Source organism: Musca domestica, unplaced genomic scaffold, assembly GCF_030504385.1.
Source record: "Musca domestica strain aabys unplaced genomic scaffold, Musca_domestica.polishedcontigs.V.1.1 196, whole genome shotgun sequence".
Classification (NCBI taxonomy): Eukaryota; Metazoa; Arthropoda; class Insecta; order Diptera; family Muscidae; genus Musca; species Musca domestica.
The window spans coordinates 937390-1009478 of NW_026712248.1; the positions used below are offsets into that span (position 1 = coordinate 937390).

General features: G+C 34.3%; 1 protein-coding gene across 1 annotated transcript; it reads right to left on the bottom strand.

Annotated features, from left to right (window-relative positions):
* Positions 1-6676: 6676 nt before the first annotated feature.
* Positions 6677-54768, bottom strand: LOC131802086 (proteoglycan 4-like). Its single transcript, XM_059121449.1, has 2 exons — positions 54673-54768; positions 6677-8077 (listed from the first exon to the last, which is right to left on the bottom strand). Exons 1-2 carry the CDS (start codon positions 54766-54768, stop codon positions 6677-6679), a joined length of 1497 nt encoding a protein of 498 aa, XP_058977432.1.
* Positions 54769-72089: the final 17321 nt, after the last annotated feature.

Here is a 72089-nt window from a genome sequence, read left to right on the forward strand (position 1 = left end):
ATTTTCTAAACAGCATAAGACTTGACTTTTATAAATAACTTTTTTAAGACCTATGACGTGGATTTTTTGAAATAATTTTATAAAGATAATAAGACCTGATTTTTTAATTTTTTGAAAAAAAAAATCATCTTCACCAAAAGTTGGCCATATTCGGACCTATCCTTAGTATTTAATAATTTGTATTTTTAGTTATCACCCTGTCGAATGTATGCTTCAACCTCTCATACACACACATCTACGTACACATGTATGTCTTCAGCTTTTTCTTATTTGCCTTTTCTTAAACTGCTGCAGATATGTTTGAGTTTGAACGAGGTTTTCAAATATTTAACACGCCAAAGACGTCATAAAGTGGGTGCTGTTTTTTATTCTTGGCGAAGGGGAAGTGGGGAACGTTTTACTTGTCGTCATTTTCTTCGGGTTTCTTTTTTGTCATCGCTTCACTTTATTAAATATTGACTTAACAAAATATTCTTAATAGTCGTAATAATCATCAGCTACAACACATACATACAAACAAACATATATTTGTATTCATACATACGTATGTATGTATCTATAAATGTTTGTTATGTTTATTTCTTAGGTTTCTGACTTTTTTAATAAATAAAGTTTATGTTGTTGTTATTGTTGTTGTTGTTGTAGTAAGTACTGAGCAAAGTAGCAGTGGAAATTTAATTAGTCAAATATCTGGTATTTTATTTGTCGTACTCCAAAGAGAGGTGGTTGATGATGTTGTTGTTGTTTTTGTATTCTTTACTAAATAAACAAATATGACACATGTCATTTCATAATTTCTGTTGCTTTGATATGAAAATAATTTCAATAATAAAAAAGTTTGTATTCGTAATTTTGATGTTGAAAGTGGTTTGGGTAGGAAGCTGAAAAAGAGTTGATCATGAAAGAAGAAGGAAGCCGAAAGTTTGGGAAAATATATAGCTAGAATGCCACACCCTTAAAGAATAGAATACTAAAATTTAGAATAAGAGTCACTGATGGAGTGCCGGATAGATGTACCAAAGGTTTTTTGGAAAATGAAAGGATTAAGGGTGCGAAAAGTTCTTAAATGGTACTAAACTTCCAAAATGGTACCATTTTATATTTTGTAAAGGGCTAGAGCTAAAAAGTGCAAATTTGGTCACTGTTCATGTGCTTTCTGCGGTTAATATATGGGGACATTGTAAGAGTTTTGGACAGAAAAACGGAATGTGGGTCTATTGTGCAATGGTTTTACTAAAATCTTCCTCTTTAAATATCAAAATGAACGATTTTGAAAACTTTTTGGTTCAAATTATTTTCGGTGATAATTTTGATATTTTGTGGGAAGTTGCCTAAAGAAGTGGACCGACGTGGCTCATCTGCGAACTCGATCTTAGTTTTTGTTTTTGTCAAAGACCATAAAATGTAGATTTTTAGAAAATATTTTTCTCGAAGACCATACGTCGTGGATTTTTTAAAAAATATTTTTCTCGAAGACCTTATGACATTGATATTTTCCAAAAAAATTTTCCAAAGGCAAAAGGACGTGGAATTTTTTGAAATTTTTTTTTTTTTTTTTCGAAGACGTGGATTTTTTTAGAGAAATATTTTTTGGATATTTTGTGGAAAGGTGCCAAAAGCAGTGAACCGATGTTGTCCATCTCCGAACTCGATCTATGTGTTTTTTCTCGAAAACCATAACCATATTATTTTGAAAAATTATATTTTTCGAAGACCATGCGTCATGGATTTTTTAAAAAAATATTTTTTCTTAAAGACCCTAAGATGTTGATTTTCTAAAAATATATTTTTTTCAAAGACCAAAGGGCGTCAATTTTTTGAAAAATATTTTTGTCGAAGACCCTAAAACGTGTATTATTTTGAAGAAATATTTTTTGAATATTTTGTGGAAAGGTGCCAAAAGCAGTGAACCGATGTTGCCCATATCGATCTCCGAACTCGAACTGATTTTTTTTCTTGAAGACCGTAAAACTTGGATTTTTTAGAAAATATTTTTCTCGAAGACCATAAGTGGTAGATATAAAAAAAATCTCAGAGACCCTAAGACGTTGATTTTCCAAAAAAAAATTCCAATGACCAAAAGACGTGGAGTTTTTGAAAAAAATATTTTTTTTTGAAGACGATAAAACATGGATTTTTTTAAAGAAATATTTTTTGGATATTTTGTGCAAAAGGTGCCAAAAGCATTGAACTATGATTTTTTTCTCGAAGACCGTAACCATATATTTTTGAAAAATAATTTTTTTCGAAGACCATAAATCGTGGATTTCTTAAAAGATATTTTTCTCTAAAAACATATGACATTAATCTTTAAAAAAAAATTCAAAGGCAGAAAGATGTGGATTTTTTGAAAAAAAATATTTTTTTCGAGGACCATAAAACGTGGTTATTTTTATGGGAATGGTTGGTTATTTTATGGGAATGTGCCAAGAACAGTGAACCGATGTTGCTCATCTCCGAACTCGATCTGACTCGATCGAAGACCATAAAACGTGTTTTTTTTAATATTTTTCTCGAAGACCCTAAGGCAAAAAAAAGTGAATTTTTTGAAAAATATATTTTTCTCGAGGACCATAAAAGTGATTTTTTTTAAAGAAATATTTCTTGGATATTTTGTGGGAAGGTGGCAAAAAGAATTGAACCGATGTTGCCAAAAAGTACTGAACCGAGAGTTATTGTACCAGACAGACGGGCAGACGGAAGGTTACCCCTACATCGATTACGTATGTCTAGAAACGGATTTGTTCCGAAGAGACCTAAGGAATCAAATGGTTATTTCTACAAGGCACGTTTTGGCTATATCAAACGATGTGTACACTTAATCATTTTTTTTTTTTTTGGATCTTTAATTTTTTTTTTAAATCTAGGTTCATTAGATCTTAAAAAAATTTTTTTTGTTTAAATCCAAGTTTATTTATTGTTTAAAAATATATATTTTAAAAGTTCTATATTTATAAGTGCCTGTATTTTTTTTTTTTAATTCACTTATAAGGATCTATGAAAAATAAAAATATTTTTAAATACACGTTTAGTTGTCATTGAAAAAATATTTTTTTAAGAAATCCACTTTGATATGTTTTAAAAAAATATTTATATTTTTTATTTTTAATTTTGGAACTTTGAAAAAATATTTTTTAAAAAAATCCACTTTTATTGCAAATTTAAAGAATATACCTTGTTTTTAAAAAAAAATGTCTCCAAAAATTTTTGAAAAATCAAAGTTTATTTATTATTTTCAAAAAAATATATTTTTAAGAGTCCATGTTTATAAGTCCCTGCAAAATATTTTTTTTGATTCACTCATATTAGTCTGTGAAAAAATAATTTTAAATACACGTTTGGTTGGCCTAGCAAAAATATGGTTTATAAGATATCCATTTTAATATGTTAAAAAAATTAATATTTTTTATTTTTAATTTTGGAACTTTGAAAAATATTTTTTTTAAATCCGAATTCATTGTTACTTAAAAAAATTATATTTTTTTAAAAAAACAAGTCTTCAAAAAAAGTGTCTAAAATCTAAGTAATATTTTTATTATTTCAAAAAATAAATTTTTAAAAGTCCATGTTTATAAGACTCTACAAAATATTTTTCTTTTTTAAATTCACTTATATTAGTTTTTGAAAAAATTAAATATTTTTTAAATACATGTTAAATTGTCCTAGAAAAAATATGATTTTTTAAGATATCCATTTTAATATGTTAAAAAAATATTTAAAAATTAATTTTAATTGATCTTTTTTAATTTTTAGTTTGTATTTATTTTTTTCAATATTTATAAAAAATATATTTTTTTGTTGTTTGAAAATATTTTTAACGAATACAAATTTATTTTTATTTTAAATTTTAATTTTTGATATTAAAAAATAACAAACAAATATTTTGTTTTTAGAAAGATTTTTCTGTGTGATTTTCATTAACAACTTTTATTTTCTCCGAAATAGAGACTTTATTCTACCACAATTCCACTCAATTTAAATAGGCCTTCCTCCTCCTCCTCCTGGCAGGGTTCCTCATTATTTGTTACCATTTCACCCATAAAAATAATATTTATTTAAAAATTAAAATTAGCTTTTGTTTAAAATCACATAAATTTCTCATTATTATAGCCATTGCAGATTATTGCCCGAAAAAAAATACCAAAATAATAATAATTTCTAATATTTATGGCCAGGAAAAATACATTTACAACAACAACAGCGTGACATTGCAATGACACCAAATTATGTTTACGTTCATTGTAAACGCAGGACAATTAATTAACAAATAAAATGTCAATTAATTTTATAACTCTGCGAATAGAGTAAAGGCTAAATATTATGGCCAAACAAAATAACAATTAAATAATGAATTCAAATGGCAAATGCATTTGTAGTGTTTGGCCAAGAGGCCTAAGGTCCCTTGGCGGATGGTGGCAATAAATAATGCATTGTCAATTTAATAATCATGCATTACAGGGCGGTGCAATGGCAGGAGTGCGTGGATGGGCGTCAATGAGAATATCTAGGGTTTGGGAAATATTTGTCTGGCCTGACCTCTGTTGGGTTCAGTTATTGAAAAAAATATTAATTTTTTTGGTATTTTTATTTAATTTCAAATTTGTTTGGCCTGACCTGACCTCAGTTGGGTTTAGTTAATAAAAATATTTCGCACTTTTTGTTGTTTTTGTAAATTTTATTCACTCAAAAAAAGGTTTCTAACGATAAAAATAACGGCTATAGGGCCTATAAAATTCCCATACCGTTCTATCTCTTTTTGAGGATTTTGTCGCCTTGAGCTCCGGTTTTTGACTTGTGGCTTCCACAGGATATGCAGCTAATGGTGGCAACACCTTGGCCCAGTTTTTACCAATCGGAACGCTAGTTTTTGGCTGAGAAGTTGTCATCTCCCCAGGAACCGCCATCCTCACCTCCCACTTGGGCACAAATTGATTGCAGCCCTCCCTGGTACAGGGCACGTAATAATGTTGGCCATCGGATTTATAAATTGGCCTTAAGGCCGCCGCCATTGAACAGCTCCAAATTAAGAAAACGCCTGCCAACAGCTGTGACTTCATGCTGCCTACTCGAAGAAATTCGAAAATAATACTGAATCATATTTGTGCTATGTTTAATATTTATATGGCGGTTGGGGAGAAATTCGATGACGTCATATCAATTTGCAGGTGGTTTCTTAGAAAAAAAAAAAAACTGGAAAATAAATGGAATATTTTTTTTCTCAGAAAAAATTATTGGAAATAATGGCGCGGGTGAAATATAAGGAGAACCTGATGCTTATTTCGAATTTTATAAACGTTTTGGTTATTCAGAACTTTGACCCTTTGTGGGGGAGCTGCCAGAAGGAATGTTCCGATCTCTACCATCTTCATAACAGATCTTGTGTTGATGGAAATATTGAGATGTGCCAAGGCTGAATGGAATCGAATGTTAATTTTGGATCTTATGAGCTTCATGAATATTCAAAATTTTTAGCCTTTGTGGGGGAGGTACCAGAAGGAGTGGACCGATTTATTCCATCTTCACAGCATATCATGAATTAGTAAAAGTATTGGGAAATATAAGGAGAATCTGATGCTTATTTCCGATTTTATAAACGTTTTGGTTATTCAAAACGTTGAACCTTTGTGGGGGAGGTACCAGAAGGAATGGTCCGATCTCTACCATCTTTATGGCAGATCCTGTGTTGATGGAAATATTGAGATGTGCCAAGTCTGGAATGGAAACGGATGTTAATTTTGCGTTATTAGAGCTTCCAGATATTCAAAATTTTGACCCTTTGTGGGGGAGGTACCGGAAGGAATGGACCGATATTGCCCATCTACTACCTCGATCTAAGTTTGACAAAAATATTACGATGTACCAAGTTTGGACCAAATCAGATATTCACTTTGAGTGTTATCGTGCCCACCAGCCAGCCAGAAAGACAGAAGGACGTGCATTGATAGATCGACTCCAAATGTCCTGAAACGGATTTGGTCCGTTATTTCGACTAGGCACGTTTTGACCGTATCAAATGATATAAACCCTCGCTAGCCATATGTGTGAGGTTTTTATATGTGGCATGTCTGGCTGTCTAAATTCGGATTCAGACAAACCAGGTTTTCGGTATCTGCAGCTATGCCGGCAAGACTGTCTGCATCCATACTCCAATAAGCCAGGCTGGCTTTTTTGCATCCTGACCTATATCTGAACCCTGACCAATTCCCTAGAAGCACATTCTACCTAACCAAGACACCTTTTTGACCTCTTAGTTCCCAAAAAAAATTTAAAATATTTCGAATAACATCTGAAAATGGTGCAGTACGTCTGGTTGTCTAAATTCGGAAACTAACCAGGTCAGGCTACCGTTATCTGCACCCAAGCCAGCCAGATTGTTTATATCCTTACCCTGGTAAGTAAGGCTGTCTTTTTCGCAACCTGACTATTCTAGCTGTCTATATTTGAACCCTGGCAAGTTCATTATATACGCACCCTGCCTAACCAGGAGATAAGATGTCCTCTATAAAAATACCAAAATGATTGAAAATTTCAAAAATATATTTGAAAAAATTTAAAGTATATTTTTAGCCATTGGTGTGGTAGGACTCTGAAACGTTGGTGCGTGTTTAGCCGTTGTTGTGCCTGGGGAAATGATCGAGCCTCAGGCTGTGGCTGTTGATGAGTCCGCTGAAGTTACCTAACCCAGAGATGTCGGCCATGTTGGTGAATATGTAGGTGGTGTTGTGCCCGGTGAAGATGCCCAACCCGATGTGGGCGCTGATGGGTAGGTGGGTTCTGGGACGCCTGTAGGTGCTGTTCCATGCGTGGGTGCCGTTGGGCCGGGTGAAGAACCCGAAGTTGGGAAAGTGGGTTCTGGGACTGATGTGGGTGCTGTTGGCTGAGGGTAAGTGGGTGCCGATGGGTAGGTGGGTTCTGGGACGCCTGTAGGTGCTGTTCCATGCGTGGGTCCCGTTGGGCCTGGTGAAGAACCTGAAGTTGGGTAGGTGGGTTCTGGGACTGATGTGGGTGCTGTTGGCTGAGGGTAAGTGGGTGCCGATGGGTAGGTGGGTTCTGGGACGCCTGTAGGTGCTGTTCCATGCGTGGGTCCCGTTGGGCCTGGTGAAGAACCTGAAGTTGGGAAAGTCGGTTCTGGGACTGATGTGGGTGATGTTGGCTGAGGATAAGTGGGTGCCGATGGTTCTGGAACGGCTGTAGGTGCTGTTGGCTGAGGGCCTGAAGTTGGGTAAGTGGGTGCCGATGGGTAGGTTGGTTCTGGTACTCCCGGTGCTGATCCTTGTGTGGGTGTTGTTGGGCCTGGTGAGGGACCTGAAGTTGGGAAAGTGGGTTCTGGGACGGCTGTAGGTGCTGTTGGTTGAGTGCCTGAGGTTGGGTAAGTGGGTGCCGATGGGTAGGTGGGTTCTGGAACGGCTGTAGGTTCTGTTGGCTGAGGGCCTGAAGTTGGGTAAGTGGGTGCCGATGGGTAGGTGGGTTCTGGATCGGCTGTAGGTTCTGTTGGCTGAGGGCCTGAAGTTGGGTAAGTGGGTGCCGATGGGTAGGTTGGTTCTGGTACTCCCGGTGCTGATCCTTGTGTGGGTGTTGTTGGGCCTGGTGAGGGACCTGAAGTTGGGAAAGTGGGTTCTGGCACTGATGTGGGTGCTGTTGGCTGAGGGTAAGTGGGTGCCGATGGGTAGGTGGGTTCTGGGACGCCTGTAGGTGTTGTTCCATGCGTGGGTGCCGTTGGGCCTGGTGAAGGACCTGAAGTTGGGTAGGTGGGTTCTGGAACGGCTGTAGGTGCTGTTGGCTGAGGGCCTGATGTTGGGTAGGTGGGCGCTGATGGGTAAGTGGGTTCTGGTACTCCCGGTGCTGATCCATATGTGGGTGGCGTTTGGCCGGGTGGAGTTGCCCAACCTGGTGTAGACGTTGTTGGTAAATATGTGGGTGTTGTAGGTGCTGGTGGTAGAGGACCAGAGGTTGGGTAAGTGGGAGGCGAGGGATTAGTGGGTTCTGGAGCCGGTGGTTCTAGACCCGTTTCTCCTGTGCCAGGACAATTTGGTTTCGGACATCCATTCCATCCACACTGGAACCACCCTCGTATGCTCTGCCATATATTCGACGAGGGGGTAATTACAATAATTGGTGCAGAATTTGCACATCCACCCAAACAGCCACAGCTTGCCAAGGCAATGCAAGCGCTAAAGAAAACCAATGCCAAGTACCTCATGATTCCGAGCAATGGACAACTAACTACAGAAATGTGCAGATTTTTTGGTTTTTATAGAAAATCAACTTATTTTGATGTTAGAAATTTCTCCTTCCGGATTTTTGAAATTATTTTGGTGTGAGAACCAAAACAAGTTATTTTCCATTACCTAAACGACAGATGTTTAGCGGAACTTTATTGGCATTTTTTTTGTAATATTTGGGCAGGTGTGGTTATGTTTGGCAAAAAAACTATCCCGCAACAACAACAAGTTTATAAGTAAAAGCAAATTATGTTTACTTGTAAACAATCCAAAAAATCGTTCGTTTTTATACCCTCCACCATACTATGGAGGATATATTAACTTTGTCATTCCGTTTGTAACTCCTCGAAATACTCATGTCAGACCCAACAAAGTATATATATTCTTGATCAGCGTAAAATTCTAAGTCGATTTAGCGATGTCGGTCTGTCCGTCTGTCTGTCTGTCTGTCTGTCAGTCTATCAGCCTTTGCAATCACGCTATCTTTCGAACGGATCGAGATAGAAGGCTAAAATTTTGCAGACAAGTTTATTTTGCCAGTAGGCAGGTTAAGTTCGAAAATGAGCCATGTAGGTCCACGTTTTCATATAGCCCCCATATAGCGGTACCACCCGACATTCGGTATTTTGACGATTTTAGCGGCATTATTCACCGGAATTGTTTCAAATTTGGTATTTAAAGTTCGAAATGGATACTATAGCCTATGACAGAAAATTGCTTGTGCAGGTTCATATCTTCGTATAGGCCCCATATATCAGTTCCTCTCAATATTCGGTATTTTGATGATTTTAGCGATATTATTTACCGGAATTATTTCAAATTTGGTATTTGAAGTTCGAAATGGATACTATAGCCTAAGAGAGAAAATTATCCTGGCAGGTCCACGCCTTCGTATAGCCCCCATATAAGGGTACCTCCCGATATTCGGTATTTGGATGATTTTAGCGACATTATTTAACGGAACACTTTTAAATTTAGTATTTGAATTTCGTAATGAATACTACAGCCTGAGACAGAAAATTGTCTGTGCAGGTCTACGTTTTCGTATAGCCCCCATATAATGGTACCTCCCGATATTCGGTATTTTGATGATTTCAGAGACATTATTTAACGGAATTATTTCAAATTTTGTATTTGAACTTCGTACTCGATACTACAACTTATGACAGAAAATTGTCTGTGCAGGTCCACGTCTTCGTATAGCCCCCATGTAACGGTACACCCCGATATTCGGTATTTGGACGATTTTAGTGAATTTATTTACCGGAATTGTTTCAAAATTGGTATTTGAACTTCGTACTGGATACTACAGCCTATGACAGAAAATTGTCTGTGCAGGTTCACGTCTTCGCATAGCTCCCATATATCAGTACCTTCCTATACTCGGTATTTTGATGATTTTAGCGGCATTATTCACCGGAATTGTTTCAAATTTGAGATTTAAAGTTCGTAACCGGTACTACAGTCTATGACAGAAAATTGTCTGTGTAGGTCTACGTCTTCCTATAGCTCCCATATAACGGTACCTCCCGATATTCGGTATTTTGATGATTATAGCGAGATTATTCACCGGAATTGTTTCAAATTTGGTATTTGAAGTTCGTAACGGGTTCTACAGCCTATGACAGAAAATTGTCTGTGCAGGTCCATGTCTTCGTATAGCTCCCATATAACGGTTCCTCCCGATTTTCAGTATTTTGATGATTTTGACGGCATTATTAACCGGAATTGTTTCAAATTTGCAGATCCACGTATTATAACCCCCATGGTACCTCCCTATATTTGGTATTTTGATGATCTTATCTACATTATAATCAGATTTTTTTCAAGTTTCGCATTTGAATATTGTTAGAGCTTGTGACAGAAGTTCCCTACGGCTACATTCGGTATTTTTAAGATTTTAACAGAATTTGTACCAAATGGGGGAGGGTATTTAAAGTTCGGCCCGGTCGAACTTACAGCTGTTTTACTTGTTTATTGTAAAAAAATACCTTGGACTCAGAGGCCTCCGCCGTACATAGCGTACATAGTCTCTACCGAACTTAGAGATATCATACATAATATATTTAGCCTCTCAGTGAGGGAATCTGCGGATGATATTTTGATATAGCCTCACTCTGCGGATGACAGAGGCCATTGCGGAAGATATTTTCCCCCTAGAACTCATTACTAAAGAATTTTGGGCCTCAATGGCATCTACCATGGAGAAGTTGCTATCGCCATTACCAAAGAAGCTTCTGCCGCGAAGAGTGTTTGACATCATCGTCCAGAAGGTCCTAATTGCCAGACTTCCTAATTGCTCATTGCAAATACCATTATCACATATGCTCTCCTATTGGATTATCCTTTTTCCATGTTAATCGGATAATACTCTTAAATTTCTTGAAAAAATATAATTTTTTTTTCTCTCCCCTCTCCCCCTCTTCTCTTGCCTAGAAAGCCCAAACTACAGCTAATATTTGCTCATAAATTATGATTGCCAGCAACCCTTTGCCTCCGACAGGCCCGTTGCCAAATTAAGATAACAATTTGACAAATTGGTCAAGTGATTTGCACAAAAGAAAGCAATGACAAAATAGAGATCCACACAGAAAAAAAGCCAGTCATAAAAAGTCTGCCAATAAACATGAAACCCCTCCTCCACCCCTCCTAAAATGATAAGCCAAAAACTTCGATAAAAATAATATTTTTAGAGAAGAAAATATGAAGTTACTATCCCAAAAAAAAGGATACAATTTCAAACAATATTGATGAAATCATGCCAAGCGTAATCCTTACAACAAATTAAGGGGTTGTTGTTGTTTGTTCGGAAATCCTCAAAGCATAACCCACAATCAACACTCATATATTTTTTGGCCAGGATTGTCGAGGCAACATCAAACTAAAATAATTGAATTGTTAACAATTTGCAATATCGATATCCTTTTGTCATTGTGCCTGGCGAGGGGAAGGGAGGGTAGGAAGGGTTGTCGTTAAGGGGTGCCAAACGGCACTTAATAACAAGTAAAAATATGATTGTTAAACAACACAATTTGCAACAATTTTATTAAGCATCGGAACAATAGGGTTGGGCACACACACACACTCTCTCTCTTTCTCTCTCTCTCTCTCTCTCTCTTTCCTACACACAATATCCTTTGTTGGTTTCAAGATATTATGCCACAAAATTTATGGTTAGTAATTGAATGTTTGATGAGCCAAACAATTTTGATTGAATTTAGACAAAAATGATAGTCAGCCGAACAAGGAGTGGAGAAAGGAGCATATCCTTTTTCTGGGGTTTATTTTTTATTTGGATGATTTGGCAGAATAAATCCTGGCAAGTTATTCCCCCACCCAAAAGTACTACAAGGATATCAATTCAAAAGGACTTTTTTTCCTACATTGTCATGGTTTCATGTGCCTGGGCCAAAAAGGGTTGTCTTTTCTTGGCATGTGTGTGCCCAGGGATATGCTGCATAGTTTTCTTAAGTTATTGTTGTTGGTGTGGCCAGGAATGTCCTTTTTGTGTGTTATTTTCTGGTTTATTCTTCTTTGGCGTGTTTACAAGGTTGGTAAAAAGATTAAGAGATTTTCAAGTCATGTTTTTTATTTAGTCTTGGTTTTTTATGGCTCTATGACGAACATGTACGGTTGGTTGGTGGGGGGAAAGGGGTGGCACAAGGGAGACCATTGGTGATAAGAATGAGAACTTGAAGAACTCTAGTCATATTTACAAGGCTCATGATGATGATGAGAACAATGATGGACTAAAGTTGTCTAGGGAGAAATTGTCTTACAAAAAAAGAAGGGGGGGGGGGGGGGAGAGGGGGGGTTACATACACTCAAAGAAAAAGTTAGCTTAAATTGAGGTTTTTAGTGGGAAAACTTAAATTAGGTTTTCTAATTTTTTTTAACAGATCTTGAGTTGATGAAAATATTGACATGTGCCAAGTCTGAATGGAATCGGATGTTCACTCAGCGATTTATGAGCTTCGTGCATATTCAAAATTTTGACCCTTTGTGAGGGAGGTACCAGAAGGAGTGGACATATATATACCGTCTTCACATCAGATCACATGGTAGTAGAAATAATGGGATTTGTGAAATATAAAGAGAATCGGATGCTAATTTCGGATTTTATAATGGTTTTGGTTTTTCAAAATTTTGACCCTTTGTGGGGGAGGTACCGGAAGGAATGGTCCGATCTCTACCAACTTTATAACGGATATTGCGTTGGTGGAAATATTGGGATGTGCCAAGTCTGAATCGAATCGGATATTAATTTAGCATTTTTTGAGCTTCATGAATATTCAAAATGTTGACCCTTTGTGGGAGGGGTACCAGAAGGAGTGGACATATATATTCCATCTTCACACAAGATCTTGTGTTAGTAGCAATATTCGGATGTGTGAAATATGAAGAGAATTGGATGCTTATTTCGGATTTTATAATCGTTTTGGTTATTCAAAACTTCGACCCTTTGTGGGAGGGGTACCAGAAGGAATGGTCCGACCTCTACCATCTTTACAACAAATTTTGTGCTGATGAAAATATTGAGATGTGCCAAGTCTGAATCGAATCGGATATTAATTTGACATTTTATGAGCTTGATGGATATTCAAAATTTTGACCCTTTGTGGGGGAGGTACCAGAAGGAGTGGACCGATATATACCATCTTCACACCAGACCATGGGTTAATAAAAATTTTGAGATGTGTGAAATTTTAGGAGAATCGGACTCTTACGTCACATTTTATAAGAGTTATTATTATTCAAAATTTTGACTTTTTGTGGGGGAGGTACCAGAAGGAGTGGACCGATATTGTCCATTTTCATACCTGACCTAGCACTGATGCAAGTAAAAGGATTTGCAAAATTGAAGCAAAATCGGATTATCCTTTCTCTTTCTGTGCAAAAAAAAATATATTTTTGGAAAATTTCGACCATTTGTGGGGGAGGTACAAAAAGAAGTGGACCGATAATGCCCATCTTCCAACACGATCTAAGTTTCATAATAACATTACGATGTACAAAGATTGGCCCAAATCAGATTCTCCCTTCGAGAGTTATCGTGTGCACCAGCCAGTCAGACGGACAGACAGAGGGAGGGACGGACATGGCTAGATCTACTCCAAATGTCCTGAAATGGATTTGGTCCAAAGATACCTGGGGTCTAAAATCGTTACTTCGTTGAGCCACGTTTTAGCCGTATCAAATGATATATATGCCCTCTGTAGCCATGTGGTTGAGGCTATAAAAAACCTACTATCCCTGAATTGAGTTTCGCGGAAAATTTTGGTGAATTCAAAATTTTTCTCCAGAAATTTTTTGCCGAATGGAATTTATCTGGGGAAAAATTTCGATATTTTCTGTGCAAGACCTGCTGTTGCTTTGAGATTTTCTGTAGAAAATCTTTACTCTCCCGCCATTTCCAAAAGGAAAATCTGATTTTCTGAACGAATTGCTTAAAAAAATGTTTTGTTTTAGTACCCAAATGACCCAACATTTTTCCTTGAGTGTATGTAATATCCTTAAGAAATCATAACATTGCTTAACTCGCCTTCAAAGGTATTTCCATGGATTTTTTAACAGTTTGTCAAGAAGTCATCATTTTTTGTCTTCTGTCTATGTCTATGGCTTTGATAAGGCCCATCAAAATCATGATTTCCATACATACATCAAGCAGCTTAATACGTACGTGTCTTATGTGGCCTACAGGACTATTTGGGTTTTATTTACTCTCTCACACACACACACACACACACACACACACTCACACATACTGCTATCTGGTAGATGGTTGGTCTTTTGTGGCAAATTACAAGGGTTATTGAGCAAATCACTATCAGGGGTCTCCTGCACGGACAAAGCCTACAAGTCTGTGTGTGTGAGTGTGCGGATTTTTTAGCTATCATTTTATGTTGTTGTTCTTTGTTGTATTGGGTTTGTTAATATAATTTGTTTGATTTTATTTGTCTAAGTGATGGCCTGGTTGTTTCTTTTTTTATTCTTTTGAGACATCTCCGGGTAACCCTTTTTAGTCCCCCCCTCCCAAAAAAAAAATATATATATGAGAAAAACGTGTGTGTGTCTCTCTCTCTCTTTGATTTGCCAATGTGTGGGTGCATGGTATTCCTTGGTCATTATGATTTGACAAATTTTTTACTGTCAAGTCATAATAGTAAATGTATTAATACGATACCAAAGGGTCTAATAAAATCTATGCTCATGCCTGGTATCCTTGCAGAAAGGGATCCAGGATAACTAAATAAATGAATGAACGAATGCATAAATAAATGCCCAGAGGGTCCTGCACGTTTTTTATATTAATTTTTATTGAAATTGTTAAAAGCAACAAACTATTGTTCGCCTTTTTATTTCGCCTCTTTTTATGAAACAAATTCGGAAATCCTTTTGATTTGGAAAGACAAAAGGATTCTGGGCCATTTTTTGTTTCATTTAATTAAACAAAAAGCCTTGGGATGAGCATTTTTATTGGAAGAAGGGGGAATGGGAAGCATTTTCTCAAAATTATTATAATTTAATATTTTGCTTGAGATAAGCCTGGGAGAATGGGGAAGGGTCCTTTAGAAAAATTTTGGTGATTTAAATTTTAGTGGTCTTTATTTTTGAGTGGTTGGTCTCAGCGCCCTCTAACGTTCAGTAGGTGGGCTCAATGGTCCCTACATAAGATTGCAAACCATTGAGGTGGTCTACGTTAAAGCATAGGCTTTTTACGCCCATGTTCTTCAAAATTGAGGCATGTCAGGTCATATTTTTTCTACACTAGAGGCCTGAGGAGACTTTTTTATTAGAAAAAAATTTCCTCAGGCACTGTGGAGACTTTTTTCTATAGAAAAAAATTTCCTCAGGCACTGTGGAGACTTTTTTCTATAGAAAAAAAATCCTCAGGTACTGTGGAGACTTTTTTCTATAGAAAAAAATTTCCTCAGGAACTGAGGAGACTTTTTTCTATAGAAAAAAAATTTCCTCAAGCACAGAGGAGACTTTTTTCTATAGAAAAAAATTTCCTCAGGCACAGAGAAGACTTTTTTCTATAGAAAAAAATTTCCTCAGAAACTGAGGAGAGTTTTTTCTATAGAAAGGAGACTTTTTTCTATAGAAAAAAAAAAATTCCTCAGAAACTGAGGGGACTTTTTTCTATAGAAAAAAAAATTCCTCAGAAACTGAGAAGACTTTTTTCTATAGAAAAAAATTCCTCAGAAACTGAGGAGACTTTTTTCTATAGAAAAAAAATTCCTCAGAAACTGAGGAGACTTTTTTCTATAGAAAAAAAATTCCTCAGAAACTGAGGAGACTTTTTTCTATAGAAAAAATTTCCCCAGAAACTGAGCGAACTTTTTCCTATAGAAAAAAATTTCCTAAGGCAATGAGGAGACTTTTTTCTATAGAAAAAAAATTCCTCAGGAACTGAGGAGACTTTTTTCGTTAGAAAAAAATTTCATCAGGAACTGAGGAGACTTTTTTCGTTAGAAAAAAATTTCCTCAGATACTGAGGAGACCTTTTTCTATAGGAAAAAATTTCCTCAGGATCAGAGTAGGCTTTTTTCTTTAGAGAAAAAATGTGGATGATCCCAGACGCCTTGGGAGCATTGGTTTTTTTTCAGGATATCTTCTTTCTTAACTCCCCTTTATTTGAAATCAAAAAAAAATCTCCCAAACGTTATAAATTCATTTAAGGTCTTTGATGATTGTTCCAAATTGCCACGAGACAAACTAAATTACCTGGTAACATGACAACTGCCCCGCCACCTCACCCCCTTCAAAACACAATAGTGTGACCATGAAGTAAAAGAGAAAAGGGGGAGAAAGGCAAACTAACTACCATCTACTAACTAAAATGAAAAACTAAATAATATCCGTAAAAAGCCATAAAATTTTATAGTTATGGCCAAAGCAACAGTCCTGCTAGTCTGGTGTCCGGCATAAAGGATAACAAAAACAAACACGGACAAAAGGGAAGCTGGATTAAATTGGCAAAAATCCTTATGTACCTTCAGCTTACACCATATCCTTTTCGCTTCACGTATCGTTAAGTCCCATGGAGGGGAAACAATAGCAGGGCATCTATTGTTGTTCGTATGTAATCAAGTTCAGTTCTGCTTCATATACGACTGATTGACTACTCCCTCTCATTCTCCTCCTCTTCTTCCTCCACCCAGACGTAGCACCCACGTAGCAAATATGTAATGAAATTGTTTCAACATTTAATTGTTTATAGGATTTTTGGACGGTCGTTGGATAAGACTGGGTTATGGCAGGAAGATGGCTTGCTAGCTGGCTGAGGAAAAGCAAATATTGGTTTTTCGTCATCAAACCTGAAAGGATTTCATCAGAAGTGCTCCAGAAGGGAGAGAAAAAAAACATGTTACAAAACAATTTAACAAAATTGTTAAAATATCCGTAACATTCAAGCGCTGGTCATTTGTACTAAAAACAAATTCAGCAGGGAAAGTAATTAAGACAATTGCTAATTGGTATTGAAACTGAAAATAGGAGGAAATGGGAGACAAACAATGAGGGGAATGGGAAAAAGAAAAAAATTTCGTTAGAAAAAAATTTCCTCAGGAACTGAGGAGACTTTTTTCGTTAGAAAAAAAATTCCTTAGGAACTTAGGAGACTTTTTTCGTTAGAAAAAAATTTCCTCAGGAACTGAGGAGACTTTTTTCGTTAGAAAAAAATTTCCTCAGGAACTGAGGAGACTTTTTTCGTTAGAAAAAAATTTCCTCAGGAACTGAGGAGACTTTTTTCGTTAGAAAAAAATTTCCTCAGGAACTGAGGAGACTTTTTTCGTTAGAAAAAATTTCCTCAGGAACTGAGGAGACTTTTTTCGTTAGAAAAAAATTTCCTCAGGAACTGAGGAGACTTTTTTCGTTAGAAAAAAATTTCCTCAGGAACTGAGGAGACTTTTTTCGTTAGAAAAAAATTTCCTCAGGAACTGAGGAGACTTTTTTCGTTAGAAAAAAAATTCCTCAGGACCTGAGGAGACTTTTTTCGTTAGAAAAAAATTTCCTCAGGAACTGAGGAGACTTTTTTCGTTAGAAAAAAATTTCCTCAGGAACAGTGGAGACTTTTTTCGTTAGAAAAAAATTTCCTCAGGAACTGAGGAGACTTTTTTCGTTAGAAAAAAATTTCCTCAGGAACTGAGGAGACTTTTTTCGTTAGAAAAAAATTTCCTCAGGAACTGAGGAGACTTTTTTCGTTAGAAAAAAATTTCCTCAGGAACTGAGGAGACTTTTTTCGTTAGAAAAAAATTTCCTCAGGAACTGAGGAGACTTTTTCGTTAGAAAAAATTTCCTCAGGAACTGAGGAGACTTTTTTCGTTAGAAAAAAATTTCCTCAGGAACTGAGGAGACTTTTTTCGTTAGAAAAAAATTTCCTCAGGAACTGAGGAGACTTTTTTCGTTAGAAAAAATTTCCTCAGGAACTGAGGAGACTTTTTTCGTTAGAAAAAAATTTCCTCAGGAACTGAGGAGACTTTTTTCGTTAGAAAAAAATTTCCTCAGGAACTGAGGAGACATTTTTCGTTAGAAAAAAATTTCCTCAGGAACTGAGGAGACTTTTTTCGTTAGAAAAAAATTTCCTCAGGAACTGAGGAGACTTTTTTCGTTAGAAAAAAATTTCCTCAGGAACTGAGGAGACTTTTTTCGTTAGAAAAAATTTCCTCAGGAACTGAGGAGACTTTTTTCGTTAGAAAAAAATTTCCTCAGGAACTGAGGAGACTTTTTTCGTTAGAAAAAAATTTCCTCAGGAACTGAGGAGACTTTTTTCGTTAGAAAAAAATTTCCTCAGGAACTGAGGAGACTTTTTTCGTTAGAAAAAAATTTCCTCAGGAACTGAGGAGACTTTTTTCGTTAGAAAAAAATTTCCTCAGGAACTGAGGAGACTTTTTTCGTTAGAAAAAAATTTCCTCAGGAACTGAGGAGACTTTTTTCGTTAGAAAAAATTTCCTCTGGAACTGAGGAGACTTTTTTCGTTAGAAAAAATTTCCTCAGGAACTGAGGAGACTTTTTTCGTTAGAAAAAATTTCCTCAGGAACTGAGGAGACTTTTTTCGTTAGAAAAAAATTTCCTCAGGAACTGAGGTGAGTTTTTTCGTTGGAAGAAATTTTCCGCAGCAACTGTGGAGACTTTTTTCGTTATAAAAAAATTTCCTCAGGAACTGAGGTGAGTTTTTTCGTTGGAAGAAATTTTCCGCAGCAACTGTGGAGACTTTTTTCGTTATAAAAAAATTTCGTTCAGGACCTTAGGAGACTTTTTTGTTTTTCGAATTTTTTCCCAATAAATTTTAGTCGTTTTACTAAATTGAAAATAATTTTCCTTCCATTTCTATTTGAAAATTACAAGGTAAGTTTTGTAAATTATAAATGAAAAAGAAAAATCATTAACTTTGTAGCTGTTAATCTCTGCTCCTAATGCCACTGCCTCCCTCTGACAGTTGCAGATAACAAATCTAGAAAATTGCAGTAAATCTAAAGTATTACAAATGCCAAAAGGGGTACTTCTTATTTAGCATGGGCACATCGTCATGGTCCTCTTGTCCTTTTTTTTGCAATAGAAAGACAAATTTTAACATTTGATTTAGAGTTTAATAGGGTGGAGAGAAATCAAAATGTAAAAGTCTCCAAAGGTCTCCACATTAATTTCCCATTTATATGGGGACATATTCCTCAATTTTCTCTCTCTCTCTGGGTTTCAGCCTCTCTCTCAATGGCATAATCAATGTCCATTGAATCCATTTCTCTCCACTCCCCAATACCACTTCAGGTATTCTTTCTCTGAGAGAAATATATCATCGTCGGTTGTTAAGGTAAATCCTTGACTTGTCAGTCACATCATCAACGTCATCAGCATCAACATTAGCATATGACTATAGGACAATAATATTGTCGTCGTCGTTGTTGGTGTTGTTGTTGTTGCTGGCGTTGTTCTTAATACATATTATTGTTGCTGTTTGTTGTCGACGTTGCTGACGTTTTGTGCTGAAGATTTGCCAACTAAAGCCTCTCTTCACATATTCATCAGAAAAAAGAAGATAACAACAAACCAGAGCCTTGCAAACGGAGAGTTTTGTAATAACAAACAATCACAAGTGCCAACGACAAGAGGACATTGTTATTAACAACAAAAATTCAACAAAATAACAAACGAAAAGCATTAACACATGGAACACAAATTCTACTCTCCACTCCCCCGGCCTCACACTCCCACGGAGAAATTGTCCTCAATCCGAGGAGATAAACATCCACAATCGTTGATATTCATGTGGCACCCAGTACCACCCATTATTTTGTCACTGCAGCAGAGCGATGTGGGGGGAAATTCAATACCCTCCCTAACTAAATAATTTTTTTATAGAATTTTTTGTAGGAGAATTTTTCTTACAGAATAACTAAGAACTGTTTACTTTAAAAAATCCTCAGGTCACTATATATAGCATAAAAAAATGCTCAGTGCCTTGAGGAGGGTTTTAACATCCGGAATAATTTTTCAGGTCTCTGAGGACGAAAAAAAAATTTCTCGAGAGTCTCAGGATGAAAGAAAAAAATACCTCGGTTTACTGAGAAAGTTTTTCCTTGAAAAAAAAAAAAAAACTACTCAGGTCCCTAAGGAGACTTTTTCTAAAATTATAATTAGTCCTTGCAGACCACCCATTATTTTGTCTCAGCAGCAGGCGATATGGGGGAAAATTCAATACCCTCCCTTCCCAAAAATAATTTTTGATAGCATTTTTTTTTGGCTTCTTAAAAAATTCCTCAAGTCACTGAGGATATATTCTTCTATGCAAAAAATCCTCAGCTTCTATAGCATAACAAATTTCTCAATGCCTTGAGGAGGATTTTAATTTCCGGAATAATTTTTCAGGTCTCTGAGGACAAGAGAAAAAATTTTTCAGGTTTTCAGGATGAAAGAAAAAAATCTCGAGTTCCTGAAAAAAGTTTTCCCTTGGAAAAAAATACTCAGGCCCCTAAGGTGGATTTTTCTAAAAAAAATAATAATTAGACCTTGCAGACCTTTTTCAAGATATGGCCTTATGTACATTGGCTTTATTATACACTCCACCATAGTATGGAGGGTATATGAAGTTTGTCATTCCATTTGTAACACCTCGAAATACACATTTTAGACCCCACAAAGTATATATTCTTGATCAGCATAAAATTCTGTTGTTTTAACAATGTCCGCCCATCTGTCTGTTGAAATCACTCTAGCTTCCGAACGAATTAAAGTATATTGATAAAATTTTACTCAAATATGTATTATGTCTGCAGGACTTTTGGTATTGAAAATGGGCCATGTAGGTCCACGTCTTCGGATAGCCCCCATATAACGGTACCTCCCGATATTGGGTATTTTGATGATTTTAGCGACATTATTTGCCGGAATTGTTTCAAATTTGGTACTTAAAGTTCATTATGGATACTACAGCCTAAGACAGAAAATTGTCTGTGCAGGTCCACGTCTTCGTATAGCCCCCATATAACGGGACCTACCGATATTCGGTATTTTGATGATTTTAGCGACATTATTCACCGGAATTGTTTCAAATTTGATATTTGGTGTCCTTAATGGATACTACAGCCTATGCCAGAAAATTGTCTGTGCAGATCCACGTTTTATAGCCCCCATGATACCTCCCTAAATTCGGTATTTGGATGATTTTATCGACATTATAACCTATTTTTTTTAAGTTTCGCATATGAATATTGAAATAGCTTCTGAAAAAAGTTACCTATGCAGGTCCACGTCCTCGTATAGACCCTAATATACGGCTACATCCGGTATTTTTAAGATTTTAACAGAATTTTTAACGGATTTTATTTTTTCGAAAATTGCCAAATTTGTACCAAAAGGTGGAGGGTATTCAAAATTCGGCCCGGCCGTACTAACAGTTTTGTTACTTGTTATTATAGAAGGATTTTTATTTTTTTAATATTAGAATTGCTAAAGATACATAAAACATTTCTCAGTGCCTACCAATTTTTCAGATGTCTAAGGACAACATAAATAAAAAAATACCACGGGCTCCTCAGTATATTTTTCTATGAAAAAATAAATACTCAGGAATCGAAGACGAATTATTCCACAAAAAAAAAAGTCTTTGGAGACCTTTTTTCATGATACGACCTTATATTTAAAGACTTAATTTTTTATTTGCTATTTGTAAAAATAATTTTTCAGATTTCTGAAGACTAAAAAAAATATCTCGAGTTCTTAATGAAGCTTTTTCTATGAAAAAAATACTCCGGACCTTAGGGTAAATTTTTTAAAAAAAAATATTTAGTCCTTGCAGACCTTTCTCGAGATACGTCCTTCTGTACATTGGCTTTATTTTTTATTTGCTATTTGTAAAAATTTATTTTTTTCCTCAGATACAATTTATGATGATGCATCTCTCCAATCAAAATCACACAGTCAGCCACCTGCTAACTACCTTCGTGGCTGCTGCCTTCCCTACCTTCCCCCTCTCTTCAGTCAGCCATTCTCTCATTCTCATCACACGTTCCCACATTCTTTCATTCATTTGTTCTGCACCTAAGTGATGATATTTTTAATGTGAATTGCATGAATTGTGAATTGTCTATGGATGGGTATTCGCCGTTCTGCTTAGCTCAGCTCAGATCTGTATGTATGGTTTTTTCCTGCAATTTAAGTGTCGTCCTTTTTGATGGCAAAAGAAAACATTAGAAGAAGAAGCAGAAGGAGGAGGAAAAAATAAAAATTCAAAACAAAACAAAAAATAATAATAAATAAACGTAACAATTGTTACAACTGGAGGAAAACAAAAATAACAACAAACATTATTTATATAGATGGCGGTAGTGGTATGGTGAGACAGGGGGAGGGGGGCTCCGTAGGTGTTGCAAATGGTGATATGTTTTGCAAATGAACGAACGAACAAACGATTTGAAATTATGATTTTTACCCGCCTGCTATGCTAAAAAGGAATCAGAGCGTAAGTGATGAGAGAATGTCAACAGGGAGGGGGGAGGGCCTATGAGTACAACATGAAGGCAAAGGATATGTATGTGGGTGTGTATGCCTGCATATGCATATCTTTGATTAAAACGCCATCTTTGTAAATAATCTTGAGATAGAAACAAATTCATGTATTGTTGAAAAGTGTTCAGACGTAAAGAGATCTTTAGACATTATAATCAAAGGCTACAATAATAATAATAATTAAAATAACAATAGAAATGGGTACAACAACAGCAACAATAATTACAATAACATTTGTATAACAAAAAGAAAAACATTCGAGAGCGGGAAGGAAATATTTCCTCAATCCTAAGGAATTTTTTTTCTATAGAAAAAACTCACCTCAGTTCCTGAGGAAATTTTTTTCTAACGAAAAAACTCACCTCAGTTCCTGAGGAAATTTTTTTCTAACGAAAAAACTCACCTCAGTTCCTGAGGAAATTTTTTTCTAACGAAAAAACTCACCTCAGTTCCTGAAGAAATTTTTTTCTAACGAAAAAACTCACCTCAGTTCCTGAGGAAATTTTTTTCTAACGAAAAAACTCACCTCAGTTCCTGAAGAAATTTTTTTCTAACGAAAAAACTCACCTCAGTTCCTGAGGTAATTTTTTTCTATAGAAAAAAACTCACCTCAGTTTCTGAGGAAATTTTTTTCTAACGAAAAAAGTCTCCTCAGTTCCTGAGGAAATTTTTTTCTATCGAAAAAAGTCTCCTCAGTTCCTGAGGAAATTTTTTTCTATCGAAAAAAGTCTCCTCAGTTCCTGAGGAAATTTTTTTCTATCGAAAAAAGTCTCCTCAGTTCCTGAGGAAATTTTTTTCTATCGAAAAAAGTCTCCTCAGTTCCTGAGGAAATTTTTTTCTATCGAAAAAAGTCTCCTCAGTTCCTGAGGAAATTTTTTTCTATCGAAAAAAGTCTCCTCAGTTCCTGAGGAAATTTTTTTCTATAGAAAAATAAAACTCACCTCAGTTCCTGAGGAAATTTTTTTCTAACGAAAAAACTCACCTCAGTTCCTGAGGAAAATTTTTTCTAACGAAAAAACTCACCTCAGTTCCTGAGGAAATTTTCTTCTAACGAAAAAACTCACCTCAGTTCCTGAGGAAATTTTCTTCTAACGAAAAAACTCACCTCAGTTCCTGAGGAAATTTTCTTCTAACGAAAAAACTCACCTCAGTTCCTGAGGAAATTTTTTTCTAACGAAAAGAGTCTCCTCAGTTCCTGAGGAAATTTTTTCTTTTGGAGAAAACACTCCTCAATTGCTGAGGAAATTTTTTTCTATAGAAAAAACTCTCCTCATTTGCTGAGGAAATTTTTTTCTATAGAAAAAACTCTCCTCATTTGCTGAGGAAATTTTGTTCTATAGAAAAAACTCTCCTCATTTGCTGAGGAAATTTTTTTCTATAGAAAAAACTCTCCTCATTTGCTGAGGAAATTTTTTTCTATAGAAAAAACTCACCTCAGTTCCTGAGGAAATTTTTTTTCTATAGAAAAAACTCACCTCAGTTCCTGAGGAAATTTTTTTCTATAGAAAAAAGTCTCCTCAGTTCCTGAGGAAATTTTTTTCTATAGAAAAAGTCTCCTCAGTTCCTGAGGAAATTTTTTTCTATAGAAAAAAGTCTCCTCAGTTCCTGAGGAAATTTTTTTCTATAGAAAAAAGTCTCCTCAGTTCCTGAGGAAATTTTTTTCTATAGAATAAAGTCTCCTCAGTTCCTGAGGAAATTTTTTTCTATAGAAAAAAGTCTCCTCAGTTCCTGAGGAAATTTTTTTCTATAGAAAAAAGTCTCCTCAGTTCCTGAGGAAATTTTTTTCTATAGAAAAAAGTCTCCTCAGTTCCTGAGGAAATTTTTTTCTATAGAAAAAAGTCTCCTCAGTTCCTGAGGAAATTTTTTTCTAACAGAAAAAGTCCCCTCAGTTCCTAATGATTTTTTTGAAGCACCTGATTTTTTCATTTTTCCCCCATTTCTGAAATATTACCTTGTTTGGAAAAATACATATTCCCTCCCCCATCACTCGCAGATTATTTGTTGTCTTAGCTACTAAAACTGATTGCTTTGAATTTGTAAAGATGTATGTGGCAGCCAGCGCCATTTCAGATGTAGGTGATGAGGCGTGGCATGTTTTTTGTTCTGGTTGCACCATACACCATCACACCTATCACTGGTACCACCACCGCTACCACTTACAGAAGTACTTACATCTGTGAGGCGAAAGATGACGCCTTCTGATGTGAATCCTAGATAAATTTACATGAAGTGGATAGGCAACACTTAACACATTCTAATTATTCGTGTATGGGTAACAATGCATGTGTGTGTGTGAGTGTGTGTTTGTGCAGCAGATAAGTGTTTGTTATGAATATGAATATGACAACGGTTACAAGTATTGTTACTTACTTGACAAAACTATTTATACTTGCATATTTTCCATAAGAATGCATTTTATTATTTTTTGTTTTTTTTTTTTTTTTTCTTCCAAGCTCTTTCTATTTACTTTGAACAAAAAAAGAAAACACACAGAAATGAAAAAAAAAAAAAAAACAAAACAGAATTGTTACGTTTCACTTCGGCTCTGCAATTTGTACTACAAAGTAACGTAAATAAAACATTTCAAAAAGTTTGCCTACAAAGCTGCAAAACTAACACCTTTCATGTTCTCAAGTGGGCCTTTTCTTCAAGTGCCGGGCTTTGATGAAGACGGAGGAAAAAAATATATCTCTGGTTGACTGACAGTTAGTAGGCTTTGTCGTTGTCGTTGTTGAAGAACAAAATGCAATCCAAATATATATCAAGCAAGGTGGAGAAGAAGAAGCAGCCCAAGCTTGCAAAAAATGTCCTCTTTTTATGAAGTAAATAACTGACTGCATCATATTCTCAAGTAGCAAGTCAATCTCTGATGGCCGAACAAGTAACAAGCCCAACCCCACCCCATCCCACCAGGCATACATTACAGACCCGGAAGATATGCAGACACCTTTGAAGTGTAAATAATATAATGATGCAATTAGAAGAGAACTTTGGAGACATAAAAATAATTGAGAAATTAAATGTAACAGATTAGTTTCTCAAATCTCTTCCGAGCTTCTGGCAATTTTTTTCTATAAAAAAAGCCAAAGGAAAATTTATACTCTTCCTGAGGAAAATTTATACTCTTTTCAGAGTATCCCTAATTTTCTTCTTTAGAAAAAAACTAAACTCTGAGCCTGAGAAACATATTTCTTCAGTAAAATTTTTTTAATGGCTCTCTCTCACTGAGAAAATGTGTAAAAAATAAATATTTTTTAATAGTTTAGTACATGTTTTTTAATTAAAACATTTATTTTAGATTTATATCCTTCTTAACTTCTTTAAGGATCAAGCATTTGAGAATTTTTTTCTATAGAAAAAACTCACCTCAGTTCCTGAGGAAATTTTTTTCTATCGAAAAAAGTCTCCTCAGTTCCTCAGGAAATTTTTTTCTATCGAAAAAAGTCTCCTCAGTTCCTGAGGAAATTTTTTTCTATCGAAAAAAGTCTCCTCAGTTCCTGAGGAAATTTTTTTCTATCGAAAAAAGTCTCCTCAGTTCCTGAGGAAATTTTTTCTATCGAAAAATGTCTCCTCAGTTCCTGAGGAAATTTTTTTCTATCGAAAAATGTCTCCTCAGTTCCTGAGGAAATTTTTTTCTATCGAAAAAAGTCTCCTCAGTTCCTGAGGAAATTTTTTTCTATCGAAAAAAGTCTCCTCAGTTCCTGAGGAAATTTTTTTCTAACGAAAAAAGTCTCCTCAGATCCTGAGGAAATTTTTTTCTAACGAAAAAAGTCTCCTCAGTTCCTGAGGAAATTTTTTTCTGACGAAAAAATTCTCCTCAGTTCCTGAGAAAATTTTTTTCTATAGAAAAAAAGTCTCCTCAGTTACTGAGGAAATTTTTTTCTGACGAAAAAAATCCACTTCAGTTCCTGAGGAAATTTTTTTCTAACCAAAAAAGTCTCCTCAGATCCTGAGGAAAATTTATTTTTTATTATTATATTATTTATTATTTTTATTTTATATAATATTATTTTTTAATTAAAACATTTATTTTAGATTCATATCCTTCTTAACTTCTTAAAGGATCAAGCATTTGTCCTCAAAAATATCTGCTTGTACAAAATTCAGTTTTTTTTTTTCTATTTTAATGTACCTACAATGAGATCATTCATATATCACAACAATGCTATGAAGAGCTTTTGAAATATATAATAATAATAACAACAACAACAGCAGCAGCAGCATTGCTGGCAATAACAACAATTCTTTACATTTAACTACAAAAACAAACTGCCTACAAAATAAAATGAATGCTGCTACCTTAGCCGTTAAATGCGATGAGAACCAACCACTTTTCTCTTTCTCCTACATTTCTCCTAACAAGAAACCAAACAACAACAACATCAGCCATGAATGGTGCTGGGGGTGGGTGGGTGTTGAGGCCTTATGTTAAGGTAAGTAGGTAATATTTGCATACTCAATTGCATTGTAAATTTTCATATGAATGAGGTGATGCTGCACTCTCACACAAGAACTCTTTGCATATGCATACTCCAAACATAAATAAATGATATTCTCTCCCACACTCTATCTTGCGCTCACACAAACACCCACCCACCCATTAATGCAATGCAAAATACAATACTCAGTCATTCACATAAACAGAGAAGATAAGACCTCCCACACTCAGCCAATGGACAGGTGAGTGAGTGAGCTGGGTGTTAATGGGTGGCAATGAGGCAATGGAGAAACCCCAGACCCAAACAACATCAACAACAACAACAAACGGCCACTGCTAGAATAATTGCTCTGCAGTTTTTTAAGAGACGTTGCCAGATTTGTTGTTATATTTTTTTCATACTCTTGTAAGAAATAAATCAACACAAATGCATATGCATGTATTTTAAGCACACACACACACACACTCGCTCTTACATATGAGAATATGAATGTGCCACTGTGAAGAGGATTTTATATTTGAACGTCTCAAAATCAACGAATGGTTGGATGGATGGCTGTTGCAAATAAATCCAAGTATTTTTTCTTTCATTTTTTTTCTGCATCAGACATCAGTTTTCCATATTTTAGCATTTGATGGCGAGGTTGTTGTTGCTGTAGAGGTTTTGTTATATTCGTGTGCTTGTATATTTTTGGTACAGTTTCCATAAAAGATATAAGGAGATTATAGGACATTCTAAGTCTAAATTTCCTCAGGAACTGAGGAAACTCTTTTTCGTTAGAAAAAAAATTTCCTCAGTAACTGAGGTGGGTTTTTTCGTTAGAAAAAAATCCCTAGGAGACTTCTTTCGTTAGAAAAAATTTTCCTCAGAAACTGAGGAGCCTTTTTTTGGTTAGAAAAAAATTTCCTCAGGAACTAAGGAGACTTTTTTCGTTAGAAAAAAATTTCCTCAGGAACTGAGGAGAGTTTTTTCGTTAGAAAAAAAATTTCCTCATGAACTGAGGAGAGTTTTTTCGTTAGAAAAAAATTTCCTCAGGAACTGAGGAGACTTTTTTCGTTAGAAAAAAATTTCCTCAGGAACTGAGGAGACTTTTTTCGTTAGAAAAAATTTCCTCAGGAACTGAGGAGACTTTTTTCGTTAGAAAAAAATTTCCTCAGGAACTGAGGAGACTTTTTTCGTTAGAAAAAAATTTCCTCAGGAACTGAGGAGACTTTTTTCGTTAGAAAAAATTTCCTCAGGAACTGAGGAGACTTTTTTCGTTAGAAAAAAATTTCCTCAGGAACTGAGGAGACTTTTTTCGTTAGAAAAAAATTTCCTCAGGAACTGAGGAGACTTTTTTCGTTAGAAAAAAATTTCCTCAGGAACTGAGGAGACTTTTTTCGTTAGAAAAAAATTCCCTCAGGAACTGAGGAGACTTTTTTCGTTAGAAAAAAATTTCCTCAGGAACTGAGGAGACTTTTTTCGTTAGAAAAAAATTTCCTCAGGAACTGAGGAGACTTTTTTCGTTAGAAAAAAATTTCCTCAGGAACTGAGGAGACTTTTTTCGTTAGAAAAAATTTCCTCAGGAACTGAGGAGACTTTTTTCGTTAGAAAAAATTTCCTCAGGAACTGAGGAGACTTTTTTCGTTAGAAAAAAATTTCCTCAGGAACTGAGGAGACTTTTTTCGTTAGAAAAAAATTTCCTCAGGAACTGAGGAGACTTTTTTCGTTAGAAAAAAATTTCCTCAGGAACTGAGGAGACTTTTTTCGTTAGAAAAAAATTTCCTCAGGAACTGAGGAGACTTTTTCGTTAGAAAAAAATTTCTCAGGAACTGAGGAGACTTTTTTCGTTAGAAAAAAATTTCCTCAGGAACTGAGGAGACTTTTTCGTTAGAAAAAATTTCCTCAGGAATCTGAGGAGACTTTTTCGTTAGAAAAAATTTCCTCAGGAACTGAGGAGACTTTTTTCGTTAGAAAAAAATTTCCTCAGGACTGAGGAGACTTTTTTCGTTAGAAAAAATTTCCTCAGGAACTGAGGAGACTTTTTTCGTTAGAAAAAATTTCCTCAGGAACTGAGGAGACTTTTTCGTTAGAAAAAAATTTCCTCAGGAACTGAGGAGACTTTTTCGTTAGAAAAAAATTTCCTCAGGAACTGAGGAGACTTTTTTCGTTAGAAAAAATTTCTCAGGAACTGAGGAGACTTTTTTCGTTAGAAAAAAATTTCCTCAGGAACTGAGGAGACTTTTTTCGTTAGAAAAAATTTCCTCAGGAACTGAGGAGACTTTTTCGTTAGAAAAAATTTCCTCAGGAACTGAGGAGACTTTTTTCGTTAGAAAAAAATTTCCTCAGGAACTGAGGAGACTTTTTTCGTTAGAAAAAAATTTCCTCAGGAACTGAGGAGACTTTTTTCGTTAGAAAAAAATTTCCTCAGGAACTGAGGAGACTTTTTTCGTTAGAAAAAATTTCCTCAGGAACTGAGGAGACTTTTTTCGTTAGAAAAAAATTTCCTCAGGAACTGAGGAGACTTTTTTCGTTAGAAAAAAATTTCCTCAGGAACTGAGGAGACTTTTTTCGTTAGAAAAAAATTTCCTCAGGAACTGAGGAGACTTTTTTCGTTAGAAAAAAATTTCCTCAGGAACTGAGGAGACTTTTTTCGTTAGAAAAAAATTTCCTCAGGAACTGAGGAGACTTTTTTCGTTAGAAAAAAATTTCCTCAGGAACTGAGGAGACTTTTTTCGTTAGAAAAAAATTTCCTCAGGAACTGAGGAGACTTTTTTCGTTAGAAAAAAATTTCCTCAGGAACTGAGGAGACTTTTTTCGTTAGAAAAAAATTTCCTCAGGAACTGAGGAGACTTTTTTCGTTAGAAAAAAATTTCCTCAGGAACTGAGGAGACTTTTTTCGTTAGAAAAAAATTTCCTCAGGAACTGAGGAGACTTTTTTCGTTAGAAAAAAATTTCCTCAGGAACTGAGGAGACTTTTTTCGTTAGAAAAAAATTTCCTCAGGAACTGAGGAGACTTTTTTCGTTAGAAAAAAATTTCCTCAGGAACTGAGGAGACTTTTTTCGTTAGAAAAAAATTTCCTCAGGAACTGAGGAGACTTTTTCGTTAGAAAAAAATTTCCTCAGGAACTGAGGAGACTTTTTTCGTTAGAAAAAATTTCCTCAGGAACTGAGGAGACTTTTTTCGTTAGAAAAAAATTTCCTCAGGAACTGAGGAGACTTTTTTCGTTAGAAAAAAATTTCCTCAGGAACTGAGGAGACTTTTTTCGTTAGAAAAAAATTTCCTCAGGAACTGAGGAGACTTTTTTCGTTAGAAAAAAATTTCCTCAGGAACTGAGGAGACTTTTTTCGTTAGAAAAAAATTTCCTCAGGAACTGAGGAGACTTTTTTCGTTAGAAAAAAATTTCCTCAGGAACTGAGGAGACTTTTTTCGTTAGAAAAAAATTTCCTCAGGAACTGAGGAGACTTTTTTCGTTAGAAAAAAATTTCCTCAGGAACTGAGGAGACTTTTTTCGTTAGAAAAAAATTTCCTCAGGAACTGAGGAGACTTTTTTCGTTAGAAAAAAATTTCCTCAGGAACTGAGGAGACTTTTTTCGTTAGAAAAAAATTTCCTCAGGAACTGAGGAGACTTTTTCGTTAGAAAAAAATTTCCTCAGGAACTGAGGAGACTTTTTTCGTTAGAAAAAAATTTCCTCAGGAACTGAGGAGACTTTTTTCGTTAGAAAAAAATTTCCTCAGGAACTGAGGAGACTTTTTTCGTTAGAAAAAAATTTCCTCAGGAACTGAGGAGACTTTTTTCGTTAGAAAAAAATTTCCCCTCAGGAACTGAGAGACTTTTTCGTTAGAAAAAAATTTCCTCAGGAACTGAGGAGACTTTTTCGTTAGAAACAAAATTTCCTCAGGAACTGAGGAGACTTTTTTCGTTAGAAAAAAAATTTCCTCAGGAACTGAGGAGACTTTTTTTCGTTATTCCCTCAGGAACTGAGGAAGACTTTTTCGTTAGAAAAAATTTCCTCAGGACTGAGGAGACTTTTTTTCGTTAGAAAAAAATTTCCTCAGGAACTGAGGAGACTTTTTTCGTTAGAAAAAATTTCCTCAGGAACTGAGGAGACTTTTTTCGTTAGAAAAAATTTCCTCAGGAACTGAGGAGACTTTTTCGTTAGAAAAAAATTTCCTCAGGAACTGAGGAGACTTTTTTCGTTAGAAAAAAATTTCCTCAGGAACTGAGGAGACTTTTTTCGTTAGAAAAAAAATTTCCTCAGGAACTGAGGAGACTTTTTTCGTTAGAAAAATTTCCTCAGGAACTGAGGAGACTTTTTTCGTTAGAAAAAAATTTCCTCAGGAACTGAGGAGACTTTTTTCGTTAGAAAAAAATTTCCTCAGGAACTGAGGAGACTTTTTTCGTTAGAAAAAAATTTCCTCAGAAACTAAGGTGAGTTTTTCCATCCAAAATATTTTAAATATATTCTTCATTTTTAATTCAAGGAAAGCATAAGCACCCATTCACACTTACCCATAAATGCATGGCATGATCTAAATTGAAAAAATAAATAAATAATCTGAGAAAGAAAAACAATTCCGATCCATTGTGGTCCTTCCAATGAAACAGCTTCAAAAAAAAAGAAAAGGCTTAAAACCTTGATTAGTCAGTAAAGCAAAAAAAAAAAAAAAAAAAAAAAAAACAACAACAATGGCTTACAATTAATAACTCATACTTAGAATCGTCGTCCATTATCATCCTCCGGCATCTGACTATTATTCTTGATAAACTCTTCACCGGGCAAACATGGGTCAGCATAGTCATTTCACTGCTGTCCTTCATCAGACATGGCAAAGCATAATGGAAAAATCAAATGGTTTTGAAACTTTCCGGGAAATTGCAATGCTCTCAGTTATCATATGGCAGGGGATGGAGTGCAAAGAAAACAAGAAAAGGAATTGGGAATGGAAAATAGAGAAACAAAGAAAGTAAACATAGATTGGAGGTCCAGGTGATAGGATTGTAAATTGAAGTCAAAGTATTAAGAGTCTTTCTTTCTGTCTCCAATTTTCTTTTATTTTGCCATAAATAGAAATTGGCAAAATATTTGGGTAGAGCCCACAAAAATAATTCTCCTCGATTGCTGAGGATTTTACTTTATTAGGGAAAAATTAAAATTCAAAAATTCCTGCTGTTTTTCTCTGTGAAAATTTTTAACTCAGGCTTTCCGTAAGTTAAAAAAATCTTTTTAATATTTTCACTTCTTTGCTGACCAAAAGAAATCTACAAATTTCAAAAAATAATAAAAAAAAGTTTAAGTCTTTACTTTTCATGGAAAATTGTGTTTCCATTTTTACCTCTAATTTAAGTCACCTTCCATATTTTCCCCTCACCGAAAAAAACACTGTCGTCTCCATTCTCATCATCGTCGCCACCATCATTTTTTTCATGGCTGCTGTGTCAGTTGACAGTTCTATCAGGTAAACCTAATACCAGGTGACATGTATCTCTGAGAAAACGTGCTGAAGAGCCAGATATAAAAAATAGAAAACCGACACACACACACCCAGACACATGTGTGTATGTATCATCTATGTATTGTAACCAAAACAGAAATCTGTCACAAGCTAAAAAATAAATACAGGTTAGCGTTAAGGTATTAAAAAAATAAAAATAAATAAATGCAGATACAGTTCGGTGCTCTGTCAAACTGTGAGAAGAACAGAGAGTTCTGCTTTAGATTAGCTTGAGCAAAATAAATATATCTCATAAGAAACGTTGTAGGAATCCCTTGCTGAATGTAATTTCTCTACTGAAAAAAATTGGCTGAAAATAGAGTCCTTCTAAAGAAAAATGCTATCGATTTCAGCTTTTCTAAAGAGGATAACGGATTTATTTCTCTCTCGCTCCCTCTCTCTCTCTCTCTCTCTTTGACAATTAAATTTTAAAAAGCTTCTTTAACAATACCTATTACAGCCATTTCAAAACATTTTTTTTCACGTACATATGCCGCATTTTTAGAGCATATTTTTAGGCTTTCTGCAAAATTGTTAAACTAAAAACAAGTTAAGTCGGTTTTGCCGAACCCTCAACTAATGTTCGATTATTTAAATATATTTTGACTTGAGTTATGATTTTTCAAATTGTTGACCCTCCATGGAGTAGGTTCCGAAGGAATGGACCAATATTGTTCATTTTGCATTGGACCTAAATAAACATGATATAAATATTATGACGTGCCACGTTGGGACTATATTGGTTACTTCCTTCACTTTATATTAGATATTTGATAATTTTTAGAAAAATTTCAAAATTTTCAGATATGTGATAATTTTAAAAAAAAATTTAAAATGTGGTCGTCCGAAGTATTCCATTTTCATACTTTTTCCAATACAGATAAAAATACTGATATGGGCAAAATTACAAGAAAACCGAACATTTTTATTCAATTTTATGCGAAATCATAAATTCCGATAAATTCCATATTCATCTCAGGTTGAGAGAAATATTTAGATATAGCAAGTGGTAAAGAATCGCTGACATATTTCGCAAGTTATGACGGATAAAAATATGAAAATATGAATATTGTGACCTCTTGTGGGTGAGGTACCAGAAGGGGTTCACAGATATATATCATCTTCACAACAGATCTTGTGTTAGCAAAAATGTTTGGGTGTGTGTGAAATTTGAAGAGAATTGGATGCTTATTTCGATTTTTTTGAGCGGTTTGGTTTTTCAAAATCTTGAACCCTTTGTGGGGGGAGGGTACCAGAGGAAATGGTCCGATTTTTACCATCTTTGCAACAGATCTTAGGTTGATGGAAATATTGAGATGTGCCAAGTCTGAATGGAATCGGATGTTGATTTGACGGATCGGATGTTGATTTGAGATTTCCTAAAGAAGATCTTTCGGCTGAATTGAGCTTTTCTGTGGAAAAGGTTTTTTAAAACGTTTTTTTTTTTTTTTTTGAAAATCAGTACAGAATTGAGTTGAGTTCTCATGAAAAGTTGCTAGGTGTGAATTTGGTGTTGAGTTTTTTTTTTTTTTTTTTTTTTTTTTTTTTGTAGAAATTCTTTCCAGAATGATTTTTTTCTTCGAAACATCCTGGAATTTTTAGTAATAAAATTTTACCTTATTATACCCTCCACCATAGTATAGAGATGGAGGGTCTGATCCGTATGTCCTTCTGTGGAAATCACTCCAGCTTCCGTACGAAATGAAGTAGGTTGATAAAATTTTACTCCAATGTATATTATGTCTGCAGGACTTTTGGTATTGACAATGGGCCATGTAGGTCCACGTCTTCGTATAGCCCCAATATAACGGTACCTCCCAATATTCGGTATTTTGATGATTTTAGCGACATTATTTACCGGAATTTTTTCAAATTCGGTATTTGAAGTTCATAATGGATACTACAGCCTATGACAGAAAAAGGGCTATGTAGGTCCACGTCTTCGTATAGCCCCCATATAACGGTACCCCCCGTTATGAAGTATTTTGATGATTTTAGAGACATTATTCACCGGAATTTTTTCAAATTTGGTATTTGAAGTTCGTAATGGATACTACAGCCTAAGACAGAAAATTGTCTGTACAGGTCCCTGTTTTAGTATAGCCCCCTATATTCCGTATTTTGATGTTACAGATCCTCGTCGTCGCATAGACGCCTACATTTGGTATTTTTAAGATTCGAATGGAAGTTTTAACGGATTTTATTTTTTTTTTTTGAAAATTGCCAAATTCGTTGCAAGTGTTGGAGCCTATTCAAAGTTCCGCCCGACCGAACTTATAGCTTTTTTACTTGTTTTTATTTTTTTTTTATTTTTTTGGTTTCTCTCTTGTCCAGTAATGGGACCAAGTGGCAATTGAAACAGTTGATTGGTTATCCTTGTAGCAGGGAGGTGGCGCCCAACCAAAAACTCCTCAACTGGGTTTAGCCATTTTCCCTTCATGTTTTTCCTTTAATCCTTTACTGGTCCATGTCATTGTAAATAGTTTGAGTGTTAGCTATGCTGTGTCCTGTTTTCCCAATGCATTGTTGTTTTTGTTTATTTATTTGGTTTTTCCTTAACAAAGCCTAGGCTACCTGTAGTTCATTTTTTTTCGCTGCAGCTTCCATTGCTCCAAACTCTGAACCCAGGTCATGCCATATTTTCTATTATTGTCATTCGTTGTTCTTTCGTTCATTTATTCATCTATGGCTTGTTTCTTCTGCTTCTGCTTCGTTTTATTTTTCTTCGCTTGTTTGGATATTTTTGAGATGTTGTTGACAATGATTTCAGGTTGTTGTTTTGTTTGTTTCGTTGATGGCTTGGGCTGAGCCACCGACTGACTGACTGCCTAAGCCAATCTAGCGTTGAATATATCTTCGGTTATTTCTATTTTTATTCGGTATTGTTTGCAGTTCCATTCCTAGGTATTCTGGGTGACATGTTTTGTTTGTTTCCATTATGACATGCCTGTTGTTGTTGTTGCTGCTGTTACGACCAGGTTGTATATATTTTTTAACAAATTAAAATAGCTTCGAGCCACGTAGCCATATTCTTGCAGCAGCAAAAAAAAGAGGGCCACACAATAGGGCCAGCCTGGGTAGCTGACAACAAATACAAATTATTCTCAAATATGGCCAACGAAAGCCTTCCACAGAAAAAAGATGGAAAACGGAATTGACATGTTCTAAGGTAGCAGAACACAATTTTAGATTTTTTTGTATTTTCAAATTTTTATGACAGCCACCTTTCCCTCCACCTCCTGGGAGAAAGATTTTCATCAACCATTTTTTAGGCATTATTCGGTCATCAAAAAGGTAAAATAATCCGTTGTGAAATATTTGACAATATTTGTGGTTACCCTTAACACACATACAAACAAATATCACACACACACACTCGCACACACAACAATGATAAATGATTATCTGTTACATATGAGAACGCCTGGCCGGCCAATACCACCATGAATCCTTTTCCACAAATGGCTCAACGAGCTCAGCTGTGCAGCTCCTAGTGGCCGGGCATTTTGTGGCTAATGTTCCAATTTTTTTTTGCCTTCAAAGGAGACAATTTAATACCCATGTGTGTGTGTGAGCATGGATCTTCATTTGTGTATTTGTTTCAATATTCGTTTTGTTTTTAATACTCCATAAGCTCACACACACGCATACATTCACATACACAAATGAAAAATGATAAGTTTGACAGATTGTCATTAGAAAAAAAAAAATTCGTTCATCTGCAGAACATTGATGTGGAATGTGGCTGTGGAGAGACATGTGAGGATAATGGGGTGGAGTGAGAAAACAATTTAAGATCCAGTAAAAAATTATTTTTTTTTAGTTTTTATTAAGGAAAACTCAAAATCAGCTACGTTTTTATGATGGAAAAATGACAGGTAAATTTTATAAAGGAAAACTCAACATAACTGAGATTCTATGAAAGAAAGCTCAGTTCGGATAATTTTTTCTATAATTTTTTGAAGGATAATTCAGTTCAGCTGGACTTTTTTATAACTAAATCTAATTTAGCAAAGGCTTTAATCGAAAAGTGTGCACAGGAACCCTCAATTCAGCAAAGTTTTTCTATAGACAATTTCCACAGATTTTTTTTTTGCTTTTCTAGAAAAACTTACCTGAATTCAGTTTTTCATTGGAAAACTTTGCGGAAGTTTAGAAGAAGAGATGCTAAGTTTAGAAAAGATTCGCTGAATAAAGTTTTTATGCCCTCAGCCATATGGCTACAGAGGGTACTTATCATTTGATACGGCCTATCGAAATAACGATTTTATGCCCTAGGTCTCTTTGGACCAAATCCGTTTCAGGACATTTTGAGACGCTTTAGCGATGTCCATCCGTCCGTTCCTCCGTCTGTCTGATGCGCTCGATAACCCTTGAAGGGAGAATCCGATTTTATCCAAACTTGGTACAACATAATATTTTTTGCCAAATTTAGATTGAGTACGGAGATAAGCAATATAGGTCCACTCCTTCTGGTACCTCCCCCACAAAATGTCAGGATTTTCAAAGAAAATAATTTTCTGCACAAAAAGAGAAACGATAGTCCGATTTTGCTCCAACTTAGCAAATCCCAATATTTTCGGCAGTGCGAGGTCAGGTGAGAAAATCGACAATAACGGTACACTCCATCAAGTACCTCCCCCACAAAGGGTTAAAATTTTGAATAATTACTACGCTCATAAAATGTAATGTAAAAGACCGATTGTCTTAAAATTTCACACATCCCAATATTTTTATGAACCCAAGGTCTGGGGTGAAGAAAGAATATATCGGTCCATTTCTTCTGGTACTTCCCCCACAAAATGTCAAGAATTTCAAAGAAAATAATTATCTGCACAAAAAGAGAAACGATAGTCCGACATTGCTCCAACTATGCACATGCTAATATTTGCATCAGTGCGAGGTCAGGTGCGAAAATTGACAATATCGGTCCACTCCATCAAGTACCTCCCCCACAAAGGGTTAAAATTTTGAATAATTACTACGCTCATAAAATGTAATGTAAAAGTCCGATTGTCTTCAAATTCAACGCATCCCAATAATATTGTTTACCCAAGATCTGGTGCCAAGATGGAATACATCGGTCCACTCCTGCTGGCACCTCTCCCACAAAGGGTCAAAATTTCGAATATCATTGAACCTCATAAAACACGAAATTAACATCCGATTCCATTCAGACTTGGTACATCTCAATATTTCTATCAACACAAGATCTGTTATTAAGATGGTAGAGATCGGACCACACCTTCTGGTACCTCCTCCACAAAGGGTCAAAGTTTTCAATAGCCAAAACGATCATAATATCCGAAATAAGCATCCGGTTCTCTTTATATCTCACACATCACAATATTCTTATAAACCCAAGGTTTGGTGCCAAGATGGAATACATCGGTCCACTCCTTCTGGTACCTCCCCCACAAAGGGTCAAAATTTTGAATATCATTGAACCTCATAAAACGCGAAATTAACCTCCGATTTCATTCAGACTTGGTAGATCTCAATATTTCTATCAACACAAGATCTGTTATTAAGATGGTAGAGATCGGACCACACCTTCTGGTACCTCCCCCACAGAGGATCAAAGTTTTCAATAACCTAAACGATCATAAAATCCGAAATAAGCATCCGGTGCTCCTCATATTTCACACATCCCACTATTTATGCTAGCACAAGATCTGCTGTGAAGATGGGATATATTGGTCCACTCCTTCTGGTACTTTCCCCACAAAGGGTCAAAATTTTGAATATCCATGAAGCTCATAAAACGCGAAATTAACATCCGATTCCATTCAAGCTTGACACATCTCAATATTTTTATCAAAACAAGATCTGTTATAAATATGATAGAGATCGGAGCGTTTCTTCTGGTAACGCCCCACATATTTTTCAAGATTTTGATAAAGCAAACGCTCCTAAAAAGCGTAATAAGCATCCATCCCTCTTCAAATTTCACGCATATAAACATTTTCGCTATCTGCGAACCCCTTCTGGTACCTCACCCACAAAGGGTCACAATTTTCAATTCATTTATTTATCATAACTTGCGAAACAAGTCAGGGATTCTTTACAACTTGCTATGTCTAAATATTTCTCTCAGCCAGAAACCTGAGATGAATATGGAATTTATGATTTCGCATAAAATTCGATATAAGTGTTCGATTTTTTTTTGTAATTTTGCCCATGCTAATATTTTTGCCGTATTAGATGAAGAATGAAAATGAAATTCTCCGGTCGACTATATTTGGCGCATTTTAAAATTTTCTAAAAACTATCGCATATCTCAGATAAAGTGGAGGAAGTAACCAGTATAGTCCAAACATGGCACGTCGCAATATTTATATCATTTCCCCATGCGAAATGGACAACATTGACCCATTCCTTCGGAACCTACTCCAAAGAGGGTCAACAAATTGAATAATCCTAACAGAAGTCAAAATATATTTAAATAATCGAACATTGGCTGAGGGTATAAATCTGTCGGCAAAACCGACTGATACTTTTAATTTCTGTTTTTTTTTTTTCGAAAAAATCTTTGACGAATCGGGGTTCTCTTTAGTTTTCCCTTGGAAATACCTAGTTGAGTTTTTCATTGAATTTATCTTTCTGTTGAAAAAAATTGTCATTTTCGTTAAATTCCGCTTTTCATTTTTTTTTTTCGCATTCGCGTTCCACCCCAATATACATTCGACATTTTTCTCTCATATGTGTATTTGTTTTTTGGTTACACATGTGTCCGTTCCAAGCGGAAACCCTAAGACGATTTATAATCCCAATATATAATACCGCTCATACCTTTACTCCTCTCGCCCAAAAAAGAAAAACCATTAAATTTAAGCTCTTCAGTCGATGTCCCCCATTCGCGCTCATCCATAAACCATTATTGGCCGCTCAGCATTCTCTTATTTTAATGTTTATTTTGACAGTGATGTGTCACCTTTGACAGTTGCAACTATTTGTCATTCGCTAAATTCGTAGTTAGTTATCTTTGTTTATTTAGAGGGTAAAGGGAATTTTGGGCGAAGGGGGAGGGGTGTGTTTTTGTGGAAAGGCAAGTGATATTTTAATCAATAAGTTATGGTTTCACACATGATTAGAGAAATTGAAGTGTTCGAGGATGGGGAGGGGGGGATTAAAAAATGATGAAATAGTTGCAAAGTGAAATGTGAGAAAGAGAGAAAGCGGGAGAGGAATGAATTGCCAGGGACTGGTCTTAGATATCCTATTACGCCGTCTGTCTAGCAAAGATAATAGAGTTATTAATTGGTTGCATATTTTAATTTTTTTTTTAATTTTGTTAAAAAAAATCACCTCTAATAAACCTTTTTCTTTTTTGTTCCATTTTTGGTGCATACTTTTAGGGTTACTGGAACTTGAACTTAAAATAACCCAAAACTACTTCTCTAACTTAACAAAAAATTTCAAAAATTAATTTTAAGCCTTGACCAGAATTAGAAGTGACTTTTACTAAAATGTTTAATATTTGGTGCATACTTTTGGGCATACACGAATGTTAAATTAGTGCAAATATTATTAAATGTTCCAATAACATGCTGCAATGAAATCCTATGTTATCACCGAATTATAAAGTGTTTTATGATCAGGTAATGGCTGGTATTGAGGTAAGGAAGTTTGAAAAAAGTGAGAGATCTTCTGTTAGGTCGTCTATTTTGGGGGTATCATGAAGTCATAATTTTTGGTTTTAAATTTTAACGAAAAAAATCTGGTGTATACTTGTAGGCGCCCTAAAAATTTAATTTTAAATACTGACAAAAAATCATGTTTTCAAATTTTTAACATTTGATGTATACTTTTAGGTGGATGACTGAATTTCCATTGACAAGTCTGAGATCTGCTATTAAGACGACTGCTTTGTTGGGGAAATGAAATTTTTTACTTTTTGTTTTCCGGGAAAAACGAGAAGAAAATATTTAAAAGAATATCGAGTATTTACTGGGCCCAAATACCAAGAATTCTCAGAGCCTTCCTAAAGATCATATGAAATGGAATTTTAAAAGACATTTCTGTGACTTTCTTAGGTGTGGATTTTAAAATTTTTTTAAAACATTTTTTTTTGCTTTCTTTGTTGTGTATATTTTAATCATTTTATTCGCTTTCTCGGGCGTGGATTTTTTAAAGAAAGGGATTTTGCCCTTCTTAGGTCCGTATTGTTTAAAGAAAGCTTCTTTGCCTTTCTTAGACGTGGATTCATTTAAAGACATTTTTAAATATTTTTTAAAGGAAATTTTTTGAGGAAATTTTAAAATTTTTTCAATATTTTTTTTTAATGTTTTTTAAAGAAATTTGGTTTTTTTAAAAAAATTTTGGCTTTCTTAGACGTGGATTTTTTAAAGAAATTTTAAAAAAAAATTTTTTAAGAAAATTTGAAATTTCTTAAACCTTTTTTTTTTGACTTAAGCGTGGATTTTTGAAGACATTTTAAAATATTTTTTAAAGAAAATTTTTGTAGAAATTTTGAAATTTTTTAAATATTTTTTTTTGGCTTTTTTAGGCGTGGATTTTTTGAAGACATTTTTAATATTTTTAAAGAAATTGGCGTGGATTTTTTAAGGACTATAATATTTTATTTTTTAAAGACATTTTTTGATGAAATTTTGAAATTTTTTAAATATTTTTTTTTTTGGCTTTCTTAGGCTTGGATTTTTTAGACATTTTTAAATATTTTTTAAAGAAATTTTGAAACATTTTGTAAAGAAATTGTTTGAAGAAATTTTTAAATTTTTTTAAATATTGTTTTTTTTTTTGGCTTTCTTAGTCTTGGATTTTTAAAGACATTTTGAATATTTTTTAAAGAAATTTTTAAATATTTTTTAAAAAAAACTTCTTGAAGAAATTTTTAAATTTTTTAAAATATTTTTTTTGTTTTGGCTAATTTAACCCTGCATTTTTTTTAAATATTTTTATTTTGGCTTTTTTGGTGTGGATTTTTTAAAGATATTTTTAAAGAATTTTTGAAGTTGTTAATTTTTTTTCTTTTTTGGATTTGTTAAAGACATTTTTAAATATTTTTTAAAGAAATTTTGAAATTTTTTTAATATATTTTTTGGCTTTCTTTGCATTTTTTAAAGAATTTTTGAAATTATTTTTTTTTTTTTTGGATTTGTTAAAGACATTTTTAAATATTTTTTAAAGAAATTTTGAAATTTTTTAAATTTATTTTTTTGTTTACTTAGGCGTAGATTTTTTAAAAACATTTTTAAATATTTTAAAAGAAATTTTGAATTTTTTTAAATATTAATTTTGTGGTTTTCTTAGGCGTGGATTTTTTAAAAACATTTTTAAATATTTTTGAAGAAATTTTGAAATTTTTTAAATATTAATTTTTTGGTTTTCTCAGGCGTGGATTTTTTAAAAACATTTTTAAATATTTTAAAAGAAATTTTTTAGATATTTTTTTTTGCTTTCTTAAGCTTGGATTTTTAAAGAATTTTTTGATGGAATTTTGAAAATTTTTATATATTTTTTTATATATTTTTTATATATTTTTTATATATTTTTATATATTTTTCAAAGATACTTTTAAATACTTTTTTAAGAAATTTTGAAATTTTTTGATGAAATTTTGAAATTTTTTAAATATTTTTTTTTTACTTTCTTAGGCGTGGATTTTTAGAGACATTTTAAAATATTTGTTAACGAAATTTTTTGGAGAAATTTGGAAATTTCTTAAATAATTTTTGGCTTTCTAAGGCGTGAAGGAAATTTTGAATTTTTTTCAAAAAATTTTGAAATTTTTAAAGGAAATTTCGACATTTTTGAAAGAAATTTTAAATTGTTTTTAATAAATTTTGAATTTTTTTCAAGAAATGTTTTTTGTTGTTGCAAAATGGTCAGGCTTATCCCTTTATTGTTGTTTTTATAAAAACAACGTTTGTTTATTAGTGGAGAACGATGGTAATGTTTACCAGGGGGTAAGGCAGGGAATACCAAGGTTTGTTTAGCTCCTCTTGGGCTCATTTGGCGTCGAGCAATATTTTCATAAGAGAAAGAAATTTTGAAATTATTTAATAAAATGTTCTGTTTTCACTTCCCAAGATTCTAAATTTCACCTTGGCTCGATATTTTGGGAGTCGCGGAATTTACACGTCTTTACTCTAAATTCCCATGCTAAGCCACCTCTATCCCCTGTTGTTGTTATTGTCTTTAAAATGTCAACAAATCTCAGGCAAAGGGAGCTCCCTTCTGTTACTTTTTTGTGATGAAGAAGAAGGGGGGGGGGGGGGGGGGGCTACAAAATTTAATATAGCCCTTGTTTTATTAATAAAATATCATTCATATCCGTAAACAATTCCATCAAGGAGCAAGGCATGTTTTTTCCAATCACTTATACACCTTATAACCCCCACCCCCTCTCCACGTCACCCATCTACAACCTTGCCATGGCGTATATGCAACAGCCAATATTTACAATCATTTTCCCGAAATATTTCCCCATTGTTTCGCGGAACATTCATTTCCGTTGTCTAAGTGACATTGATTCCTTGTCTGTTTGTTTTTGTTATTCTGGTGCTTTTTTCGTTGGTGTCATTGTTGTTGTTATTATTATCCTTGAGACTTAGAGATGTAAATTCATGCTTTTTGTATCGAAGGTGGTTGTAATGGTACTTGTCAAATTACCTCAAGGCTTTCTTTCGTTGGGTGTTTATCAATATCATGTCATCCTCTGGCTGTTGACAGCTTAACTTCTATGTCCTTGTTGCTTTCATCCCGATGGATGGATGAATTGATGGATGGATTTCCAATAACATTCTGTCATTTCGTGGAAGTAAAGAAAAAAAAAAAAAGAATGTGATTTGCATAATTTCTATTTGATTGAATTTTATTGACATCATTTGATGGTCCTTATAGTCGCACCGGTTTGTTGATGCAATGAAAATATCCTCGGGGGGAAACGATGAGGCCAGGGGCCAACAATTTATTTATTTATGGACACGGAACATGGGAGGATGCTGTTTTAGAATTTATAATAAAATTGTACGGGAATTTGAAATTGCATTTAATGGAAAAATATTTAAATAGTGAAAAATATTTAAATATTTAAATAATTTTTAAAAAATGGTGCATACTTCTAGGCTGAAAGAGAGAAATAAATTCAAAACCCCAAAAAGTTAAAGTTTCAATAAAAGAAGACACTTAAGGTTAGTTTCATAAGTTTTTTTATGAAATTAAGCTAAAGTGTCTTCTCTTTTAGGAACTGCGATATATTGGGGTTTTTAATATATTTTGCACTGTCATCCTGAAAGTATGCATCATTCTAATAAAGTTCCAATAAAGGAAGACATTTTAGGTTAGTTTCTTAAGTATTTTCAATGGAACTCACCTAAAGTGTCTTCTCTTTTAGGAACTGTGACTTATTGGGTTTTTTAAAATATATTTTTCATTATCATCCTGAAAGTATGCATCATTCCTATATAACTCCTACAAAGGAAGGCATTTTCGGTTAGTTTCTTAGGTTTTTTTAATGGTACGCACCTACACGGGTTTCTTTTTTAGGATCTGTAAATTAATCGTTTTTTTTTAATAAATTTTTATTATCCTCCTGAAAGTATGCACCATTCCTAAAATACAATGTATTATTAGTATTTACTTTATATTATTTAAATACTTTTTAATGACAAATATTTATATAACCGAGAATAATGCTTAATAAAACAAGTAAAAAAACTATAAGTTCCGCCGGGCCGAACTTTGCATACCCTCCACCATTTGGAACGAAATTTGGCAATTTTCAAAAAAAAAAAAAAAATCTGCTAGAAATTCTGTTCAAATTTAAAAAATACCGAATGTAGCCGTTATATTAGGATCTACACGGCGAAATGGACCTGCATAAGCAACTTTTGTATAACCCTTTACAATATTCAAATGCTAAACTTGAAAAAAAAATCTGTTTCTAATGTAGCTAAAATCATCAAAATACCGAATATCGGGGAGGAACCGTTATATGGGGGCTATACGAAGACGTGGATTTACACAGACAATTTGTTGTCATGGGCTGCAGTATCCACTTCGAACTTCAATTGCAAAATTTGAAACAATAGCGATGAATATTGTCGCTAAAATATTCAAAATACCGAATATCAGGAGGTACCATTATATGGGGGCTATATGAAGTCGTTGACCTGCACAGACAATTTTCCGGCATAAGCTGTAGTATCCACTACGAACTTCAAATACCAAATTTAAAACAAACCCGGTAAATAATGTCGCAAAATCATCAAAATACCAAAAATCGGGAGGTACCGTTATATGGGGGCACAGACAATTTTCTGTCATAGACTGTAGTATCCATTACGAACTACAAATACCAATTTTGAAACAATACAAAATGTTGGTAAAATCATCAAAATACCGAATATCGGGAGGTACCGTTATATGGGGGCTATACGAAGACGTAGAGCTACATGACCAATTTTCTGTGTTAGGATGTAGTATCCATTAGGAACTTCCAATACCAAATTTGGAACAATTCCGGTAAATATTGTCACTAGATTCATAAAAAATATCGAATATCGGGAGGTACCATTATATGGGGGCTATACGAAGTCGTGGACCTACATGGCCCATTTTCAATACCAAAAGTCCTGCAGACATAATATACGATTGAGTAAAATTTTATCAATCTACTTAACTGCGTTCGGAAGCTAGAGTGATTTCCACAGGTGGACATTTGGATAGACGGACGGACATCGATAAATCGACATAGAATTTTATGCTGATCAAGAATATTTTTTGTGGGGTCTAAAATGTATATTTCGAGGTGTTACAAACAAATTGACAAACTTAGTATACCCTCCATAATATGGACGAGGGTATTAAAGTTACATTTCATGAATGAGGCATAGTTTGAGGCTGAGAATTTTGAAATTGCAAGCAGAACTGGTATCAATGAAGCTAAACAAATTCAGTTCAATTTCATTTCATAAAAAACAAATTCAGCTAAATTTTCCATAAGAAAAGACCTCCTTGCGAATATATAAAAAATGAATTTCTTCAAATGACATCCTAAAAGTATGCACCATTCCTTAAACAGAATTTATTATTGGTTACTTTATATTATTTAAATATTTTACATAATTTTCAATTGCAAACATTAAAATAACCGAGAATATTGCTCCATAAAAAATATATATTTCATGAATGAGGCATGAGGGTGAAAATTTCGAAATTGAAAGGAGAACTAGTACCAATGAAGCTAAACAAATTGAGTTCATTTTCATTACAAAAACCAAATTCAGCAAAATTTTTCTATAAGAACAGACCCCCTTACAAAAATAAAAAATGTATTTTTTCAAATGTCGTCCTAAAAGTATGCACCATTTATTTATTGGTCTCTGCTTTATATTATTTGGATATTTAACAAATATTTAAAAAAAAGACAAATATTTAAAAAAACGAGAATATTGCTCAATAAAAAAAATATATTTCATGAATGAGGCATACGTTGAGGCTGAAAATCTCGAATTTGACAGGAGAACTAATTCCAATGAAGAAAATCAAATTGAGTTCAATTTCATTATGAACAACAAATTTAGCTCATTTTTCCTAGAAGAAAAGACCACCTTGCAGAAATAAAAAATGTGTCTCTTCAAATGTCATCCTAAAAGTATGCACCATACCTAAAATACAATTTATTTTTGGTCTATGCTTTACATTATTTGGATATTTAGCATCATTTTTAAAGATAAATATTTAAAAAAAGCGAGAATATTGCTCAATGAAAAATTACATTTCATGAATGGGGCATACTTTGGGGCTGACAAATTCGAAATTGAAAGAAGAACTAGTATCAATGAAGCTAAACAAATTGAGTTCAATTTCACTTTAAAAAAACAAATTCCGCTAAATTTTTCTATAAAAAAACCCCTTGCAAAAATAAAAAATGTATTTCTCCAAATGTCAGCCTACAAGTATGCACCATTCCTAAAATACACTTTATTACTGTTCTCTGCTTTATATTATTTGCATATTTAATCTAATTTTTAAAGACAAATATTAAAATAGCCGATATTATTTATTAATAGAAAAAACAAAATTTCATTTATGAAGCATACTTTGAGGCCGAAAATTTTAAAGTTGAAAGTAGAACTTAAAAAAATTTTTCAAAAATCGATTTGAGTTGATTTTCCGGTGTAAAATCTTAAAAAAACACTATTTTCCTTGACTCCTTTTTTTTAGTTTTATTTTATTTCCAACGAGGGCGGCCCACTCCTTCTCTCCCCCTCTTGATTTCTTTTGAGTTTAATTTAACTTTTATTATTTCATTAATCCTTTGCTAACTTTTTATCTTCACCCAAAGAAATAGAACTCCTCGGCGATGGGTGGGTATTGTAAAAATTTTATTTTAACTGCATTATTCAATAACAAAGATAAAGGTTTGCATATCATTACAGGCTACAGAGAAAGGCGAGAGGGGATGAGTGAGAGAGAGAAACAACAAAACTTCGATATCCCAACTACGGGCAGGTTGTTGCTGAACGGAATAATGAAAAGACCTCCTTCACCCCTTCCACACAACCGCATAAAAATATACTTCCTAGTGTCTTTGGAAAAAAAAACTGTCAGGATTGGCATAAAATATCCTTTAAATAGTCCTGGAATGGTCGTTACACAAACAAAAAATAATCTGAAACGAAACCAAAAATAACACGCGACCAAAAGTTAAACGGCGGCCACCCGTTGTTGTTATTGTTCTTGTTGCTGTACGGTCGTAAGACAACTGAAGCTCATGGGGAAAAAACAACAACAACGACCAGGAACTTTTCTGATATTTTTATGGTAAAAAATCCAGGCGTTACTCTGCGGCATTGCGGGTCATCGCGTGAAATAATAACCCTTTCACGTGTTAACTTTCAACGCTTGCAATGAATCTCGTTGTTGTTGTTGTTTGTATAGCTACAACAAGGAAGCGGATGTTAAACTCCAACAACAAAACCAGCCAACAACAACAAGAAGCCCTATAACAATGATCCCAAAAAATGCCACATCTATGCAGGAAGTGCTGGGACCCTTTTTCTTAGATATTGATAGACTTTGGATCGAGCGTCTGGTTTCCGTGAAACACAAAAAAAAAAAAAAAAACAACAAAACCTAAATGTTGTTTTTGTAATAGCCCCCTTTACCAAACCACAGTTTAGCGTAAAACGTAGCATAATTTAAGGCTGTTAAAACAATAGCCATACGATGCTTCAAAATGAGAAAGAAAAAAAAAACGATAAGATTTCTAAAGCAATATTTCAAAGAAAATAGAAAACAAGAACAAGCATGTTTATGCAAATGATTTTTTTGGGGGGGGTTAACAAAAAGAAAAGGCCCTAGAATTGATTAAAATTCGATTTACCAACAAAGGATTAAAAGGCAAATACTTTTGGTTTGAATGGGAAATGGGAAGAAATAAATGGGAAATCTTAGCCCCACTTAGAGGGGTAATTCCAAATGAGTCTTAAAGAGAGAGAGAGAGAGAGGGAGAGAGAGGCGAGAAAGGGACGACTTATTTAGTTCAATTCAGCTAAAATTGCTTTTGAAAGATAACTAAAATTAGCGAAAGGAAAACACAATTTTTGGGAGAAAAAACATAAATTTGATTTTATTTGAAAAATAATTTTAAATAATTTTTTGGAGGAACATTGACGGCCTTGCGAATTTTTTTAAATAAATACTTTCGAAAGAACATTTGAGGTTATCAAAAAAAAAAAAAAAAATATGTTTGAGGGTACATTCGCAGGACCTTCGTAGCTACAAATAATGACAAATTCAAGAAGAATGTTAAAAAATGTTTTTTTTTTTTTTTCAGAAGGACATTCACTGCCACAACCGCGGAATTTTTAATTTTTTAAACTTTTGCATGACCTTGGGAGCATATATCATGTGTTCTTTCAATTTTATTTAGAATAATAAAATAAAATAATTTTTTCAAATATCCTTCGGAGCCATAAAGGATTAAAAGGCAAATAAATTTGGTGTAAATGGGAAATGGGGAGAAATAAATGGGAAATCCCCCACTTAGAATGGTAATTGTACACGAGTCTTAAAGAGAGAGAGAGAGAGAGAGGGAGAAAGGAACGACTTATTTAGTTCAGCATATTATCAATTCAACTAAAATTGCTTTTGAAAAAACTAAAGTTAGCGAAAGGAAACACAATTTTTGGGAGAAAAAATATGAATTTGATTTAATTTTAAAAATAATTCTAAATAATTTTTTGCAAGGTCCTTGACAGCCTTGCCGATTTTTTTAAATAAATACTTTCGAAAGAACATTTTGAGGCTATCGCAGGACCTTCGTAGCTACAAATAATGGAAAATTCAAGAAGAATGTTAAAAAAATCAGAAGGAAATTCACTGCCACATCCGAGGAATTTTTAATTTTTTATAGAGGACCGTAGAAGCAATAATCTTGGATTTATAATTCTTGCAGGACCTTGTGAGCATATATCGTATCTTCCTTAAATTTTATTTACAATAAAAAATTAAATAATTTTTTCAAATATCCTTCGAAGCCATAAAGGTCGATTTTTAAATAAATTCCTTACAAAGGACATTTGATGATATGAAATAAATTATTTTGAAAGGACAAGTTAATTAGTTTCAGAGCCATAAACCAGAATTATTTTCAAATATTTATTTCAAAATAACAAGGTGGGATAAAAAAAACACTGCAACAAAGTCAAACGCCATAATTTTTACATTTTCTTTTAATTTTCTTGAAACCAAAAAAAAATTCGGAAATAACATCAAATTTTAGAATAGGTTTAGATTTGTTCGAATTGGTCATCTTTAGCACAAATTATGGCCTTTAAACAGCCAATGAAACGCTGCCCGAATGTTGCTCTGCGGTATTTTGGCCCATTCCCGAAGGCGAAGTGCTTGCTTGAAGTGACCGACACTTTGGTATTTTTTACTGCCAACTTTGCTTTCCAAAATACTCCAGACACAATAGTCCAACGGATTGGTGTCCGAAGATTTTGGTGGCCATTGTGCGCTGGACGAATGGAGCGAGGAACCTCATTTTGTAACCATTCTTGGATGGCGCCTGCTGAGTACGATGGTGCTGAGTCCTGTTGGAATGTCCAAGGTCTGCGGCCAAAATGTTTGCGTGCCCAAGGCTTTAATACACCCTTCAGAATATTTTCGCGATAATATTCGGCATTTATTCTGATGCCTCGGACGAATAGCGACCAGCGGCTGTTATGGCGGCCCACACCATCACCATGGCCGGCCGGCGCTTGAGTTCTGGTGGCCAACCAAAGGTGCACATTTTCAGCTGACCTCCTTGGCAAGTAAGCATCGATCATTTTGTTTGTTTACAAACTGCTCTGCTGGACAACGAATGTTTTCTCATCGGAGAAAACCAAATTTGGCAGCTCACCACTTTCGGAAGCAACTCTTTAGCTCTTTTGTGTCTATTTTCTTTCTGTTGCGGTGTAAGTTCTTGCATTTTTTGGAATTTCAATGGTTTTATCCCGGGCTCATTTTTCAATATTTTCCGAATGGAATTGGAATTGCGATATGTTCAAATTGTTGAACCATTGCAGGGGACGTACCGGAAGAAATGGTCCGATCTGTATCATCTTTATAACAGATCTTGTGTAGATGGGCAAATTGACATGTGTCAAGTCTGAAATGAATCGAAAGTTAATTTATGGTTTGATGAGCTTCATGGATATTCAAAATTTCTACCTTTTGTGGGGGTGCCAGAAGGAGTGGACCGATATTGCCCTTTTCCGAACTCGATCTAAGTTTGATAGTAATATTACGTTGTACCAAGTTTGGACCAAATCGGATACTTCCTTCGAGAGTTATCGTGCACACCACCCAGCCAGACATATGGACGGACATCACTAAAGCGACTCAAAATGTTCTGAAACGAATTTTGCCAAAACAGACCTAGGGTCCAAAATCGTTATTTCGATGAGGCAAATTTTGGCCGTATCAAATATTATATATCTCCTCTCTGGCCATATGGCTGAGTATCTAATAAAGAGCTCAGAGTCTTAAACGTGTTTTTATGCTATATCCTCGTAAGAACCTTAGAAATCTCCAAAAAAAAAAGATTACATGTCCCAAAATCATGTCTCTTTAACGAGTTAAAGGATAATAAGCCAAGACACGTTGGTATTTTTAATTTTCCACTGATTGTGTTTTTTATTTTTGTCATTCAATCTTCACATTTTATGACTCATCTCTAATACCTTAAGCGCATCTAATATTTGTGTCGATCTATGTCGAGTCGTGAGAGTATTGGTGTTGTCATCCCCAAACGGCAAACATGTCAATATTTAACCCTTTCGAGTAATTCAAGTCATAAACTTTCAGCTATATTTGCATATGTGCTTAAATTGTCACCGAGGAAGCTGGGAAGGGGGCAAGGGAAGGCATTAAAAAAACCCCGGGAAATATGAACAGCAACTGCAATTCAATATTTGCCAAAGCTTATTAAAAACTGGTTTCTTGAAGTAATTCCCAGACTCCCTTGAAAAGTTTTTGTTTTATTTTTTTTCTTTGTTTTGTTTTCCAGTTGCTGTTTTGTCAAATGTCAACACGCGTGTGATATGGCACATCACAAACCCCTTCTCTATCCACAGACGCACACACACATAGACTATCTCATTTATCTGATGCTCATTATGAACTTTAACCCCTTTTTCGTTCTCATCACCATCGACATCGACACTGCCTGCCTCCTCAAAGGATAACGAATTAAAAAATTAAAAATCGAAATGAAAAAAAAAAACTGAATTAATGCTTTGTTGTTAACAAAATGTTGCACGAGACTGGGAGATAGTCGTCGCCCTGCTCACCCTTTAGTCAGGGCTGTTAAACACTGCCAAGGTATCAGCTTTTTCTTCATCTTCCTCCGTTTGATTATCATTGCACGTGAAATGCTGCCCGGGGTAGAGGGATGCTAGGGTTAATTTTCCCCCTCCCTCCCTCTCTTTCTATCTTCCGCTGTGAACACTGAAGGGTGTGATGTTCAGTTGATTAGTTCAAGGAGTTCGGTTGCCATTGACAGATAACAAAATGCGTAGATACTTGTGATGTCAGTTGTTGGAGTTGCTGTTGTTGTTGTTGTGACAAGCCTTCTCAATTTCAATGAGAAGTTGAAATTTGAAAAATTACAAATCAAACTTTTTGGAATTGAAGATTTGAATTACTTGGAATTTGGAATTTTTAAAAACTAAATAAAGTATCTTGTAATTCATATACAAAAACTACGGAGATTTTCTGTGCTATAAATAAATTCTCTACCAAATGTGGGTAATTTTTTCTACGAAAAAAAAAAATACTCAGGACACTTTTTTATAGAAAAAAAATTCCTCAGGTCCCTGAGGTCAGTTTTTTATATAAAAAAAATCCTCAGGTTTCTATACCAAAAAATACCTCAAGTCCCTAAGTAAAATTTTTCTACAACAAAAAAATTTCCTCAGGTTCCTAAGGAGATATTTCGTATAAAAAATTTCCTCAGGTCCCTGAGGACACTTTTTTCGTATAGAAAAAATTTCCTCAGGTCCCTGAGGACACTTTTTTCGTATAGAAAAAATTTCCTCAGGTCCCTGAGGACACTTTTTTCGTATAGAAAAAATTTCCTCAGGTCCCTGAGGACACTTTTTTCGTATAGAAAAAATTTCCTCAGGTCCCTGAGGACACTTTTTTCGTATAGAAAAAATTTCCTCAGGTCCCTGAGGACACTTTTTTCGTATAGAAAAAATTTCCTCAGGTCCCTGAGGACACTTTTTTCGTATAGAAAAAATTTCCTCAGGTCCCTGAGGACACTTTTTTCGTATAGAAAAAATTTCCTCAGGTCCCTGAGGACACTTTTTTCGTATAGAAAAAATTTCCTCAGGTCCCTGAGGACACTTTTTTCGTATAGAAAAAATTTCCTCAGGTCCCTGAGGACACTTTTTTCGTATAGAAAAATTTCCTCAGGTCCCTGAGGACACTTTTTTCGTATAGAAAAAATTTCCTCAGGTCCCTGAGGACAGTTTTTTCGTATAGAAAAATTTCTTCAGGTCCCTGAGGACAGTTTTTTCGTATAGAAAAAATTTCCTCAGGACCCTGAGGACAGTTTTTTCGTATAGAAAAAATTTCCTCAGGTCCCTGAGGACAGTTTTTCGTATAGAAAAAATTCCTCAGGTCCCTGAGGACAGTTTTTTCGTATAGAAAAATTTCCTCAGGTTCCTGAGGACAGTTTTTTCGTATAGAAAAAATTTCCTCAGGTCCCTGAGGACAGTTTTTTCGTATAGAAAAAATTTCCTCAGGTCACTGAGGACAGTTTTTTCGTATAGAAAAATTTCCTCAGGTCCCTGAGGACAGTTTTTTCGTATAGAAAAAATTTCCTCAGGTCACTGAGGACAGTTTTTTCGTATAGAAAAAATTTCCTCAGGTCACTGAGGACAGTTTTTTCGTATAGAAAAAATTTCCTCAGGTCACTGAGGACAGTTTTTTCGTATAGAAAAAATTTCCTCAGGTCACTGAGGACAGTTTTTTTCGTATAGAAAAAATTTCCTCAGGTCACTGAGGACAGTTTTTTCGTATAGAAAAAATTTCCTCAGACCCCTGAGGAGATTTTTTCGTATAGAAAAAAATTCCTCAGGTCCCTGAGGACACTTTTTTCGTATAGAAAAAATTTCCTCAGGTCCCTGAGGAGACTTTTTCGTATAGAAAAAATTTCCTCAGGTCCCTGAGGACAGTTTTTTCGTATAGAAAAAATTTCCTCAGGTCCCTGAGGACAGTTTTTTCGTATAGAAAAAATTTCCTCAGGTCCCTGAGGACAGAAAAAATTTCCTCAGGCCCTGAGGACAGTTTTTTCGTATAGAAAAAATTTCTTCAGGTCCCTGAGGACAGTTTTTTCGTATAGAAAAAATTTCCTCAGGTCCCTGAGGCCAGTTTTTCGTATAGAAAAAAATTTCCTCAGGTCCCTGAGGACAGTTTTTTCGTATAGAAAAAATTTCCTCAGGTCCCTGAGGACAGTTTTTTCGTATAGAAAAAATTTCCTCAGGTCCCTGAGGACAGTTTTTTCGTATAGAAAAAATTTCCTCAGGTCCCTGAGGACAGTTTTTTCGTATAGAAAAAATTTCCTCAGGTCCCTGAGGACAGTTTTTTCGTATAGAAAAAATTTCCTCAGGTCCCTGAGGAAAGTTTTTTCGTATAGAAAAAATTTCTTCAGGTCCCTGAGGACAGTTTTTTCGTATAGAAAAAATTTCCTCAGGTCCCTGAGGACAGTTTTTTCGTATAGAAAAAATTTCCTCAGGTCCCTGAGGACAGTTTTTTCGTATAGAAAAAATTTCCTCAGGTCCCTGAGGACAGTTTTTTCGTATAGAAAAAATTTCCTCAGGTCCCTGAGGACAGTTTTTTCGTATAGAAAAAATTTCCTCAGGTCCCTGAGGACAGTTTTTTCGTATAGAAAAAATTTCCTCAGGTCCCTGAGGACAGTTTTTTCGTATAGAAAAAATTTCCTCAGGTCCCTGAGGACAGTTTTTTCGTATAGAAAAAATTTCCTCAGGTCCCCGAGGAAATTTTTTTCATATAGAAAAAAATTCCCCAGATCCCGGGGAGTATTTTACATATAGACAAAAATTGGGATTTTTCATCTTCATTCGCAGCCATTGACCCACATTATTTTTAAAAAATAAAAAAAAAAAATTGTAAATATTTATGGCGATTTTCTCATTAATTTTCTAATTTTATTGCAGGACATTATCGTTTGTCCATTTTTTCCGAACAATTAGTTTTTGTTGTTATCAATTTGAAGGCAGCAAACGAAAAAAAAAAAAATTGGAACATAAAAATGGAAATTTCCTAAAGGACACCACATCAAATCAAAACTCCTTAAATGGAAGCTGTCAAAAATGCTGTCAAATGGACACACGCCTCAGACAAATGCTTGTAGCAACAACGCCCATGACAATGTTCTCAAATTACTTCTTTTTTTTTGCTACATCTCTTCCCAGTCTTTATGCCTAAAATCACTTAACGCTGGCCTAGAAATGAAGCGTAGCAGCCAAAAAGCGAAGCCAAAAAAAAAAAAAAAGAAAAACACTTAAAAACCTTGGAAAATTAACAAGAAAACACATCAAAAAAATTAGGCAAAAAATTGGTGGGTAATGGCCCAGAGACAGGACAGCGTGCCTCGGTCCCTTTCCCTTTTTGTCTCTCTTTATCGACAGTTTTTTTTTGCTCTTTTTAACGGTTCTATTACCATCACTCATCGGCGAAAATGGCGATTATTCATAAATCATTAAACACAATTTCAATTTTTTTTTGTTTGCTGTTGTTGTTTTCCTTTCATGGTTTTCCCATTTCCATTATTTGTCGTGTGTACCGAAGAGGGGAGACAGCGGCGGTTTTTTTGAGGAAAAAACATTGAATATCTAAAGGAAAATGTGAAAATTTACAACCAAAAAATTCTAATGAACAAAAAAAGTTTTCAAAAAAAAAAACTTAAAAAAAGTACAAATCAAAAGTAACAGCATCCCACGAACATCCCGAAACATGCTAAACATTTGTTGATGTTTACTCTGGGTTTGGTTGGCCTCACCTCGAGAGGTGTGGGTATGCTTTTCTGCCCCAGTGCCATCCAGCCACCACCATCCTCGCCATCAACACCACCCATTTTACCGCTAACACGTTTATCCTTACAAGGTATTACCCTAAGCATTGGCCAGCTAAATGACACCCCCTGCCAGCCAGCCAGCCAGCCAGCCTCTTTGCCACCCAGCCGCCCTGCCAGCAGATATTCCAAAGTGGAAATCATTCCCCAGGCAAATCGGAATTTTTTTCCCCCGACAGAAAACTTTTACAGATTTTTTCCATAGATTTTTTCCTTTCGCTTGAGTATTTCCATTACCATTTTTATTTTTATGTATTTTCTTACGTTTTTTCCGAGCCATTTTCTTTGGAAAATTATCTTCGACGACTGGTCGTTTGTCGTTGTCCTTCAATGCAAACGAAGACATTAAAAATTTTGTTTGATACTTGTTCTGGTCGTTTGATTTCCGTTTCCGTTTGCCGTTGAGATTAAAATATACGCTGCTCAGTAATGGCCATAAATGTTTAGAGGAGAAGCCCACCGTTATGGGTAGCTGTGTGAGTGTGTATGTGACTGTGACAGTGTAAGTGGTCTTCTCTCTATCTGCATATCAGCTGCTTCTTCTGCTGTTGTTGGGATAATTCGCGGTTGTCGGCCATAGCCAAGGACTATCATTTTAAGTGTCTATCTATATGCTGTCTGTCCGTTCCATCCATTCGTCCTCCCATTTGCATCAAACGCGTGCCGCCGCCGTATTTGCCCTGAACATTAAATTAAAAATTCATCTTTAATCAAAAATTATTGTTTTGTTGGCTTTCATGTTACGTTCAATTTTGTTTTACATTTTTTTTCTGTTTGATGTTAAAAAAGAAGGAGAAAAAATTGGAATTTTAAGTTCACTTCTATAGAAGAACACTTCTCCATCAGTGGGGTATTATGTAGAAATAATATGACCATAAAAAAAGTCTCCTTAGGGACCTGAAGAATTTTTTTCCTGAGGATTTTTTTTTTTCTATAGAAAAAACTGTCCCCAGGGACCTGAGGAATTTTTTTCTATAGAAAAAAACTGTCCTCAGGGACCTGAGGAATTTTTTTCTATAGAAAAAACTGTCCTCAGGGACCTGAGGAATTTTTTTCTATAGAAAAAACTGTCCTCAGGGACCTGAGGAATTTTTTTCTATAGAAAAAACTGTCCTCAGGGACCTGAGGAATTTTTTTCTATAGAAAAAACTGTCCTCAGGGACCTGAGGAATTTTTTTCTATAGAAAAAACTGTCCTCAGGGACCTGAGGAATTTTTTTCTATAGAAAAAACTGTCCTCAGGGACCTGAGGAATTTTTTTCTATAGAAAAAACTGTCCTCAGGGTCTGAGGAAATTTTTTCTATACGAAAAAATCTCCTCAGGGGTCTGAGGAAATTTTTTCTATACGAAAAAATCTCCTCAGGGGTCTGAGGAAATTTTTTCTATACGAAAAAATCTCCTCAGGGGTCTGAGGAAATTTTTTCTATACGAAAAAATCTCCTCAGGGGTCTGAGGAAATTTTTTCTATACGAAAAAATCTCCTCCGGGGTCTGAGGAAATTTTTCTATACGAAAAAATCTCCTCAGGGGTCTGAGCGAAATTTTTTCTATACGAAAAAAGTGTCCTCAGGGGTCTGAGCGAAATTTTTTCTATACGAAAAAAGTGTCCTCAGGGGTCTGAGCGAAATTTTTTCTATACGAAAAAATATCCTCAGGGTCTGAGCGAAATTTTTTCTATACGAAAAAATCTCCTCAGGGGTCTGAGCGAATTTTTTTCTATACAAAAAATCTCCTTAGGGATCTGAGGAAATTATTTCTATTCGAAAAAATATCCTCAGGGATCTGAGGAAATTATTTCTATTCGAAAAAATATCCTCAGGGATCTGAGGAAATTATTTCTATTCGAAAAAATATCCTCAGGGATCTGAGGAAATTATTTCTATTCGAAAAAATATCCTCAGGGATCTGAGGAAATTATTTCTATACGAAAAACTCTCCTCAGGGACCTGAGGGAATTTTTTCTATACGAAAAACTCTCCTCAGGGACCTGAGGAGATATTTTCTATACGAAAAAATCTCCTCAGGGGCCTGAGGAGATATTTTCTATACGAAAAAATCTCCTCAGGGGTCTGAGGAAATTTTTTCTATACGAAAAAATCTCCTCAGGGGTCTGAGCGAAATTTTTTCAATACGAAAAAATCTCCTCAGGGGTCTGAGCGTAATTTTTTCTATACGAAAAAATCTCCTCAGGGGTCTGAGCGTAATTTTTCTATACGAAAAAATATCCTGAGGGGTCTGAGGAAATTTTTTTCCATTCGAAAAAATCTCCTCAGGGGTCTAAGGAGTTTTTTTCTATATTTTTTTCCTAATATTTCTTATTTCCCATTTCTCCTAAAAGTATGCAATCTTCCAAAGGGAATTAGTTCAACTTTTTGCCATGTATCAGTTATCAAATATCTTAACAAATTATGCCTCACTTTTTATCCACTTATCTATGCTCATATGCACGTTTTGTCAATAATTTTTCCACCAAAACATACACATGCACACACTCACTGACTCACTCCCTCACGCCTTATCTAGACAAACTTTGGCAATGACAATAACAAAATAATGGCAAATTTCTTTATTTTTTAGTTGATCTTTGATTGTCTTTTTGAGACATTTTATGCCAAAACATATGCACGGGGATAACAAATAAACAGACAAACAAGCGGGTGTGTGTGTGTGTGCGCGCGCTTTAGAAACTACACTTGCTGGGGAGAGTGTGTGTGTGGAATTGGCACACACACACGCTTAACAAAAATAAAAGAACAAATTAATGTTTTATTTTTTCACAAATTTTCCCATACATCGATATGCAAAAAAAGGCAGGCGAAACAAAACCACCAACACATATTTGCATACATGTGTAAGGGCGTTTACACACACACATCTCCCTGCCTGTCATGGAAATTCCGTTCCATGATGATGTCAATGCCGCAGCCGAAATACCAGCCTCAGGGGACTTAAAACCCAATAAATTTGTTGTTCCTTTTTTGGTAGAGCCAAAAAAAAAACTGCCAACGAAATGTGGAACAATCAAGTGTATCAGTGATGGAAGTGAGTGGGGTGGGGGATGTGTTTTTACATGTTTGCTGATTTAAGGAGGATTTTCGAAGGATATGAAACGCCTACGCGGTTTAACGCAAATTTTATTTTCGTTTTTTTTGTGTTTGCATTTCGAAATTTGCAACATACGTTTAATGGAATTTGCAAAAATGTTCTTCACATGCCAGCATTGTTTGGTGGTTGGAAAAAGGAGCAGGCTTAGGATATAGCTCCTGCCATTCATTTATTCTGCGGGGATATTGAATTTCATATAAATACTTTGCGGGGAGGGATCATTATACCATTAAAGGTATCTCTCTCAAGCCAGGGGAAATTGGCAGTAATTATTGAATTGACGATTGCAGGGAAGGGGGTGTTCATAGCAAACCTAGAGGTCTTCTCATACAAGACCTAGAGGTCCTCATAGAAGACCTAGAGGTTTTCTCATAAAAGGCCTAGAGGTTTTCTCATAGAGGTCTTCTCACAGAAGACCTAGAGGTCTTCTCACAGAAGACCTAGAGGTCTTCTCATAGAAGACCTAGAGGCCTTCTCATAGAAGACCTGGAGGCCTTCTCATAGAAGACCTGGAGGCCTTCTCATAGAAGACCTGGAGGCCATCTCACAGAAGACCTGGAGGCCTTCTCATAGAAGACCTGGAGACCTTCTCATAGAAGACCTGGAGGCCTTTTCATAGAAGACCTGGAGACTTTCTCATAGAAGACCTGGAGGCCTTCTCATAGAAGACCTGGAGGCCTTCTCATAGAAGACCTGGAGGCCTTCTCATAGAAGACCTGGAGGCCTTCTCATAGAAGACCTGGAGACCTTCTCATAGAAGACCTGGAGGCCTTCTCATAGAAGACCTGGAGGCCTTCTCATAGAAGACCTGGAGGCCTTCTCATAGAAGACCTGGAGGCCTTCTCATAGAAGACCTGGAGGCCTTCTCATAGAAGACCTGGAGGCCTTCTCATAGAAGACCTGGAGGCCTTCTCATAGAAGACCTGAAGGCCTTCTCATAGAAGACCTGGAGGCCTTCTTATAGAAGACCTGGAGGCCTTCTCATAGAAGACCTGGAGGCCTTCTCATAGAAGACCTAGAGGTCTTTTCATAGAAGACCAAGAGGTCTTCTCATAGAAAACTTAGAGGTCTTCTCATAGAAGACCTAGAGGTCTTCTCAAAGAAGATGTAGAGGTCTTCTCAAAGAAGATGTAGATGTCTTCTCATAGACCTAGAGGTCCTCTCATAGAAGACCTGGAGGTCTTCTCGTAGAAGACCTAGAGGTCTTCTGATAGAATACCTACAAGTCTTCTGAGAGAATACCTACAGGTCTTCTCATAGAAGTCCTTCAGGTCTTCTTATAGAAGACCTAGAGGTCTTCTGATAGAAGACCTAGAGGTCTTCTGATAGAAGACTTAGAGGTCTTCTCATAGAAGACCTGGAGGTCTTCTATAAGAAGGCCTGAAGGAAATATTTTTTTTTAAAAAAAGCCACCTCCACCATAAGTGGCCCTTGTAAAAATATTTTTAAAATTGTATTTTTTATGATTTTTAACAACATTTTTTTTAAGGTCCAACTATAAATGCCGATTTTTTAAAAACATTTTTTGAAGGGCCAATTATAATCGGGATTATTTTCTTAGGCCACAGTCGGGGCAAAAAAAATCTATTTCGTTTTTCTCTTTTTTGGAAATGTTCTAGAACATAAATTAATTTAATTTATAACAAATTGAATGACTGACACTTATTGTTGTTTACCATTGTTGGAAAAAAAAAACTAATGAAATCCCCCATCCTTTCCCCCATTCCCTTAAAAACACTTTCCTTGTTAAACAAACCATTTATAGAAATCATATTTTTTATTGGCAGTAAATGAATAAAAAAGGCTGAAAGCAAATACGAAAAAAGGAGTCATTTCTCCCCATAATATCCTTTTATTTATTTAAAGAAATCTCAGAACTGAAATGCTTGTCTTAAGGTTTCCGGAAGGTATAGGGAGATAGACAGGCAGCTCAAATATCATCATACATGGCCCAGTAACTGATTCGTATGCATGCCTGTGGTTTCCTCCCCTTCCTCCGCAGCTGGAGAAAGGGTAAATATTTACTATTCAAATTTATCCAGTTATCCTTTCTTAGGCACACACACCCACACACACTCTTCCTTGTCAGTTTTCTTTGGTTGCCCTTCAAAATCTTATTGACCCTTTGGAAGTGCGTTGCGGTGGCTGGCTGGCTGGCTGGCACGGCGTGCGTGCCTTGTTTGCCCCATCAACCAAGTGTTAAAATGATGTTTTTCTTCATCATAAAAGTTGATTTGTTGGCTTAAACAAATAAAAAAGGATTTGTTAAGATATCCTTTTTTTTGTCGTATATTTGCGTTTTTGCATAAGGATTTCAACAAAAAAAAAATAAACCTAATACAAATAGACACTTACTTTGCAGATCCAGCTAAACATATGCTTAGAGACTTATGTTGGCCATAACTTATTATTGTCAACAATGTTTTTTTTTGTTTTGGTGGGGGGGAGGTGACTTAAAAGTGGTAAACCACAAAGACCACCAATGATGGGAGAGAGAAAAAATTAAATGACTGGCATTTACAGTGAGGAGCAAAAACTAATAACTTTTCTCATACATACAAGATGTAAAAATATTTTAAATCATTGTTCAAAATGTGGATCCTTCTGAGAGAATAATATCTAAAGGATGTTGCCAACGTGGATTTTATAAAAATAATTTTTAGGACAATGTACAAAGGCTGATTTTTTAGTATAAAATGTTTTTTTTCAAAGCCCCTTAGAATCGTGGATGTATTTAAAAATATTTATTCAAAGCATCTTTGAAATTTGGATTTAAAAAAAAAATTAAAGGCAAAGTAAAAAATATGGATTTTTATAAAAAATATAGTTTTTTCAATGATTCTAGAAAAGTGTATATTTTTAAAAAATATTTTTTTATCAAAGCCTCTTAAAAACGCGGATTTCTAAAAAATATTTTTTCAAGGTCTATTCATAAACGTTGATTTGTTTAAAATATTTTTCAGAGTCCATCCATAAACGTGAATTTTTTAAAAATATTTTTCAAGGTCAATCGATAAACTTGAATTTTAAAAGTTTTTTTCAAGGTCCGTGGATTATTTAAAAATATTTTTTAAGGTCAATCCATAAACATAGATTTTTTAAACATGTTTTGTCAAGGTCCATCCATAAAAGGGGATTTTTTAAAAATTTTTACCCCAAAGTTTCACACAAACGTGGTTTTTTTTAACATCTACCCATAAACGTGAATTTTTTAAAGTACCGTTTCTAAACGTGGATTTTTTAAAAATATTTTTCAAAATCGATCCATCAACGTGGCTTATCCATAAACGTGAATTTTTTAAAGGACCGTTTCTAAGCGTGGATTTTTTAAAAATATTTTTCAAAATCGATCCATCAACGTGGCTTATCCATAAACGTGGATTTTTTAAAAATATTGTTTCATGACCCTTCCATAAACGTGGCTTTTTTAAAAAGATTTTTTCAAGGACCTTCCATAAATGAGGATTTTTTAAAAATATTTTTTCAAGGCTTATCCATAAACGTCGATTTTTTGAAAATATTTTTCCAACGCTTCAAAGAAACGTGGATTTTTTAAAAATATTTTTCCAACGCTTCATTGAAACGTGGATTTTTTAAAAATATTTTTCCAACGCTTCATTGAAACGTGGATTTTTTTAAAATATTTTTCCAACGCTTCATTGAAACGTGGACTTTTTAAAAATATTTTTCCAACGCTTCATTGAAACGTGGATTTTTTAAAAATATTTTTCCAACGCTTCATTGAAACGTGGATTTTTTTAAAATATTTTTCCAATGTGAATTTTTTAAAAATATTTTTCCAACGCTTCTTAGAAACGTGGATTTTTTAAAAATATTTTTCCAATGTGAATTTTTTAAAAATATTTTTCCAACGCTTCTTAGAAACGTGGATTTTTTAAAAATATTTTTAAAAGTGGATTTTTTATAAATATTTTTAAAATGTCGAATTTTTAAAAATATTTCTTAAACGTGTTTTTTATAAATATTCCTTAAACGTGAATTTTTATAAAATATTTTAAAAATTTTGATTTTTTATAAATTTTTTTAAGATGTCGTACATTTTCTAATTTTTTCACACAAACGTGGATTTTTTAAGAATATTTTTTTTAAATGTGTATATTTTTTAAATATTTTTAAATCGGCTTAGACGTAGGTTTGTTTTTAAATTTTTTTTATTAAGTAATTTTTAAGAATTAGTTTTTCAGGGAAAAATACAAGCGTAGAGGTATTTTTTATTTATTTATTATTATTATTGTTATTATTATTATTATTATTATTATTATTATTATTATTATTATTATTATTATTATTATTATTATTATTATTATTATTTTTTTTTTTTTTTTTTTTTGAGAAGTTTATAAGGATAAAACTCCATTGTATTCTTGATTGGATCTACCCTAACTTACCCTCCAAAAACTCCCTGTTTATAGTTCCCTTAAAAAAACTTCACCTTCAAAATTTTATCTAGTCTCCGTATTCTCGCCGCCAATTTAACTTTTATAGTTGTAAACAATTTCGATATATTCTTAGTTTTTTTTTTAGACTTTTTGATCCCCATTTTATTCCGGTTATTTTTTTTTTGCCTTGCCGACCGCTAATGTTTTTGTTTGGCATTTGTCCTGCCGTCGCTCCATTCGTCGTCCCATTGAGCCGAACAATTTTTATTGCTTTTGTTCCATATGAATGTTGAACATTTTTATTGCCTCAGAACCCTGTGGCGTTTTTATGCGGAACTGCGTGTTGTTTTTTTTCAACGCCATCGCCGCCGTCGGTTTTTTGGGTTTAAAATTTTCCCGCGTGGCTTTTTGTTATTACACGCGTTTTTTTCTCTCTCCTCAACAACATGGATATGTGTGAGCGTGTATGTACGGAAGTACGAAAAAAATCAAAGGATGGTAGATGTTTGGTTACATGGCCAAAGGTATCAATATAACTGGTGGAGTCAACGACAAAAGGATGTTTTGGGAAAACAACAAGGATATGCACGTGGGTGAGGGTTGAAAATTTCGTTACATATTATTTTGCATTTAAAAATAGATTTGCATTGTGGCGTATCCAATTGATTTATGGTTTTTGTAAATAACAATTCGTTTTTTCTTTCTGTTCCAATTCGGCAGGCAAACCAAGAAAAAAATTTCTCAATGTCTTGCTGGCCTTTTGTTTGTTAAAATGTGGTTGAGCGGGTGTGAGTGTGTTCGTGTTTTTGCCAATGTTGGTTACTTTTTGTGGTATTGCTTGTGGGTGGATTTTTTTTTTGGTGTCATTCTCCTCATTAGTCATGGTTTGAACGTTGATATCCTTCGCATATCCTTTTGATACATTCATATGTGCCATAAGTTTATTTACTTTTAAACTACTGCTAATCCTTTGGGTGTCGTTCTTTTGCGAATATTGTCTGCATATTTTAAAAAAGTTGTCATCATTCTTTGTGTTTTTTTAAAGCCATTATTTTCAAATTTAAGTCGAAAACTGTGTCATATGTGGGCCATTCACATAGATAAAGACAGGGGAGAGATGATATCCCAATGCCTTAGGCATTTTTGAACAGTATTTCTTATTTGGATACGTTTAAAGTTATGGGAAAAATTTAGAAATATTTTCAAATCACACCAAAATATTATTTTGTGAAGGCTTATAAATTTTCAAGGAACAAGACCGAAGAGGATAATTTTGACAATATAAAAACTATGAAATCCTGAAAAAATTATTTTAAAAATCCACGTTTATATATGGCCCTTGAAAAAATTATTTTAAAAATCGACGTTTATATATGGCCTATTAAAAATATTTTTAAAAAATCCAAGTTTATATATGGCCCATTAAAAATATTTTTAAAAAATCCACGTCTATACATGGTCCATAAAAATTATTTTTAAAAAATCCACGTTTATATATGGCTCTTGAAAAATTATTTTGAAAAATCTACGTTTATATATGGCTTTTGAAAAAATTATTTTTAAAAATCCACGTTTATATATGGCTTTTAAAATAATTATTTTTAAAAATCTACGTTTATATATGGCTTTTAAAAAAATATTTTTAAAAATCCACGTTTATATATGGCTCTTGAAAAAATTATTTTTAAAAATCCACGTTTATATATGGCTCTTGAAAAAATTATTTTAAAAATCCACGTTTATATATGGCTCTTGAAAAAATTATTTTAAAAATCCACGTTTATATATGGCTCTTGAAAAAATTATTTTAAAAATCCACGTTTATATATGGCTCTTGAAAAAATTATTTTAAAAATCCACGTTTATATATGGCTCTTGAAAAAATTATTTTAAAAATCCACGTTTATATATGGCTCTTGAAAAAATTATTTTAAAAAATCCACGTTTATATATGGCTCTTGAAAAAATTATTTTAAAACAAACCACGTTTATATATGGCTCCTGAAACAATTATTTTTAAGAAATCCACGTCTATACACGATCCATAAAAAATTATTTTTAAGAAATCCACGTCTATACATGATCCATAAAAAATTATTTTTAAAAAAATCCACGTTTATATATGGCCCATTAAAAATATTTTTAAGAAATCCCCATTTTTATAGGGCCAATTAAAAATATTTTTAAAAAATCCACGTTTATGTACGGCTCTTGAAAAAAATATTTTTAAAAAATCCACGTTTATGTATGGCTCTTGAAAAAAATATTTTTAAAAAATCCACGTTTATATATGGCTCTTGAAAAAATTATTTTAAAAAATTCACGTTGATATATATTCCTTGAAAAAATATATTTGCAGATACAAAATATTTTCCTTCCTTGAAAAAAATATTTTTGAAGTAAAAATTCTGCTTGGTTCTCGTCTTTGATAAAATATTTTTTAAAAAGTTCTCATAGGCTATAGCCTTTGAAAAAATATTTTTAAAAAATCAACGTTTGTTATACTCGTCTTTGAGGCCTATGCAAATACTGCATTTTCCCCTTCCCTTCCGCGCCCCTCTCCACAAAATCCTTTGACCCTTTCTTGGCTCTCTATTCAATTTACACTTTCTATTTATCTTTGACGTCTACTGGCCATTCGTTTGATATTTGTATTTATTTTGTTTCAACCATTTGTTAGCAGTAAATCCTTTCAACGTCATTGCCAATTTCAATTTGGCCAAAAACTATACTTTAAACTTTTGCAACAACTTTTGACTGGTTGTTGGCCAATGATTGCAACAGGACCTCCACCAGCAGCAGCAGCAAAAGGAAGTAGCAAAACAGTTAACTTAAAATTTCCATGCATTTTATATTGCTCGACTACTACGACTACTCTCTGGTCTCATTCTACTTTCTTGCTTCCTTTGGACCTTTGCTAACAGACAGTTAGTTTGGCAAACAGTTTTCCTTTTTCCCTTTTCGTTTTGCCTAAAAGTAGACAAGAAAAAAAAACGAAAAACAAATGGAATAAATACAAATGCAATTAAATGGCAAATTCTCTCTGTATACCTCCGGTATACTCCTCTTTTTTTGGTATTCTCTTTCCCTGCAATTCTTTCTTTTTTTTTTTTGATTCTGGACATAAATAAACGAGAAACTTTTCAAAATAACCAATAATTAAAAATTTACAAAAGGAATTCATGGAGACTGGAGATTTTTAATTAAATTCAAACTAAAGTCAATTTCGGACTTCCAATAAAAACTGTGCGGAAGGGGGAGGATGATTTGAATTCGATTCCAGTGATAAATTGCAGTTTAAAGAGAGCTCCATAGGAAAATGCAATACAAAGAACATATAAGGGCAATTTGAAGAGCTAGGCGCTTGAAAGTATGCAGCATTCTCTGAATGCTGTGGAATTACATGCGTCCTGGAATTGGTTTGCGGTTTAAAAATTGTCTGATTTTATTGTTTTACAGAATAATTTCTCTTTAGAAAAGCCAAAAAAAAAAAATCTTAAAGAGTGACTTCCAAAATTTTGCTGACTTTTCCTGCTATTCCCGATTACGTCTTCTATGTGTGCGCATTCTGCAATTTCATATTTTATTTGCCGGTGATTTTTCATTGAGAATGTCATATCACAGGTAAGGCAGGCTGCAGAGTTTTTTCTAACACTTAACACCTTTTTTTTAGAAAAATCGGTAACAGGCAATGCCATTCACAGCGTAGCACCACTTCCCCACACCCGTGAAAAACGACCAAGCACTGCTATGGTTACAGGTTCAAGTTATAAATTTTATTTCTAGCTCAAATCACACGTTCAAAAGAATAAAATCCGTTTCCGTTGATTTCATTTGTGGTTTCCATATCCCTCTCTCTCTCCCTCACACACTTTGGTCTGTGGTGCCACTTTTTTCGTTAAAGTCGAAAAAAGAAGTGGAGAAGGAAAAAAAATCCAAACGACGAACCAAAAGATGTCATCAACAGTTAACTGAGGAAATGCATCATGCATAATATACCGCTGATAATTTGTTATAATATTTTGCCAAGGAGGCACACACATACATACATACACACATATGTGTGTATGGGTGAGGAAGCCATGTGGAAGGGCCTTAACGCCAAATATAAACGTGGATTTTTTAAAAATATGTTTCCCAGGGACTACTATAAATGGGGATTTTTTAAAAATATTTTTTGAGGACCATCTATAAACGTGGATTTTTTAATTTTTTTACGAACCATCTATAAACGTGAATTCATTAAAAATATTTTTTCATGGACCAATTTAAACGTGGATTTTTTAAAAAATATTTTTTCAAAGGTCAAACATAAACGTGGATTTTTAAAAATAATTTATCATGGACCACAAACAAACGTGTATTTTTTAAAAATATTTTTTCAAAGGTCAAACATAAACGTGGATTTTTTAAAAATAATTTTTCAAAGGTCAAACATAAACGTGGATTTTTTAAAAATATTTTTTCAAAGGTCAAACATAAACGTGGATTTTTTAAAAATATTTTTTCAAAGGTCAAACATAAACGTGGATTTTTTAAAATAATTTTTCCATGGACCATCCACAAACGTGGATTTTTTAAAAATATTTTTTCAAGACTCTTCCATTAACGTGGATTTTTTAAAAATATTTTTTCAAGACTCTTCCATTAACGTGGATTTTTTAAAAATATTTTTTCAAGACTCTTCCATTAACGTGGATTTTTTAAAAATATTTTTTCAAGACTCTTCCATTAACGTGGATTTTTTAAAAATATTTTTTCGTGGATAATCCATAAACGTGGATTTTTTAAAAATATTTTTTCGTGGATAATCCATAAACGTGGATTTTTTAACAATTTTTTTTAAGACTCTTCCATTAACGTGGATTCTTTAAAAATATTTTTTCGTGGATAATCCATATACGTGGATTTTTTAAAAATATTTTTTTTAAAGGTCAGCTATAAACGTGGATTTTTAAAAAATATTTTTTCGAAGGTCAACTATAAACGTGGATTTTTTTAAAATATTTTTCAAGACCCTTCCATTAACGTGGATTTTTTAAAAATATTTTTTCATGGATAATCCATAAACGTGGATTTCTTAAAAATATTCTTTCATGGATAATCTATAAACCTGGATTTTTTAAAAATAATTTTTTAAAGGTCAAATATAAACGTGGATTTTTTAAAAATATTTTTCCCATGGCCTACTATAAACGTGGATTTTTTAAAAATATTTTTCACATGGTCTACTATAAACGTGGATTTTTTAAAAATATTTTTCTTACGGCGTACTATAAACTTGGTATTTTTAAAAATATTTTTCCCATGGCCTACTATAAGCGGGGATTTTTAAAAAATATTTTTCTTACGGCCTACTGTTGTATAAATTGAATATGAAACAACTCAACTACTTTTTACTATGTTTTATATCATTATATTATAGCATAGTAGGCCTTGAAAATATTTTATGTCATATTAATATTTTCAAGAAGAAATTTTTTCATTCTGTTTCAGTCATTCATACCATTGAGTTCAAATTATTTTTCTTTCAAATAAATGTTTTAAAATTTTTTCTAACTGAACTGAATCATCGGAATTTTTCTATAACAAAGGTTATGGGCCCAGTTCTTGTTTAAAAGAATAAATTTTAAACGGCAAAGAAGAAACAATTTCAGAGGCAGCAATGGCGAATCAATTTGGAAATATTGATAAACTGAATGGTGAGAACTACATTACGTGGTCGGTGCAAATGCGAAGTTTTCTTATTACGCAAGATCTGTGGACGGCTGTGAAGGAACAATGTCCAGGAGATGCTGCGGCGGGTGTTAGATCAACCTGGGAAATAATGAATCAGAAGGCATTGGCAAATATTACTCTTTGTGTTAAGCCGTCAGAGCTTATACACATCAAAAATTGTGAATCTGCGAGGGATGCATGGAATGTGCTTAGCGCTTTGTAGAAAAGAGATGCACCGGGACGTAAGGTTAACCTATTCAAGAAATTGGTAAAGTACAAGTTCTCAAATAAGGAAAAGTTTTCTGGTCAAATTGGTGAATTTTGCACAATAGTGGATGAGTTGAAAGGAATCAATGTTACGATGCCGGAAGATTTCTTGTGTGTTTTACTTCTTAGCAGTTTACCTCAAGAAATGGAAAATTTTGTCGTAGCTGTTGAAAGCAGGGACAAATTACCAACATTGGAAACATTAATATCAAAGATATTAGAAAGTGAGCATCGTCAAGTCGATAAAAATGAACCAAGTTATAACGAAAACGTTTTCATGCTGAAATCAAAATCAGAAATTGCATCTGGAAAGCATGCTAAACCAAAATTTGAGACATCAAAAGGCGATTCCCAGAAAAAACGTAACAACGTGAACCTAATATGCTACAAATGCGGAAAAAAGGGCCATATTCGGTCAAAATGCAACTCGAATGCAAGATATGGTGCAGAATCATTGAGTGGTCTTGGTATGATCAACAAAACAACAAGGAATGTGTGGATATTGGATAGTGGAGCAAGTTCCCACATGTGCCGGGATTCTTCATATTTTTTGAACATTACGCCTAAATCGCAAGACATTGTTACAGCCTCAGGGGAGGTAATACAGGCTGAAGGTATTGGAACAGTGTTGGCCAAATCTGCTCATAATGATGACATTACAATCAACGACGTCTGGTATGTGCCTAAACTACACTCGAATTTTCTTTCAGTAGGAAAAATTGTACAAGCTGGACACATAGTTCAATTCAAGAAGGGAAAAACGGTCGTTAAAACTCAGTCAAATAAACTGTTTTTTATTGCTGTTTTGTGTAATGGTGTATATGGTGTAAATTTGGATAGTAACGTGAAAGCAGAAGTTGTTAGCGGTGTTCAAGATGATAAGAAAGTTAAACTATGGCACGGCCGGTTTGGACACTTGAATCTGAACGACTTGGTGAAACTTTCAAGAAAGAATATGGTGCGTGGACTAACTGTGAGTATGCCAAAAGAATTTAAATGCACCACATGCGCAATTTGCAAGATAAATGTTAAACCATTCGGCAGCTATCCAAATCCCAATTCAAAAGGTATGTTAGACCTAATACATACTGATATCTGTGGTCCTATGAGTATAAAATCGCAAGGAGGTGCTTTGTATATCATATCGTTTATAGACGATTTTTCACGGTATATAGAGGTTCAGTTTTTAAAGCACAAATCAGAAGCATTTGAATCATTTCGAAATTTTATGGCACGAGCGGAAAAACAAAGTGGACGGAAATTGAAAGCAATACGGAGCGACAACGGATTAGAGTATATCAACAATAAATTCAAGAATTTCATGGCAGAAAATGGTATTGTTCATCAGACAACCGTAGCGTATACTCCTCAGCAAAATGGCATTGCGGAGAGGGCCAACAGAACTCCTGTAGAAATGGCTCGCTGCATGCTTGAGAATGCCAATCTCCCTCAAAATTTATGGGCAGAAGCGGTAAAGACAGCAGTATACATACGCAATCGATCACCAACAAAAGTATTGGATAACATAACGCCATATGAGGTACGTAATGGTCGTAAACCGTCAGTCGGTCACTTCAGAATATTTGGTTGTGAGGCAATTGCTCTTCAAAAGGGGCCAGGAAGAGGTAAATTTGAGCCAAAAGGTATAAAACTAATATTCATTGGATATGAAGAATTTTCTAAGGCATATAGATTGTATAATCCGAATACAAAATCTTTAATTAAAGCAAGAGATGTGATATTTTTTGAAGACGTTTTCTATAGAAATAATGTTTTCAAAGACACAGAAGAGACCGATGAATTATTCTGGTTACCTATCACTGCATGTCCTGGAAATGATGAAGCAGGAAATGGAAATGTTGAAACCCAAGCTGGAGAATCGGAGATTCAAAACGTGACATCAAATACTTTGGGTTATGAACCGGCAACCACGTCAGATATGGAACAATCAAACGAAACAGAAATAGAGGCAAGGGGTCAATCAGAACAAGTAATACAAAGCCGCAAGCGAGGAAGACCAAGAATTTTGAGAACAGGAAACCGTGGCAGACCCAGAAAGGTATACATCACACATACCGGACCTGAAATGGTGAATTCTATTATTGAAAATCCTGAGAGTGTGGCTGAAGCATTGAGGTCAGAAGATTGTGAGCATTGGAAAGAGGCAATGCAAGTAGAATTCAATTCCTTGTTGAAAAACAAAACGTGGGAATTGGTGGACAATCCAAAAGCTAAAAATATTATTGGCTGCAAATGGGTTTTTGCTATAAAACGTAATCCCGATGGTACCGTTGAAAAATACAAGGCAAGATTGGTAGCTCGTGGATGTTCCCAAAAATATAATATTGACTATAAAGAAACGTACGCTCCTGTTGTACGTCATTCAACAATAAGGCTTGTTTTGTCATTGGCGGTAAAATATCAGTTATTAGTGAATCATGTCGATATTGTGGCAGCTTATTTGAACGGACACTTAGAATCAGAGGTATATATGCGGCAGCCACCTTTATTTGAAGACAAGCAACATCCAGAGAAAGTTTGCAAGCTTAAGCGTTCTCTATATGGCCTAAAGCAAGCTGGTAGAGAATGGAATAAAAAGGTAACAGATATAATTACTGCAATTGGATTTACTAGATGCCATACGGACAACTGCGTTTATGTGATGAATAAAGGTAAAAATATGAACATAATTGCCCTCTATGTTGACGATTTGCTGATTGCAAGTTCGCTGGAAGAAGATATGAAATATATATTGTTTAAATTAAATCAGCACGTAGAGGCAATTGATAAAGGTTCTATATCTTACTACTTGGGAATGGAAATTGAGAGGGAAGGTGATAGAGGAGCAATATCCATTCATCAAAAGAGATATGTGGAACAATTATTAATACAATGGCAAATGGAAAACTGCAAACCTGCATTAACACCATTTGCATGCGGAAATAAATTGGACAAGTGTACAGAGGAATGTGAATACTTGGATGTGAAACAATACCAATCCCTCATTGGTGGACTAATGTATTTGGCAGTCATTAGTAGACCAGATATTACACATGTTGTGTCGAAACTATCGCAATTTAATTCACACCCACATCGAGAACATTTCACAGCAGCGAAACACGTCCTAAGATATTTGAAGAAAACATCAAAATCATCAATAAAGTATTCAAAATGTTATGACGAATTAATATCCTTCACAGATTCAGATTGGGCAGCAGATACAGCGGATCGAAAATCGTACAGTGGATTTATTATATTTCTGGCCGGTGGACCTATATCGTGGGAATCAAAAAAGCAGCAATCTGTATCTTTGAGTTCAATGGAAGCAGAATACGTCGCTTTGTGCCAAGGAACTAAAGAAGTTTCATTCCAAAGAAGCCTTCTTAATGAAATTGGACTAAATGAAAATACAAAGAAAGCTACCATCATTTTCTGTGACAATCAAGGTGCTCAATTTCTAGTCAAGAATCCCAGTGTACAAAAACGCAGTAAGCACATTGACATACGCTATCACTACGTGAGGGAGAAATATCAATCAAATGAAGTGGACGTTCAATATGTAGCAAGCTCTGAAAACGTAGCAGATATTTTAACCAAACCACTCACTAAAGAAAAGCATATAGCAGCATGTAAACTTTTAAAATTAAATATTGAATTTTAATAATCTTTAAAGTATTTGCGTTGAGGTAGAGTTTGTTGTATAAATTGAATATGAAACAACTCAACTACTTTTTACTATGTTTTATATCATTATATTATAGCATAGTAGGCCTTGAAAATATTTTATGTCATATTAATATTTTCAAGAAGAAATTTTTTCATTCTGTTTCAGTCA

Coding starts and splice junctions, on each gene's coding strand:
- LOC131802086 (XM_059121449.1), bottom strand. CDS start 54,768: ATGGGTGGTGTTGATGGCGAGGATGGTGGTGGCTGGATGGCACTGGGG. Junction 8,078..54,672: donor TGAGGCCAACCAAACCCAGA/GTAAACATCAAC, acceptor AATATATGGCAG/AGCATACGAGGGTGGTTCCA.